General features: G+C 39.8%; 2 protein-coding genes across 6 annotated transcripts in view; both read left to right on the top strand.

Moving 5' to 3' along the window:
• The window catches only part of plekha1b (pleckstrin homology domain containing A1b), a 40,521-nt gene extending 14,012 nt beyond the window's left edge, over positions 1 to 26,509 (top strand). For 2 of the 5 annotated variants that reach the window (XM_088917923.1, XM_088917924.1), the window contains exons 2-12: positions 113 to 276; positions 2,552 to 2,608; positions 3,338 to 3,383; positions 9,606 to 9,703; positions 11,789 to 11,920; positions 13,538 to 13,678; positions 13,847 to 13,915; positions 17,698 to 17,762; positions 18,013 to 18,076; positions 18,288 to 18,377; positions 23,563 to 26,509. In XM_088917923.1, coding sequence (XP_088774049.1) covers positions 136 to 276; positions 2,552 to 2,608; positions 3,338 to 3,383; positions 9,606 to 9,703; positions 11,789 to 11,920; positions 13,538 to 13,678; positions 13,847 to 13,915; positions 17,698 to 17,762; positions 18,013 to 18,076; positions 18,288 to 18,377; positions 23,563 to 23,931 — 1,272 coding nt within the window. In that variant the 5' untranslated portion in view covers positions 113 to 135 and the 3' untranslated portion in view covers positions 23,932 to 26,509. Of the gene's footprint in view, positions 1 to 112; positions 277 to 2,551; positions 2,609 to 3,337; positions 3,384 to 9,605; positions 9,704 to 11,788; positions 11,921 to 13,537; positions 13,679 to 13,846; positions 13,916 to 17,697; positions 17,763 to 18,012; positions 18,077 to 18,287; positions 18,378 to 19,018; positions 19,226 to 23,562 lie in introns of those variants that run through there. The other 3 variants (XM_088917926.1, XM_088917925.1, XM_088917927.1) reach the window with 3 other exon arrangements.
• Positions 26,510 to 40,291: 13,782 nt separating this feature from the next.
• On the top strand, positions 40,292 to 71,801 carry htra1b (HtrA serine peptidase 1b). Its single transcript, XM_088917922.1, has 9 exons — positions 40,292 to 41,174; positions 50,098 to 50,197; positions 52,073 to 52,277; positions 66,953 to 67,147; positions 67,566 to 67,598; positions 68,247 to 68,361; positions 68,754 to 68,811; positions 69,214 to 69,309; positions 71,133 to 71,801. Exons 1-9 carry the CDS (start codon positions 40,709 to 40,711, stop codon positions 71,299 to 71,301), a joined length of 1,437 nt encoding a protein of 478 aa, XP_088774048.1. The 5' UTR covers positions 40,292 to 40,708; the 3' UTR covers positions 71,302 to 71,801.
• The last annotated feature ends 288 nt before the right edge of the window (positions 71,802 to 72,089 follow it).

The following is a 72,089-nucleotide window of genomic DNA, read 5'->3' as shown; positions in this document are numbered from 1 at the left end:
AGAACCTGCTGCTTCTGCTCGAGAGACTGTATGTTTCTGAGTGGCATCTCCACCATCTCTGCGCTACTGTCTCTCCCTCTCGTTCACTCTCTCTCTCTTTCTTTTCTCGCAGAAGTGGAATGTGCAGGTTTGGAGATGCCTTACGTGGATCGGCAGAACCGGATCTGTGGGTTCCTGGACATCGAGGAGAATGAGAACAGCGGCAAATTCCTGCGCCGCTACTTTATCCTGGACACACGCGAGGGCAGTCTGGTGTGGTACATGGACAACCCCCAGGTAGGGAATTGGCTGCAGCGGGCACTGTAGATGTGCTCACATCCAGCTGGCAGTGCAGCGGACGATCTCATCACTGTGTAGATCTTTATCATGTGCAACAGGCTGTAGACCGAGGGGGCATTTGCTATTGTACTGCACTTATTGCACTTATGTGCTTAACTACATGCTGCACTGTATAAATGCAGCCTTTCCCCTCTGTGCTCAAAATACTGATGGAAAACAAAGCTGCAACTGGATCCTGGGACACTCAGAAGTACAACAATCTCTTCACCAGGTTTGGTCAGTAGTCTGAGAAAAAATTCAGTGAGTTTGTGAAACTTCTTTGTGGAGGTGGATATTTCTGACATTTTTGAAGAGGTAGGCATGCAAATGACACCCAGCTGAGGTAACGTCACTCTGCTGCAAAGGTTTGGAGCTCTAATGTTGGTAGGTTAGTATGAGGTGCGAAGTAGTAGCATTAGTAAAACAACACTTCACCCACACTCAGATGGACAAGTTCTTTGGGGTTATATTCGCAGTGCAACAGACTGAACTTCTTGACTATTCAGTCAGTTTTGCGTTTCTTGCTTCTTTCTACTGTGGTGTAAACGTGCACAGGAGCCACAGGACATTGGGGGTGGGTGCTGTGAATGTTTGTCCTTTTGTGTCTTTTCAAAAAAGGCATAGGAATGTGTAATGCAACTTTTTAAAATATGGATCTGCATTACTGGTTAATTTGACTGTAAGGGTGTGCTTAAAGAATAAGTTTCATTTTCAATGGGCCTGTGAACCTAGTTCATGCTGTGTGTAGGTGTCTTTGTGCATGTGGGAACTATGACAATTTGACTTGAGTTGTCTGCAAGCTGTAATCAGCAGATCTCTGAAGAGTGTTTAGTCAGCGCCGACTCTGGTGGGGCCAAGCAAAGTTATCATTCCATCATTTATTAATACTTTCCTAGGTTTTAAATAATTCACTTTGTGTCTATTTATATTTCTAACAGACATGCTTAAAGTTTCATGCACTGCTCTCGCCTCCTTTCGTAGGATATTTGTGTCTACTAGCCTTTATGAAATGGTGGTATGGTTCTTTTCAGGCACAGGAAAGCAGTTAAAATGTTAATAAAGCAGTGCTGTTTATGAATCATGTCACTAACTCCTAAACCCCCTATACATGTATATAAATATATATTCTATAAGTAGAAGTACTGTTTATAGTATAATCAAGGTGGATGCGACCATAATTGTTCAAGCACATCTGGGATGACTGTGCTTAGAATTACTGCTAGAGGAAAAGCATTTGAATTTAATTTATGGGTTGTGCGTACTGTATACTGTATATGATGTTAAAAAAGATGCCACCCCCTCTGCAGCTATGCATTTTTTCCTGATGTATTTTTTTCTTATGTCAGTTGTAAATGTTAAGCCTTATTTCGATAGTGTTGTTCCATCAAGGTCTGGGATCTTACAGAATGAGCTCTCATTCATGTAAACAAGCACAAAGTATTTTTTGTTTTAATAGTGGAAGCACTTTGGTTGTCTGGTGAGTCTGAGTTCATTTACCCAAAGGCTTTTTATGTGCACGACACCTCATTTGCAGCATTGAAATGTATGTCTCTGCGGTATACACATATGCGTTTTACTTGTCGACAAACATCCTGCTGCCCTGAAGGAGAGTTCCTACAACTCCTATCAGTTCCTCCACCCATCGTGAGCCCTACTAGCTTGCATTTCTAGTGCGGCCTTGCATCTGTCTGTCTGTACCACTGTACACTATGCAGCCCTGCAGCAGCTTTCTGCAGTAATCACGACTCCACTGATATTTTTACTGCTCTGTCTAGGGTCACTGATCACCTGGGAACACATCCCACATATGTTGCGCACGATGCTTTGAGCTACCTGTGGAATCTCCCACACTGAGAGTCACGAGCTGCCAGTCAGAAGCACCCCCCCACACATGCTGATATTCACAAACGCCCACACCCAGACTTGACAGTATCTTTATTTTGCATTTAAATACACCATTCTAGTTTTGTATGTAGGGAAAACTGAAAAGACCATAGCTATGTGGCTACAGAATGTTTTATATTTCAAGGCATTTTGTCTTCAGTCTGTGCCGGAATAATAATGTGATATTAGTCATTACAGCTCTGGGAGACATTTTTGTTTTATGTTGTGTTCTCAGCTGAGTGAGCCTGTTAGAAAAAGTTACATGTGACCAGGACCGTGACTAACCCTAAGTGACTCTCTTAGCCTGACCCCTGATCTCGGAGACAGCTGTTACTTAACTTTCTTTCAGAACCTGCCACCTGGAACTGAGAATGTTGGTGCGCTCAAACTCACCTATATTTCCAAGGTCAGTGGATCATTTTGCTTAGGGCTGAGAGGATGTGTGATGTACATTTTATAGGAGCGATAAAATGATCAAAGATAATAATTGTGTGTTTTCAAGAGCACATTAAAATAATTAAATTTGTAAATCTGTTTGAAAGCTGTGTTTTGTGGTGCCTTTTTGTTGAACTTTGTAAAATGTGTCATGTCATGTCATTATTCCAGTGAGGCAGTGAGTGCATTAGCTACTATAATGCATTTCTGTCTCCAAAAGCCCTGTGACGCTCCAGAGCCTCTACATTCTTAGACGTGTTCCAAGATGAAGTCTTTTTTTCCCATGCTACTTTTCCCTGAAAATGAAAGACAAGTTGCCAATGTTACCTAATCTAAAAGGAACTTTAAAAACTGCCACTTGAGATTCACATTACATTAGCATCCAGAATAAAATTAAGCGAAACTTCTAACATTTCTCTGTGCTGTTTTCTTATCAGAAAAAAAGGTGTGAAACTAGCATATTGGTCAATGTTAACATGTTACTCAGACAGCATAACCTCAGTGATGTTCTGCTGGATGCTGTCAGCAGCCAGTGTCTTGAGACTGGAGAGGAGTGTGGGGTTGTCCACTGACACGATATCTGAATAACACATTGATTTCACACCCATGTCAGTGTGAGGTTATCTTGAAGATCTGCGTGAACGCTGAGCCCAGACAAAGCTCCTGCTCATACTAATGCCGTCTTTCTCTCCCTGTACAGGTCAGTGATGCAACAAAGCAAAGACCAAAGGCAGAATTCTGCTTCGGTGAGTATCCAGTAAAGAACTTGTGACTTTCACTTCTCCTTTCTGTTTCATACTGTGTGATCTCTTGGGTCATTTTAATCTTTCTGGAAATTCTGCAGGTGTTCACTGGGAGAATTCTTTCAGATACAGAAATACGGTATACCATAAATAGTCAGTTTTTAACAGAATTTTAAGAGAAAGAATTGCACATGTTGAGCACATGGTTTTAATGTAAGATGACCAATGTTTTAGTCCCAGAACTATGCAAGTGGGTGTCTTGTTCTGGATGAATGTTTCTGTAATGAAATAGTGGCGTCAGCAGTGTTGTTGGATGATTTAGAGTTTAGTATTTTTTAATCAGAAACAAATTTGAAATCAGATTTGCTTTGTTCCTCGGATTCCCTAATATCAGGCTGACTTGATCCAGTCCCTAGGGACAGTAAACATAAGGTTTTGTATAGTTGCCTTAAAATCATCCTTAGATACTGACCTAGCTTCTACTATGAGTCCTGTGCAGGGGTTTGTGGGTACTCGGAGGGCACAGTGTTCCCAGCAGCCCCTGGTATTGATGAGAGCGCTGTTCCAGAGCACACCCAGGCTGGCATTGTTTTGAGTAAAGAAGGAAGCTTGAAGAAGTGGGCTAAGGACTGTTAGCCTGCTGTTACTGATACCGCCAACCTCTTCACCCCTTCGCCATTGTTCTCGAAGGCATGTGTGGTACAGTACAGCAAAAGTAAATCTAAAAAGTCTGATCTGAACTGACACAAGCCATATACTTTTCTGAACGTGCTTTAAAACTTTATTATGGTAGGAAGGGTCTCCACCATATTGCCTTACCCATTGTTTTGCTTTATATGGGGGCATGTTTGTGTCAGGCAGTTAATGACAGCAGCAAGTCCCCTCTTCGTGCTTTACTTATATGGCTTTATTTCCTTTTGGTTAGTGACCTGTTTTAGCTAATTCCTCCCTTTTTCCACATAGATTGTATAGTTCACATTAGGCACTTCAGGTCCGAGCAACTCATACTGGAAAGCCATAGTCCAGTAGGTCTAATAGGTCACTCTTAACTCATCAGTTTGTACAGACTTGAAACATGAGTTTTAACCAGTTGGTATGCTGATTGGTCTAAGTCATGAATGGTGAATTATTCAACTATCTAAATAACTTAGTTGAACATAGCATCTGCTTCAAAGTTCAGAAAGGAATTTCATTAAGTCTTCAGAAATGTATGATTTCAGAGTGACCTGTAAAACCTGCAGGTATTTGTGGTTTACTAACTTTTTTTGTATTGCCTACTATTCATGAGATGACGTCTAAGTTTCGCAAAATATTATAAGGTAAGATATGATCACTTTATTAGCCATATACAGTACAATTTATTGCACTGGGAATTTGTCTTTTTCGCATACCCCAGCTTGCTCTCCATGAGACACACAGGCACACAGATGGGGAGAGAAGCTTGGGGTCAGAGCGCAGGGTCAGCCATTGTACAGCGCCCCTGGAGCAGTTGGGGTTAAGGGCCTTGCTCAGGGGCCCATCGAAGTAGGATTCCTCTGCCGGCTGCAAGTTTTGAACCGGCAACCTTCCAGACACAGGTGTAAACTTAGCCACAGAGCCACTACTCTGCCCCCATATTATATATTGGCTTTTTTTCTGCTTGATGTTAAGAACTTGTTGTCCCTTACCAAAGCATGCTACCCATTTTATGAATGCTAAACCCAGACATTTAATGGTGCAGATGCTGCTGTTGAAAAAAGAGGCACCAGTTAAATGTAGTTTTGCACAGTTTGCTCGAGTTTATTTCATGTTGGGAGACGTGGGACAAAGGAAGCACTGGAGTAGAAAGCTTTGAAAGTTGTCATTCAGGCTCTCTCTCTCCACCTGCACGCAGGTCCTTTATCTAGACACACTGCAGTTACGCTGTGTTTGGGAGAGAACCAGTGCTCCAGGGCAGCTCAGATGTGACAGTTTCCTGTCTGGGGTGCTGTTGTTGAAGCGCCTTTTGTCTTCTTGCAGTGCGCTGCTGCATTCGCACTCAATTGAAGGAAGCACTACAGTGACCTGCCATTGACGGCGTTGTGTGTTTTTTTGCTCGAGTGGGGGGAAATCTCCTTCTCCTTGGCAGGATGCTGGCATCCTCATCGGAACCCAAATCCAAAACCCTGGGATATTTATAGATCACGACTTGCATGCCCCATTTGTTTTTTTTAAGAAAAGTTCTAGTGTTCATCACCCTTTCTCGATTGCCTTATGTTACAAGGCCTTTTGATTCTTTCTGGGAAAACACAACCTTTTTTTTTCCTCTCTTCCATTTCTTTTACCGGAATAAACCCAAAAATGATGGCTTGCCCATGATTCATGGTTCCGACTTGTCACCCGAGCACAGATGAAAGCACTTCTCCTTACAGCAAGAGGTGCCAGCTTTTACTCAGGGGAGGGAGTAGAAAAAGGGGAAAAAAAACAGCAAAGACCCATTTTGCTCCTGCTCTGTGAGTGAAGCATACTGCTGGAATCTGTGCGTAATCATATCCTGTTGTGAGTCACCCTCTGCTCTCACTTTGTTTATATAGAAGCTCGTCTTTGTATGAACTGGATCGTGCTGGGTAGGGGCAAAGAGGGGATGAAGTTTTAAAGCACAATTGATGAATTTAAATTGTAATGACTTTACATTTTCACATGCAGCACAAGTTCTTTGCTTAGAAATACCAATCTTTGGTTGTATTTTGTTTCTTGTGTGAATGGACACTTTTTTCAGAGAGTTTGGAAGAACAACTCCTTGAAATGTACTTTAACCTTATTAAGGGTTTAAATCCCCTTTTCACTTTCGCCTCATCTCCCAGTGCTGACTTCTGATGGTCCTGGCCTGTGTTCCAATGGCTCTGACAAAAGGCCTGTTCTTTAAACTTGGGCTGTAGGTCTTTGTCTCTGGGTGGTGTTATGTGTCTGATAAAGAGGAGATTACCCCTTCCTTGCTTGCTCCTTCACTCCTCACTGAGGGAGTGAAAGTTATCGCCTCAGAGAATGATGTCTGGCCAGTACTGCAGCAATAAATGCTGTGCGGGGGAGGGGGGTCAATGTGCATTAGTGCACGTTCAGAAAGAATGAACGTATTGTGTAGAAAAAAAAGCAGCTCTGCAGAGCACACAGCGTGACAGGGAGAATGAAATCTATTCTTTCATGATAAGTCTTAATAGATGCTGTTTTCATTTAGTTCATTTTTGCGGGTAGCTGGAAGAAGAGAGACAGTGAAGGACACTTCAGAACTGCACTCTGTATGTGGACTTTATTGACCCCAGACTTGAAGGTCTCAGTCATAAACAGGTCCAGCTTTATAAGTTTAGCCTTAACAAAATAAGCAAAAAATAATTTTAGACTTTCAAAAAAAGTGATACAGAAACCTGAAACTGCTGAAAATCTCATATGATAAAATGTTCCCAGGTGACTGAAAACAGAGACTTGAAAAAGGCCTTTTCTATTTTCAGAACTGCTTTGCATGGCAAAATGGTTCCTCACATATGTGGGTGGACATACAAGTTAAGAATGCCTTTTTCTTTAGCGTGCCACACAAGGGTGAAGCTGGGGCCACTATACAAAACTGGGCTTTATGGCCAACTGGACAGAAGGACCAGGCACAGTTCAACAGTTCCCTTTCACATTAGTCATCGTTTTTAATCCTCTGGATGTTGGCCTTTTTTCCCAGATCTTTAAAGTTTAGTTTTCCAGATGAAGTTTATCAACTTATAAAGTGTCATTATGTATTGGTACATTGCAGTACTGTCTTTTTTTGTTCTTATTTCTGAAAAGAATGCGTGCAGTACAGGCAGAATTATTTTTATTTACCTCCTGTAATTTTCCTACATGCTCAAACCTTGTTAGTTCTAGACTGAAATTAAAATTCAAGTTTTATTGACATGAATGATGAATTACGGTTGTATCAAATCAATGACACTTTTAACATTTAAAATGGAAACATTATAAATTGAGAGGCTCACTCTGTTTCTCAGGCTGTCACCGGCCATCGAGTACTGTACTGCCAACTCTGAGTCCCCCTTGTACCATCGGATTGGAAGCAGTTCTGATTCTTATAGGATTGCGAATTCTGGGGGTTTGTTTATTTTAGGAAATAATTCTAAGCGGCATATCATAAAGTGCATCTCTTTCTCTGTTTCTCCCTGCTGGAACTGGGAGCACAGCCTGTCCTCTCTGAACAAGCAGATTTGCCTCTGTCGTTCCGTTTCCTTAGCCAGGCTGGGGTTGGTCACTGAGCCTGTGCGTTGTAAGGGTCAGCTTCTCACCCTGTTGAGGTACTCGGCCAACGTGCGTTGTCTTTAGGTTGTTGTAGCTTTCTGGTTTGTGTTGTGTGCGAGTCCCAGTAGGTGAGGGTATATTTGACTTGTGCTGTGTTTTGGGTGACTCTGATTTACGGTATTTTAACAGTGTTGTCCTGAGTCTGACTTGTCAGGCTGGCTCTGGGCAGTGAGCTCTTGTCTTGGTAAAGTGGGGCCTTGTGGGGGTAGGAATTCTGGTCACTGATTGTTAGACATAGCCTATATTTTGTTTTGTTCTATGTATTGTTAAGCAGTGGGTATTGGCCTAATTCTGCCCTGGAGGTATTGTTTTATGATTTTCTCTGTGCATAAAGAATGTTTTACAATCCTCTGAGTGGGGATTCTATGGGGTGATTGTCACATATTGTGTAATCCTGGTCAGGCATTGGGCCCCACACTTCACTGCCATACAGTGCAGTAGGTTGGATTGCACTTTCAAGATACTTTCTGGTCCTACAACATCCATGGTCCTGTATGATTTTAGTTTGCTCAATATCTGCTTATCATGACAAATTTCCTAAAGTTCTGTGAAGTTTGTTTCTAGACCCCTGTCTTGGATCTAAATACTAGCTCTTTATTCTATGCTGGTGTCTTCTAAGCCACCCACAGGCAGAAGAAGTGTTGTATACGTGGCAATACTGATAAATATAAGCATCCGTTTTTATGGCTTCATTAAAAAGGTGGAATTGGAAAATGGGTAAAAGTTTCATCCATCTGCCATGTAGGGTCATGCACAGTGTATTGTATGAATTTAGAAGTTCTTTTTGCCAAAAGTAGAAAGTATGACTGTTTTTGGGGTGGTGAAGGAGGGGAAAAGCTCTCTTTCATGTAGGTGATGCACTCATACACTGGTTGAGGTTCATCTTAATATTAGCTTTTCAGGCAAGATATAAACATGTTTCACAGGGAACGTAGCCTGCAGCATGAGTGTGACTTTGCAAGCAATGTTTCAGAAATATATAAACAGACATGTCATTAGAGTGTGTGCTGTGATGGGGCAGTGAAGATGTAGAGTCATGCATGATTATTAAGCATTGTTGCAGGAGTTCTTTTGTTATGTTTACTTGCCTAGCAGAAATAAAAATAGAGATTCACTCTCTACAATATTGCCCTTCCATGGTTCAGTCCTTAAGCTCCAATCCATTATTTCTTCACACATCAAGTGCAACAGAAAAAGATTTTTAAAATGATTAAATCACACTGTGCCATGCCTTCTTCTAGTTTGTTGTGGCTATAAGAATAAGTGGTGGTGATGTCGGGATCTCTAACATGCTCTTTAAATGGAGAAAAAAGCAGCCTGTGCAGATTTATTGAACCCGAGGAGACTAACGGTAACGTGACAGCTCAGAGTTCTCCAGGAAGTGACAGTTTGCAGTTTCTCAGGTGGCGGTTCTCAGGTTCTTTCTTAGTTGTGTACAGGTACATTCTAAAATCAGGGGCTCATGCTAGCTCCTAGCTCAATGAGCATTGAAAGAAATGACCTGAGTGAACATATTGTATTAATGTTTTCTTTGTAAATGTATGAACAGCTACACTTTAAAAGTCCATGACTCTCCTGTCATTTTGAGGTTGTGCATTGATGGGTCTGGAGTGTGACCTAGAGCTGGAGAGTAGAAGAGGTGATGAATGACCTTTTTTCCCCTTTACACAAATGTGGGACATAGAGACACATTACGAGCAGTTTTACCCTGTATGAAAGGCTCTGTGCTGCTCGTGGCTTTCTGGGTTTCTAAAGCAATTAGTTGTGCTTCCCTGTGGATAGGCTGCTCAGCAACCAGGAAAGTTAATTGGGAAAAACACTTAAGTGGTTTTTAACAAGCTCCATGGTTAGCTTCGTTAAACAAGCTCCTCTAATGAGCACCTGTCAGCAGCTGGGTGATTTTTTATTTTTCTCTTTTCTTTCTCTTTTCTACAGTCATCAATGCAGGGATGCGAAAGTTCTTCTTGCAAGCCAATGATCAGCAGGACCTGGTGGAGTGGGTGAATGTTCTGAACAAAGCCACTAAAATCACGGTGAGTGTTTGCACAGGGAATCTTCTTTGCATCACATGCTCAGAGATGTTCAGGGCTAAGAAACTGACAGGAATATTTGGACTCAATGCTGTTACTATTACTGTTGTTTGTGTCTCTCCCATCCCTATCTTTTGTTTTTTACTTGGCATAGCTCTGGTTTTGAAGGATATATTCCAGTGTTACCTCTGCATCATACACAAGCCTTCCCACTTCCTGTGCAGGACCACCCTTGAATCTAGAGCAGCCAGGAAACTCTGATCCTCTGAAACCTATTGCATCATTGTTATGTTTATGTCACTGACTGCACACACCTCCCCCTTCTCCAGTCCATGTTATTTTTTCAGACAGGTCCTCCCTTGTTAGCCGGGCTGTGTCCATGTAATCAATTTCTCTAACATTAACAGATCACTCGTGTCCAGAGCGCGATGGAAGCCGACAGAGCTACAGAAGCCCATTGATCTAGGCTAGGCAGTAAGCACTGTAACAAGCCCCAGAGGCACCATGGCACCGAGAGACCTGCTACTGTTATACAATCCACTGAAGCTCAGGACACTGATGTGCAATGCTATCAGCCACTGAGGCTATAAATAGAAGACAATCCAGGGCTTCCACAGTGAAAAAGATGCACAACATATTGCAAAGAATAGGCAGAGTGTTTTTTCAGCTGCTTGCCCACTCTTCCTTTTAGGCCACAGCAGCAGTAGCTCTCTCCCTCCAAGCCTGGGTCCTCCTCTCTGTTCCCCCAGATAATCGCTATTGTTCAGACAGGAGCACAGAGTGTAAGCCACTCTGAGGTCAAAGACAAATGCGTCTGCTCTGTGTCCCCCCCCAGTGTCCGGAAACATTTGAGCGTAAGGATTTAACGGGCAGGTCTGTTAAAATATTTGTTCTCACTTCAAATAAAATGCCACAGACAACTGAGATTTCAGTGTGTAATCGCAAATGACAATGACACAGATGTGTTGTCAGATTTTGTACAGATTCCAGTATCAGCCATGGCTGTCATAATGTGATGTAATTTCTGTTTATTGTGAGGCTTCATCCTTTACAGTAAAAAATCAATTTATCCAATTTCTCTTATTTTCTGAACAGGAATTTCTTTAAATTTAAAATGAGCATCATTTACTGGATCGTTTGGAGCTGTGAGTCAGCTTGTGACTCATTATTCTTTATTATGCTATTTTCTTTGTGGTATGATTATAGTTTGGTTGTTACAAGGAACTGAAGTGCATTGGAATTGAGTCCCACTGTTCCAGTATGAACTGTTGCTGTAGACGGGTGGCCCTGGATGCCTCAGACAGGTTAGCTAGCTAAAGCAGGGAGCGTGATGGAGGCATTCTCTGGGCTGTATAGGTGGAGGAGCAGAGAATACAATATTCACACAAATCAAAATATACAGGAAGAACAGCCTTCTCTCATTTGTAGGTGTTCTTGCGTTCACACTGCAAGAGATGTTATCTTATGGTTTCTTGCCTAGAGTACTCTTCTATTGAGCATCCACATCTATTCTATTCTCTACAAAAAAGGACCTTGTCTTTGCATGGCGAGTTTAGAGGTCTTTCTCCAGCTTGAGAAAACCCATCTCTGTTGGCATGGCCTTGCTGGAGCCTTGTGTTACACATGCAGTTTGTAATGCAGAGAGGCAGAAAAGGCACACTTACAGATAAATAAGGTTGTTTACATACCTCTCTTAGAGCCTGTTACTCTTCCCCCATTGGCTTTAAGAGCTGTGCATAAAGCAACAATTTATTTCTTCCAGTCACTCATTTCCTTCCACAGACTCTGTTCAACCCCCTCGAGACTCTTGGAAGGAGTGATTTTCTATGCTTTCCCACACACAACTTAAAGTTCTCTGCATTCTTTCCACTGTGCCACCTATGGGAAACTTTATGAAGTCTCTCAATTTCAATTTTTTGGTAAACTTTAGGAAAGTGTGGCTTTTGGTTGTGCAGTGTCTAGTCACTTGTCTTAGTTTTGATCTGAATGAAAGAACAGTTGCCAGACTGAGGTTTCATGACCTGACCTGCACTCTTTCAGGCTTTTGTTAAGGCATTTGTTGGAACCAACTGATTCTATCTGCCACAGGTGCCAAAACCATCTGATGTGCAACAAAACTCAGAGAACCAAAAAAGCACCATAGAGGGTGTTGGTGCCAAAAAGCAGGTCTCCTACAAAACGGAGATCATCGGGGGCGTACCCATTATAACCCAGACACAGGTAAGTTAAGTACACCAGTTTGAACATAAGACCTTCATTATTAGTTATTTAATCTCATTAGACTTGTGAAATTTGTCATCTTGTTTAAAATAAAGCAATAAAATAGACAAGTTAAGTTTTAACGTTTTATTTTATTAAATGGTTTTAAATTTCATGCAATTAAAAATATACTTTACAACACTGAATACAATGTATATAGCTTTGCTGCATTAAAGGTTTATAAAAATATTTCACTCAGCTTTTTCTGTAGGCTCGTAATTAAAGTTCCTCCTTGTTTCACTATAAGGTGTTGAGTACTGTATATAGGATACATCAATGTTACAACTAAACAAAATCAAAGCGTCATTGTATAAGTAGACCTTTGCAAATGAAGAAACTGACCTTTCTGCAGGAATATGCAAAATAACCCATTGAGCCATGTTATGAGTATGAAAATGAAGAGAGCTTATCAGGTGCAGAGAGAAATTATCTGTATGAGGACATTTTTCCTGCCTTTTTATCCTTGTTCAATTCTAAGCAGTCCTGTTCTAAAGAGGGTCAGGTGTGTGTTATTCTCCTAAATGTGTAATATGTATTTCTCCCTATAAAGGCTGCTTGCAGACTATATTCAATGGTCTTGCGCTTTGGCAGGATACAGACAAGTTAAGAGCTGCAACTGGGCTATTAAACCAAATCAAAGGTTTAATAGCCAAAGTTCTATGACCAGTGTATCCCTCACACGTTTCTATTTCTTTTTAAATGATATACTAAACACTGCTGTAAACTAATAACTTTAAGAGGCCATTTTAAAACAGTTCGAATGTTCAGAACTATGAAAATATCGAATCCATATTATAGAATGACTGTACCCTTGAGGTTTTTATGACAGTTATAGCAAAAATAATGGGGTGCCATTAGAGAGGTGAAAAGATATATTAATTTTCACTTTAGTCCCTTACCTTGGTGTGCTGGGAATATTTAGCCGATCTGTCCTGAAACCATCTCAGCAAGTGGACACTGAGTATTGGAGCCTTAGTTTGTGTGCAGGCATTCAGATGTTCATTGTTTCAAAGGGACAGCTAAGCGAATTCTTTCCCAAAATAATTTAAATAGCACTAATACCAAAGACTATACAACCAACATTCCTGCTTTCCAGGAGTCTGAAGGTATATTTACTTTAGTATTATACATTTTAACTTTTGGTCAGTTAGTTTTTTTCATTTGGATAGTATGCTCTGCTTGTTAAACAAGTATTTAAATTCATATTCTTCTGTGTCCTGTGTGCAATCTTTTGCAATTTTTGGACAACTTGCTTGAATAAAAATCACATAGCGTTAATTAACTATGAGATTTGACTTCATCATAGATCTTAGCTTCTCTAAGGGGTTTGGGCTGCACATGTCTTTTCTTTGAGCTCCCTGACAGATGTTGATCAGCTGTGTTAACAGGGCTGTTGGCATGTTGCCCATGTGGCAGACAATTCTTTGGCTCAGATTGTTGCTGTTTGTGTCTCAGCTTGTGTCTTTTGAAATTGAGTCTCATCTGTGCTTCTCTTGTTCCTTACTGTTTCTCTACTCTTTAAGTAAGACTCGTGTGCCTTTGCCAGATGTTGGCCTATGTATGTGTTCCCCACTACAGCAGGAGGGAGGCGATGGTCAAAATGGAGCAGACAGGGGTGGATTGAAGAGGTCCCACAGCCAGCTGCCCTACTTCATGGGAAGGCCAGCTCAGGACCAGGCTTTGATCAAGGCTGGCTACTGTGTCAAACAGGGGGCTGTGGTGAGTTGACTCCGGGCCCATCTTCACGTTCCTGCTACTGTGATGCTAAAATGACATAAATATATGGATACAGTTCAAGTTGTTACTGCTAACTAATGCTTACTCAAGCTGGGATAAGAAAAAGGTGCGAAATTTCTTTTTATGTGTTTCTATTATCTGTACCTTCAGATGAAGAACTGGAAAAGAAGATATTTCCTGCTCGATGAAAATTCAGTGAGCTACTTCAAATCAGACTTGGTAGGTTTATATTTATTTTTCTGTGAAATCCTTTTAAAGGCAAAGAAAGAGGAAAAGGGAGAGATGGTCATTTTAAAGTTACTTCCTTAAGGTATTTGTAACAGTGCCCCCAAAATATCAGAATTCAGACTGTTTCCTTGCTGTGGAAAAATACTGGTAGGTCATTATCAGACAAAGAGGAGACCTTAGCTAATGTATTGCAGGAACATCTCTTGTAGTACTTTTACAGGTTCTCTGGAAAGAGCTGGCATGGTTTCAAGACTATTTTAGTATTCCTGATTGCTCAACCTTCGTCCAAATTGTTTAGAATAGCTTCAAACTCCCTAGAGTGTCTTATACATTTGGTATAAGGGTTAAAATTAAATATCTTACTCTGAAAATTAAATGCGTTCCTCCATTATCAGCATGAAAACTTTCCGCCTTAGATGTCAAACCCCTCTGCCCTGCACCTTTAGCTGTACGTCCGTGGACAATTGGCTAGCAAATGTATGCTTGTGATCCTCAGGTTTGCAAGAAACAAGTATAACAACCTCTCTCCTCTGCACACCCCCCTTGCATTGAACATAGATCATTGAAAATAAAAGCATTTCTAACAATACACAGTGCATTTCTACAGCATAATTTGAAGACGTGCATGTTTGGGTAGGAAGACATTCCTTATCAACTCTGAAACCTGGCTTTCTTGCCATGTTTTTTGGTTTTGAACTTGTGGTTTTTCCTGACTACTTTTTATTTCACTTTTACATGGATGCTGTCAACATGCCAGGACACCACAGAAAACCTTAGCCTATTAAACGACTAAGACCCACTCCAAAGCACCATAAATTCATGCTTAATTTGGAGATTAACGGCCACATTTTTCCCTTTACATTATAATCTCAATTTTGCTGTTTCCAGAGTTCACATTTAAAATTCTGACACTGATAGTTACCACTTAAAAATAATCTTATTGAGATGCTAATTGCAAGGTCTGCTGCTGTTTTAGGTCATTTCCATTCGTGGTAATATAAAGAGTCTTTTAACAGTCCAAATACATTAGTTTATCACACTGTCTTGTGGTTAGGTGTCATTGAAAGTAATGTACATCTTTGATCATGTTTTTATCAGTATCCATAATGTATAGTAAATTTCTGTCTGTGCAACTGTGTGAAATGTGCATTGTCCCCCTAGACGTCAGTGTACAACAATGCATAAAAGGCAATGGTTTGTTCATTTTCTTGTGATAGTAATATGTAGCACTTATTAAGCCATTCAGTCTCATCCGACAGTTAATCTATTTTAACAGATCAATATTCATTTTAATCGATAAGTGTTAGTATCCAATATTTTAAAAGATAGTGAATTCCGAAATGTCCATTTAAAGAACTTTTTCAAGGAAAAGTTGTCAATAACTTAGATCCCTTGAAGTTCAGTATATTGTTTTGACCAGATCTTTTAAAGTGTGATGTAGAACCACTTTCTGATGCCAAGGAAACTCCTTCCCTCCTACAGTATGTACAGTACTGCTGTTATTAGTCTGTGAAGCTTGTTTTTGTTTCACCTGGCACAGAGCTTGAAATCTTATAGTAAAATGAATGGCTTCTTCTATTTGTCTGGATGCATCAAGCTGAAAGCTGATATGCTCACAGCACTGTTTCAACATGCTGGGAGATGTGCCATGAAATTCCGTTCATTGTTGGGTTTTTTTCATGTGTGAAGAAAACTTCACATGTTGCAGCATGTTAGTGCCAGAGACACCTCTTTGTCAATAGTTTCAATAGCAGAGGGTCTGCTGTTTTGAGAGTTCCAATTATGTTTCTTTCTGGGACAAAAGAGTATGTCTTGACTAGTGAAAATAAAGCAAATGAGTTAATGCAGGTGTAATTGAGGGCAGAAGATGTCTTTTTTGTTATTGTTCCAAATTAATGTGAAAGTTACTGTACTTTATGAGAAACTTTTGAAAGGGCAGCATGGTGGCATGTGATTAGCACTGTCGCCTCACAGCTCCTTGTACCTGAGACTGGCCTGTGATGTCTTCTGTGTGGAGTTTGCACGCTGCTTGGTTTTCTCCAGGTGTTCTGTTTGTTCCCACTGCAAACTAGATACCTATGTGTTACTTGATTTTTAAATTGTCCACATGATGGGCTGTTGTCCCATCCGGGGTGCAGTCCCACCTTGTGCCCTGTGCTTTCAAGATAAGCTCTGGGGTGCTCTGACCCTGACCAGGGGTAAACATCCTTCTGATAAAAGATGGATGGAGTGGCTTTGGGAAAGGAAGCTGAAATATAATAAGGGAGAGAGAGGATGGAATAGGCAGATAACATTAATTCAACCATAAACTGGCCAAATTTGATTTCATCCCTCTTTGATGCCTAGAGTTTCTTTTTGTTCTGTTACTGTTAAAATATTTTTTGGATTCAGATACTTATTACTAGATACTCCTTTGAGATGCAGAACTTGCAACTCATTTACCAAATAATTTATTCTAGCAAAGGTCACTCATTGCTAATAATAACACACCAGGTTTTTTGTATCTAAAATTAATTTCATGTTCTTTGGATCTTTTATTGACAAAACACAGTAGGTTCCAGAACTATAAATAACAAAGTGAGACATCTTCAGCACCCGCTCCTACCTAATCTTGTTTCTTGCAGCCCTGGTATTAGTGTCAGATAGAGGGCAGATTAATTGCTGGTACCATAAAAAGAAAAGAAAATGAGTACCTAGGAAGTCTGCGACACTGCAACTCTTTTCACTTCCACCCACACACTTCTGACACGCTGCCATCTTGTGTGTGTGTAAAGGGAGTGGGTCTTGTCATGTCTCAATTATCAAGTGCAGTGATAATAAAAATATGGTTTTTGGAATTAATTTTCATGTTGAAGGTTTTTAGACCTAGAGGAATGTAGGAGAATGTGTTACATCCTACAGCAAATAAACCTTTGCAGATTTAGGCATCTCTTTATATTTCAGAAGATGAAGGATTAATATACTTTCCACACACGGCATAATTACTATTTCTGAAGATACTGTGCCAGCCAGCCCGAAGACTGACCATCTGGTTGAACTTGTGATATTTTTTTATATATTTGTTTATTATTAAATATTTTTAGTATTTATGATGTAGTTGTTCAGGTACTTAAACCTGGCTAAAACCTTTAAATTCTGCGCTGCTGCTGGATGGGGGCCTGTTTTTAGGAGGTCGAAGAGCTGGGATGAAGCTGTCACACCAGCTTGTCTGCTGTTTAATGAAACAAGATGCTGTTTACAGTCAGGCAGCATCTACCTCTAGTGTCAGCACAAAACCCCACAAAGAGATGCGCAGATCAGCGCCTATTTTTAGTCCCTCATTTGGGTGAATGTAAACAGCTCTCAAGGACGTGCGCTTCACTGTTTATTGTACCTTGTGAATTGCCAAAAACGCTCCACATAAGCTGATTAAAACTTATCCTGATTTCTAGGTAATCGTTTTCATCAATTGCATTGAAGGTGTGCATTATAAAGAATTCTTATTTTGTTACAAAAAAGATTTCATGCTCAATCTTGTATTGATGTCTATTTTAAGTTTCAAATACTCATTTAATTGCTTTTTTGCAGAAACATACTGGAAATTAGGTATTTCTTTTTTACTGCAGTCTTGTAGCCGATCTGTAGTATTATAGCCTTCTTTGCTGGTGCAAGACCGCAGCTCAACAACCCCTTTTTACAAGGCCTAGATCCTTCTGTGTGCTTCAGGGGTCCGAATCAGAGTGTTCAGGGGGTCAGGGTGCTGTAGATGTCTGACTTTCTTCTCTCTCCTTCAGGACAAGGAGCCCCTGCGCATGATCCCTCTGAAAGAGGTTCACAAAGTGCAGGAGTGCAAGCAGAGGTGAGTGTCTGTAATGTTACTGCAAAGGCACTTCACTCTTGTACCTGCTCCTTTCATGGATGAGGGAGGGATGCATCTTGGAAAAAGTAGAAATGCTGAGAATAATGAGGGGGATCTGGTGGTATGTAAGTGACTTTTTCTGACAAAACCAAAAATGTTGCTGTTCTGTCTATGTTGAATGCACTTTCACACTGTATATAGATACTTAGAGGAACAGTATTTTGATGCTTATAAACTTTTGTTTTTTTAGTGACATAATGATGAGAGACAATCTGTTTGAAGTTGTTACTACTTCTCGAACTTTTTATATTCAGGTAAGAAATGGAGAAAACAAAGTACCTGGATTGTCTTTGTAAAATCTGAAAATGTTCTGTCTTTTGAGAGACACGGATTCATTTCCAGAATGAATGAATGTGGATATTTGTACATCCTTACAGTACTTTTCCTGATACATTTTGTAAATGCCCTCCTCTAAAACTCTTGCCTGCCTTTGTCTTGCTTGTATGTTAATCCCCCCACCTACAGGCGGACAGTCCAGAGGACATGCACAGCTGGATCAAGGCAATCTCGGGGGCCATCGTAGCGCAGCGGGGCCCAGGGCGGTCGGCGGCAACCGTACGTATCGCTCTCCTGAGCCGAGCCCCGGTTCTCTGGCTCGGGGGAGGTTAAGGGGCAGGGGGCGCACAGACCAAAGGAGCTCCCTGTTACTGTCACTCATCACGTTGCCTGGTCTGCAGCTGCAGTCTGTGTGTGTGTGTGTGTAGAAGTATGACCTCTGTCAGCTCACTTCAGAATTTGTACTTGTGGAATGGTTTTAATACGGTGCCACTTTTCACTGCCATGTATTTTTTTTGTAAACAATTCAGGGATGCAAAGGTGTTTTTATACGTCCTCATCCACTGTTTGCATGTATGGTTATATATTTTATGAATGTACCTTTCGTAAGTACATATAAAATATATACTGTTCCTAGGCATGCAGACACAGTCATTGGTGGAGGGTGCAGCAGACTGCTTTCAGGTAGTAGGAGCCAGTCTCTCAGTGCATGAGAACCTGGGCCACCTGGAGGAGGTTGTCTGCGAGGGTCTTCTTCCAGGATCTATCGGTCTAGAAGCCTGCTGCTTGTTAAGGGAATCGGAGCACATGCAAGCCAGCCAGCTTCTCTCTGTCACTCTCTTTCTCTTGACTATTTTCTCTCGGCTTGGACGGCTCTCCTCAGTCTCCTCTAATTTTAGCTTTGCAATGTGTTGTTGCAGATGCGGCAGGCCAGACGGCTGTCGAACCCTTGTATACAGAGGTATACATCCCGAAACGGTGAATGCAGCACGTATGTGAGCTCTCGTGTCAGAAATGGCTTCTACATATTTTTTTTCTTTTGATGCGTAGATTGAATTAAAAAAACACACACACACAAGCGGAATAGAGTTTTAAGGCTTCCTGCTTACAAAGCAAATAAAAAAACCCTCATCTTTAATCTCTGCCCCACCCCCTGTCCTCCTGCTCCCTCACCCCATCCATCGTCAACCAACCCATTCTGACATCACCTGATAACCACAGGCTGCTCCAATCAGTCAGACTAACGCATCCCTTTTTCCAGCTCCCCGGGATTTTGCCTTTTTTGATCAGCTTAAACCTTCTGGTTTTTGGTGTCCTTCTCAGTGACCTTGTAAGCCAGCTGATGTTAAAGCCCCAGCCCTGAGATAAGGGTTGTGCTTCGTTTTGACCTACAGTCTCCCCCAGAGAGGATCAACATTTTTTTTTTTCCCCCACCAGGAAATATTCGACTTCAGCGCCCTTTCTAAGGTTCCAGTATGTTTCTGTATGTCTGAAAAGGAGTTTTTACAATAATAGATTCCGTGTATGTTTTAATGCCTCAACAGGCTCACCAAGGTACAGGAGAATTTAGATGTGCCACTCATCTCCTGTTTTTATGCATTTGTTCACTTTTCTAATTCCATTTTTTGTTTTAAATATAACAATGTTTTGAAGATGCGTTCCTAGTAGTTGCACAGCAGCTATTGCAGGAAGAAGTGATTTTGTTGTGCTTGTAGAAAAGAAGAGACTGGCACTAGTTCTGCAAATCATGATGAAAAACACCCCAGATACGACTGCCAGTTACTTTTTATACATGATATTATAAAAGCCAACACAACACATAGCACAGCCCTGAAACTAACCCCTTCATCACTATTTCTGCTCACCCTGTGACCATCCAGCATGGGAAAGCTTCATGTACTGGGTGCCAGCTGTGCTCCCAGCTTCTGGCTCCTTGCTGACTGCTGCTTTGCTGACCAATAGAGATGCAAAGTAACTTCTGAACTCCTTTGTCCATCTCCTATGCATGGCTGTTTACCAGAGTTTGTAATCTGCATGCATGGTGCTCAGTAAGTCTGGAGCATGGGTCAGGGGTTGTAACTAAAGGATTAGTAGATTATGAATAAAGTTGACAATTGATTTTTTTATTTCTTTTTATTCGTGGGTAATGATAATTTTAAATATAAAAGTTTCACTGCCCATTATTTGTGCTGCTGAATCAAAAGCAGCTGCAAATTTTTGTTCTGAGGAGGAAAGATAAAGGAGCAAGATTTCTAAAAAATAGTTTCTCAGGGTCAGTAAAGAGGAAACCAATCCCTAAAAACCTTTTCAAATCCTAAAATTTCAGGATTTGTCTTGGTGTCCCGGATTATGATTGAGATGGTCTTGTTTTCTTTATAATTCCTGCTGGTGTACAGCAGCATCAAGGTCTTGAAGGTATTCAGTGAATGGGTTGTTAATAAGTAGAAGCAACCATACAGTCATTGTGTAATGTAGCTGCTAAATATGAATAAATACAAAGAAGTGACTGCTTTCACTTGTACCACAGACTACCACAACCATTAACCAATTTAATTACACTTTACCACCTCCAGAATGGAAAGTAAAATAATGCTAACAGTAGTGACAGTGCATGATATTTTATACATAATACAGGTAGCATTGGTTTTAATTGAAATACTGTTATAGCATTCATAAAAGAGGTGGAAAGGTGGGTGAAATGAGTGGGTTTGTATATCTTAGTAAAATAAATTGAACTATTGAATTTGAATTGAATTTGAATTTTTTATTGTATTTAAGGATTACACGAGAAGAACGTGCACACTGGTTTTCCTTAATCAATTTAATTAAAACATTGTCTAAAATTTGCACTATTTTGTACAAATGCCAGTGTTTTATACTTGAGATTCCTGGATCAATTAGCCACTGAGCTAGATGGGCAGAGTGGCCTGTCATTTGTAGCACTTCTAATATTCATTCTCTGGACTCACTAAACACAGCATAGTGGCTTCCAAAGTGACACCTATCATGCCCCAACATAAAACATAAGTTTAGCAAGATCCTATTTTTTTTAACAGTACTGAGTACTAAATATAAAATATTTTACCTCACCTTTAAACAATGTGGATTGACAAGAATTTTTAAGGCAAATCATATATACAGTACAGACAGTGCTTAAATTTGTTAAAACATGTTTGATACAATTTGCAACAATCGACAGTGTGGAGATAACTTTCAATTCAGCTGAAAGTATGTGATACTGTAGCTCTATTGCAGTGCCCATTACAGCTGACAAATCGAACACTTTATCGGTTCAAATTGGACAACTTAAAATGAAACCTTGGCATTTATGCGGGCAGGAACATTTTTTAAAGAATTGTGTAAAAATAAATAGATAAAGATCTGGTAAATAAGATTGGACTCAGCGTTCTTTAATTTTTACATCCATTCCCTTCCAGAGCAGGATATGTTTTGACGAAATTTCACACAGACTAGCTGTTGAGACTCCCTGAGCTAGTGGGACTTTGTACTTTCAGTCCCTGGATTTTGATACTGAAAAAGGGTGCAGGATCCTGGACAGGATGGAAAGGCACAGCATGCTGGCGAGAATCCTGGGCCTTTTGACACGGGACTTTACTGGAGACTTTGTTGACCTCTGAAGGAAGAGGACAATTAGATTTCAATTACTATTAGTGATCATGCACCTAGTGAGAGAATCTAACCTGTACCATGTTTATTTATTCTTCTTTCCCTAGGAAAATAAAGTACAAATCGATGTACCTTCTTTGGAAGGGTTTTCAATGAACTGCATGCCCTTTTTTGTTCGATATGCTGCTGGTGTTTTTGTGCCTTCCTAGCAGGAGCAGACTACAGAAAATGGATTATGGTTATTGTAGCTTCATCATGGGAATCATCTTTATCACATTTTATCATTTGACAAAAGCCTTTTTGAATGTGAATGTCGGTATTTTGCATGGCTCCCCGCCTTCATGTCCTTCCTTATTTACTTTGCATCATGCTGCCTCTTTGAAAACATTTGTAAAAGCATTAACCTTTTACCTCCAAGGCAGCTGTGCTATCTTTGACAAGTCTTTTGTGCATTGTCTGCTTTTCATTTCATTGTTTTCTCTGCAGTGTGTTGCATGGTTCCCTTCTCTGGCAAGAAATCGAGCATTTCTCATGTGCCGTGCTGAATGTGACCTTGTGAATAACAGTCGAGGTCTTTCAGTGAGTGATGGACAAGGCAGTTGTCAGATGCTTGGGGTAGAGAGATTTGTTGGCAATTAGGTCATTTATTGTGTATTGGGATATACAGTGATGTATATTGATTCTATTTATGTGATTCTAGAAATCTAATTTTTATTTCTTAAAATAACTTTGTTCTTCAGAGTTTTCTAACTTAAGAAAGATTAAGCCACGAGACCTAGTGAACTCTGTTTCTACCACATACCATAAATTAATAAAGCTGGAAAAAATTAGGTCTGGACTGATTCTTCTTGCTGCACCATACGCTCTTTGTGCACAAGCAGAGCAGGGTCCACTGTGTGAAGAGAAAGCAAGCAGAATATTTGTCCCTTTGGCATTCTTACAGGTCAAGTCAGGCTCTAGCTAGGCAGGGTCGAAAAGTAAGCTAAGCATAGTCTCTTACAGTGAGGTAGGAGGGATAAAATACTCAGGTGTCATCATCAGGTTTGTTACTTATTTTTAAATAAACTAAAGATTTTTAATATTTTTTTACAGGAAGTTGAACAATGTAGTGTTTTATACCTGTTTTTTTTTTTAATTTGCCATACTAATAAAGGTTTTGCAACTTTTGTGGTTTTGTCTGGTTTCCTCTTAACATTTAATCACTAACCTGAAACTAATTGATTTTGAGGGTGAAGATTTGGTGATTAAGTGTTAGAGGCACCTGTCAAGATCAAGGACATTTTTTTTAACACTAACATCAAATTCTATCGGTTCTGTCAGCTAAATTTCTTTCACTCTGATTAAAAAGTGAGTGTTTCCCTTGTTGACAGGCGGTGATATTATTGAACATGCAGTATTCAATGGCATACAACACCTGAAGATTCATTATTTGCTGGCGGCTGTGCCCTGCTGCTGCTCACTGTTCCTCGCACTCCAACCCTGTGCTGAATACCGATGCTTGGTGACCGAATGATGCAGTGCTTTGCTGGAGCAGAGCATGTCTCTTTATTTTGGTCCCTGTGTGCTGATGCTTTTGCCTTGTCTTTTTCTCTCTCTCTCTCTCTCTCTCTCTCTCTCTCTCTCTCTCTCTCTCTCTCTCTCTCTCTCTCCTTTTTGTTTTTCAGAGAGTAAAATCTGACACTGAAATACTAACATTCCAAAAATGAGTACTACCACTGCTACTACTACCACTCCTGCTACAGCTGCTGCTGCTACAGCGCGATGACTAAGTGCTGTGCTCAAGTGTCTCACTGACTGTGTTTCTGTGTCTGTGCCGGGCACACCCTACTCTTTGCAGGAGCACGGTGACCGTCCCACACCCTCAACCTTCTACTGCAGTGACCAGGGCCCGCCCGTCCCTCGCTCGCCCCTCTTTGCAACGCCAGCCTACCCACAGTCCTCTGTTCCCGAGCCCCGCAGCACCTCGACCCCACACCCTGTCCACTCACAGCCTGGCCTGGGAGAACGAGGACTTCATGAGCCTGCTGCCCAGACCCAGCCTGCAGAGGGCCAGCCGCTCCAGGCTGTCACTGCAGGAGACACGGCTGCCCAAGTGAGGGATGCCTCCCGCTGGAGATCCCGAAGGCCTAGTAGCGGCAGCAGTGACGACGCCCCTCTGGAAGCTCTGGGTATTGATGATACTAACCTGCCGGTCAGCGAGGTCTGACCTCTATCTCTTGCAACCCTGTGTATGGCAGTGGGCAACAGGTGTGGGAGATATGATTAGCTCCAACAAAAGGGTCCAGTGCCAGTTTCCTTGGACTGGAAACTGAGCAGAAGAAAGAAGACCTTTAGGCTTGGGAATGGAGGACATGGACTGGACTAGCTGGGACAACAAGGCAGTAACACAGAAAGATTTACTGAACCCATTTTCTTGTACTTGTTTCTTAATCTGCATCCACCTTTCATCTTTACTGAAACACGAGAATTTAAGTTATAAGCTGTTCTTAAAGGTTAAATGTGAGCTTGAGGAGAGAAAGCCCTGCAATGCCCAACCCTGCCAGAAGAGGGCATCATGGGAGACCAAGCTGAATCTTGCACAGACACCCAGGGGAAGTTATTTTTTGCTTAAGTCTCCCATACCAGATACTCTTAATTTAGGGTTGGGGCAAAAAGCTAAAAGGTTACCTAAGAAAGCAGCCACACAGAAGAAAGCTTTTATACTTTTACCAGGTTTTGGCAGGACTTGGTTCATTTTTGCTAGAGCGCTGACCTATGTCATGCTGAAGGGCAGTTTCTGACTAGATTCCTCCTCCACATTGTGACTCTCTCCTTAGCTCTTTTCTCAAGGACTTTCCAGACCCCAGCAAGTCAGATCTAGTAACATGCTAACATTTTAACCCAAAGATGTTCTTTCTTGTAGATGCTGTTTGCTTTGTTGTTTTTTTCTTGAATTGTTGGAAATTCAAAAGTATTGCCACACAGAGTGGAAATACGTGTTTTAGCAGTGGCTGAAAAGCTTAGAGTGTACCAGTGCACAAGATTTTAGTTTGAAAGCTATTACCAGTCTGTTTAATTCTGTTGGTTTTGTGTACAGCAATGAAATTCAGTTATGTGCCCCATGTTCAGTGCTTCAAAGGGAAAAGGGTAATGTGATAAAAAAAAACATTCTTCTAAATGTAGATTGTTTAGTGTGGAATAGTGCATTGTAATTTCACTTGGATCCTCCAGAACTTTAGAATCTGCCCTTTAAATTCAAAATTGTTCTTCAGTCTTGCTGAATTTTGAGATCTACAACACCCTAAAAACTGTGGCTTCAGTTGAAAGTAGGTTATAGACCTATCATATGGCTCCCTAAAAATGACAGGAGATAAGAGGCTGAGAATGATTTTGGTTAAGAGTCAAATCATTGGCTCTTTATAGGTTTGCTACAGTACTCATGCTGCAGGATGTAGCCCATTTTATGTGTTGCCTGCTGCTTGTGATAATGAGGTTTTTCTCTCTAATCCCTTTTTCAGTCTCACCAAGTGCTCACAGCTGTTATTTTCTGATGGAATTTATTTTTAACTTATTTATCAATTAATTACATCTCCAAAGCCAAATTACAAGATTTTAACAAGCAACTCTGCATATTACTTCAGAGAAATTGAGTAAATCTAATCATTAAAAAATGTTTGTACCCTATAGATCATTTAACAGATTTTGGTATTTTTTTTAGTCTTTTAAAAATTATTTGTTCAGTTCAGGAGCTTGGCTTTTGATTGATTAATTCCTTGGGGCTCTTGAGAGCAGTTGTTCTCACTCTCCGTTGCAATGACACTACCAGGGACTGCAGTGATGTCCCTTCCTGTGAATGACAGCTCTGCAGATGTGCCTGTCTTCAAGGCTGCTCAATCCTTGGATTTCAGTCCACCTGAGCTTTCAGTTAAGGATTGATAAACACATGACAAGATCAAACCTGCTGGATTTGGGCTCTAGGTCCAGACCTGAGGAGCTCTGCATTAGCCTGCAATAACTTGCAGTGCTGTTATTATTGGCTAGGTAAAGGATGTATGTATTACTTAATAGTTTCCATTTTGGATCCAGTCCAACTCTTTCATAACGTGTTTTGGTTTTATTTTTGCCCTTTATTAAATAACCTCTCATATATGGTTCACTGTTTAAGAACATGATTCTTGAGAAATATGTACTGGATTGTTGTATTTTTATATACATGAATGAAACTTTTAAAATTTGTTTTAAGTATAACTCAGGTTTATAGATGCCACCGTGCAAAAATATTCACTAAAGATTAAAGCTCTAGTGCACTAACAGCAACATCAGCCTATGAATAGAGACTCACCGCTTATTTTTCCTAATGTTTTGCACTTCACCCTTTTAAAAGTGTCATCTGAGGGCTTGTTAAATGGTTAAAAGAACATGTTCCTTAATCTTTAGAAGAAAGACTGCAAGTTGCATGTAGGTGTATTACATGTGGTAAAATGTTAGCCTCAGTCTAATGTATGTAGATTGTGTGGGTATATTTTCTTCTGTATTCTTTTACCAGTGCAGGTGTTTGTAGGGTATTCATCTTGTGCCTATACTGACTAATCTAATGTGGGTGAGTGATCTAGCTGTATCTCTGTAGTTTCTAAACCTATGGCCTGTAATTGTGTTGCACACATTATACTGTATAGCTGTGAAGTGCCTGCATTATTTCTATAAAAAACAAGCTATTTTGATCCTGATTTTTGAAACTTGTGTACCTGATGTTCTTAAATCATGTATTATTTATTACTTGGAGTAAAAAAGTGCTTGTGCAAAAATATTGAATGTCTTTATTGAACAGGGTAGCCAACAAAACATGAGATTTTACTTATAAATTTCTAGGGTTCGAAAAAAACTTGTGGAAAGAAGATTGTAGAGTCATATTAAAAACAGATCCTAAAGTTCTTGAAGCCTGCAGTCAATTTGGCATATTACACAACGTTAATAATGTTAACACATCAACACAAGCTGTGTTGGAGTTGAGAGTGGCAGTTCCTAGCAGGTGGCAGGGACAGGAGGGAGCATGACCACTGAGGCTCACCGTAGAGAGAGAGAACAAATATGACAAAGTTCAAGGTCATGTTGCCATTCTCTTCAGTCCACAATGAACATTGTCATCATGCAGATGAACGGCTTGTCTGTTACAATTGTACGAGTCCCTGAACGGGGCTTGAAGAATCCACCACTGTTTTTTAAGTCTGTCCAGGAGTTAATTATAACATATGATACATAGCTCTCCCCCTCTCCCTTTCAGTCTAGTCAGCATGGGTTGGACATATTGGGTAATTTTCTCATTATGATTATATTGAAAGTGTAAATTGGACGTTATTATATATAACTGCTAAATGGTAACACAGCTCCACCTACTGGTTTTAAGTTCAAACTTTTTTGCTAGATGAAATCTAGAGGATTTGTAGAATGTAATGTAGGGAAATCAATCTGTTCAAATGATTTGTTCTATAAATTTGCTCATTGAATGCATTAAAGGATTCACTATTCCTCTTACCTCCACAATTACCAGAAATACGAATTCAAATAGCAATTATGATATTTTACCATTTAGGTTTTTTATGGGTTTTGTGCATCATACTGAGAGTCTAGTGCAGAAAAATCTGCAAATCATGTGGATTAGCTTTAATTAGCCCAATTACAGAGGTCTGAAAACTAACTTTTCCTGATCATTCAACTGTTTGAATCAGTTAAGTCACAAGAGGTCTTCTGGAGTGAAAATCTGAAGGCACCGTGACTCTCTGGGACCAGGCTTACAGACACCCGATTTACTGAGTGTCCTAATTAATTCTGAGTCCCGATTAATTCTGGACTCTGGATAAATGGCTGCTTCGAGTTGTATTAGGTGACCAAAGCTTCTTTAGCAAACCTATATTTCTATAAAAATAAAACCAATTGTCTATTCCCATTGATATTCATGATCCTGGTGTATTGCAATCCGCCAGGTTTTAGTTAACTTTCAATCCTCAGTGAGTAAAGACAAGGAAGCTGCTAATATTGACCAATTAAGTGCACAACTAACGTAAGTAAAATAATAAAGAATATAAGAAAAAAAACTAGAAGACATAGTGGCCTTTCTAGGACTGGGAGGGAATATGAGTGGTCTTCCCACCAGGTTTACTTCCTAGACTGAAGGTTCCCAACTCCTTACAGACCTGTTCAAATTTGCTCTACCTAGAGCTGAGAAAAAGCTGAATTGCTCTAAATTAAGACAGAAATTAGTTCAACTGGACCATTAAGCATTGTGTTGGAATGAAACCCTGCAGAACTGGGTTTGGGAATTCAATACTGGGCAATCTGCTTTTCAGCCTTCAGATAAGCATCCAAGGGCCAGGCGCTTGCTTACATCTACATGCCGGGAGTTTTAGGGATAAAATGTAGGAAATGGTGTGACTGCTTCTAACACTTTTGAAATATAGTAGCTGGAATCATGAAAACATGGGAACAAATAAAGGTAAAGGGAAAGGCTTATTCCATGCTGAAAAGAAAAGAGACAACGTTTTGGCTGTGGAGCCTTCTTGGTGTGTGCTTTCATGTTTCATCACTGAAACATTGCTACCATCAGCGAATGAGGATGAAGATTACAACAAGAGTGGCTACACTGAGTTATAGAGAGGAACGCTGGAAGAGGTAGAGGTGTAGCATTATATATCAAAATGGTGTAAGAACTTAAAAAGATATGAAGGGTCTTAGAAACTGGATCCGGTTTATGAAAAAACATTCAAAGGGTATAGAGATGGGAGTATGCCACAAACCACCAAATTAAATTGTCATTAATTTTAATTAATTGAGTGTGTGTGATGGATGAAGATTTATTATTAGAAATTGTAATCTTTCCCATATAGATTGAGAAACATCACTGGAACTGAACTTAAATTACTAGATATGACTATCACCTGCTTTCTAAGTTTATTAGAGCACCTGCCAGAGAGAATGTCAGCATTGATCTATTCTTTTTGAATAATCGAGATAAATGAAGAAAAATTAAAGTCTGGTTATAATATGGTATGCTTTAACATTGTGCAGGCAGAGCTCATAACAAAGGTGCACAATTTTAGGAAAGCAGGCTGAAGGAATAAGTAGTAAAATTGTACAATCAGTAGAAAATGGATGGAAATATTTAGAGATATTTTGCTTGAAACACAAAACCGGTTCATCACAAAAGTAAATCAAAGGTTACAAAGCACTGGTCATACTGAAAACATATAAGAAGAGTATTAAAATATTTTAAAAGATCATCTGGTTAAAAACATAGCACAAGAAATTGCAAGCACAGGTAAAAAAAGTATATGAGAAAAATATATATATCCACAAGAGAATTAGAAAGGAATATTGCAAAGGTGGCTAGAATCTTTTTACTACTACGACATCAAAAGACCAGTATAAGATTAAATAAAGTGCCACAGTGATTACAAAGGAGAACATTTTTAGACAATGAAAGTGCCATTGCTAATATTTCACTTAGTTGTTTTTTTAGGAAATTAACAAAATAAGCAAAAGGTACGTTTTGTGTTAAAGTTAGTACAAAAGAGGATGAAGTATTACAGGTTATAAAAACACTTAAGATTAGCCCAACTGGGCTAGGTGGGCCCAATGACCTTTTTTTGTTTGTAACCTTTATGTTCTCAGACAATCTTAACGCGCTGATGATATTCTAAAGAAAACAACTTATTCATAAATATTATCTCACTTATTAATTAACAAATCCCCAACAGTTTCTCAACACAAAGGGAAGGAGAGTTGACAATACCCCTTTGTCACTGTGTTACACTGTCTTTAATGGTACAGTAAGGCCTTCAGCCTGTAGATAGATCACCGTCAGGCCCTTCCTGGTTTCTTGGCACTGCTGTCCCAGGCTTTGTCTCCACGCATAGACAGCACTCTCATAGAAAACCCAGTCCAAGAGCTGTGCTGAGCTGGATTTTCTTCATTGTACTGTACTAAGGGGAACAATTAGGGACTACCTGTCATATTTCCTGACTATGTGGGTTATCTTTGACTGCCGTCCAAAGGGAAAAGTTCTAGACCAATTTCGTTTGCAAAGAATAGAATCTCTTTTATATATATAACTCCCCTCCCCTTCATCACTGCATCCATTATTTAGTACAGCTGGGCTGAATTTTAAAGCAAGCGCAATAAAGGTCTTGGAACAGGATGATTCTGACTCATGCTGAAACTTCTCCTCATATCAGCTGCCAGAATGAAGGGAGCACAGTTAATTCACGCTCCTTGCAGGTTTGAATAGGTGAAGACCTGTCCTCTCTGCTTTACTGCCTGCTTCTGGCCAGAAGGTTAACTCAAGGACATCCTTTTTCTTCTTTGCCTGCCCTTGTGGCCTTCCCTCCCCTTTTTGGAAGCAATAAATCTTATCAAATTTTCTGCCTCCATTTAAAAAAAAAACATATTTCCACTATTGCAGAAAGGAAAATAACTTTTCCTTAACTCAACTAAAAATGATCCCACATCTTGAAAGATTTACCAACGTTAGCAGTTTTACTTTGATAGGGCTATGTTGGCAAATTATTGCATTAAAAATCCCGTCATAAAACAACCATTAGTAGTTCAGCGATATACCATTTGATAAAATAAGTAATTTTTTTCTAGTAAATCAAAGTTTAACTAAGCTCCATTTAATGCCTTGCAACTCTAGGTACTGTACAGGAATATGTAAAAATAATCCCTTAAAATCAAAAGAGCAGAAAAAGAAAAATAAATTACTGTAATTACTTTCATTTTATAAACTTATATGGAAGGAATGCACTACACATTCATGGATTAAAACAAATTGATTCATGCACTAAATGGAAGGTATGGTATTTCAAAAGCTCTTGAGTATATGAGCAGATTGTTTCCAAATGCTGCTTGAAAAGAACCTATCAAAGTGAGAAAGGACAAGGGCCAAGGGTGTTTTCAGGCAGAGAGCACCCGGGTCAAAGGATTGGTCAGATTGAGAGTACTGGGGCCAGGGGATTGGTCAGGGAGACAGTCAGGGCCAGGGGATTGGTCAGAGAGACAGTACTGGGGCCAGGGGATTGGTCAGGGAGACAGTACTGGGGCCAGGGGATTGGTCAGGGAGACAGTACTGCGGCCAGGGGATTGGTCAGAGAGACAGTCAGGGCCAGGGGATTGGTCAGGGAGACAGTACTGCGGCCAGGGGATTGGTCAGGGAGACAGTACTGCGGCCAGGGGATTGGTCAGAGAGACAGTCAGGGCCAGGGGATTGGTCAGAGAGACAGTATTGGGGCCAGGGGATTGGTCAGGGAGACAGTACTGGGGCCAGGGGATTGGTCAGAGAGACAGTATTGGGGCCAGGGGATTGGTCAGGGAGACAGTACTGGGGCCAGGGGATTGGTCAGAGAGACAGTATTGGGGCCAGGGGATTGGTCAGAGAGACAGTACTGGGGCCAGGGGATTGGTCAGGGAGACAGTACTGGGGCCAGGGGATTGGTCAGAGAGACAGTATTGGGGCCAGGGGATTGGTCAGAGAGACAGTACTGGGGCCAGGGGATTGGTCAGGGAGACAGTCAGGGCCAGGGGATTGGTCAGGGAGACAGTACTGGGGCAAGGGGATTGGTCAGAGAGACTGTATTGGGGCCAGGGGATTGGTCAGAGAGACAGTACTGGGGCCAGGGGATTGGTCAGAGAGACAGTACTGGGGCCAGGGGATTGGTCAGAGAGACAGTACTGCGGCCAGGGGATTGGTCAGAGAGACAGTATTGGGGCCAGGGGATTGGTCAGAGACAGTACTGGGGCCAGGGGATTGGTCAGAGAGACTGTACTGGGGCCAGGGGATTGGTCAGAGAGACAGTACTGGTGCCAGGGGATTGGTCAGAGAGACAGTACTGGAGCCAGAGGATTGGTCAGGGAGACAGTATTGGGGCCAGGGGATTGGTCAGGGAGACAGTCAGGGCCAGCAACTGCAGTGTGTCCAAATATAAGGGAGTCCCGTTGCTAACGTCATTAAAATTACAGCCTTTTTTTAAGGCCATCCGTAAAATAAACGAAGGAGAGTTTGTATGTCAGGGGCGGGGAACGCAGTGTATAAGTCTGGTATATTTTAAAATAAATCACAATGATCTATTGGAAAATACGACTGTGCGGATTATTTGCGATTGGTTATTGGCGCATTCATTCCAAAATATGTAGAACTGGATAACGCGACCTCTTCCCCCGCAAGACTGAGTAACAGACAAGCTTACATTTAGCTAAGCTATGTTCGTTAGTGTGCAACATGTAAGCGATCCAGAAATGTAAGTCGGGTAGCGAGAAACGCAAAGAACAGAAAAGACAATTGGAGAGGAAAAGTTTCAAGTGATTTTTTTTTTCAATTGCTTACTGGACACTGTCATCAGTGAGACAGAAGAACGTTTTTCTTTCTTGAGAGAATTCAGCCGTCTTCTTGGCATTTTGTTAACTTAAAAAATACCGGAGATAATTCAACTGAAGCCTGCAACGAACTTGCCTTGTTTTTAGGAGACATTCATGGCGGCAGCTGAATGAAAGGTTCTGTCTCACCTGCTCCCCCATGAAGTCAACACTCCGTCTGAAGTACTGCAGTATTTGGTCAACAAAGATACGAAATCTGCGTTTCCAAACGCAGTGATAGCATGTCAAGTGTTTTTAACAATTCCAGTTGCTGTCGCCAGTGCTGAACGCTCGTTTAGTTAACTGAAATTGATCAAAATTTATCTAAGGTCCACCATGTCACAGGAAAGCCTGTCAGCTCTATAGAGAACAGTACCGCAAGGCAGGTGGATTTCAGTCATATCATCGCTAAGTTTGCTGCGACGAGTCAAGCTGTAAACTTTTAAATAGCTCGTTACTAAGTCTCAAGTTCAACATGTTAGCCCGTTTGAATTCTGCTCTCTTGCTCTGTGTGCACTGGCTGAGGGAGAAGGAAGCCGGGGGTTCTTTTGTATTTACTTGCATCTGGGCCCAAGTATGTGTTTCTCCGACCCTAGTGACACTACTGAGGCCGGGGGATTGGTCTGGGAAAGAGAACTGGAACCTGGGGACTGGTTTGGTATGGAGAGGTATAGGGCAAGGGTTCCCAGTTTAAGTCCTTGGATCTTGAATCTAGGAGGTTTTGTACATCTCTTTAAATTAAAAATGGTATGCCACCACTAATAGCATTAAAAAACAGTGACTGCACTTTTTAATCAACCTAAACATAATTTGACCAGTTCTAGTTGATAACAATACAGGAGCATACTTTGAAAATGTTGAATGTAAGAGATAGGCAAAATTCTTTTTCAGACAATTTACAAAAAATGGCCACACATGCAAAAAGACACATTTAAAATTAATTTCAATCACAGTCTAAGGCTGTGTGTTATGTCTTAAGTTTGTTTTAATACTGTTAAATACAACTTTATGCGGAACTCCCTGCATACCGTACAATATACTTAATTTAGTTTGTGAAATTGTATTATACACTTTCATAATCACACATTTTGTACATGAACAGTTAAATATTAAGCTGACTGTAAGCGCTGTGTGTTGTAACATTGCAAGGACACCTGTGCAGCTGAATGGCACTTAGGGACACAAATGAGTCCCATGATTTTGTCCAAAGGTTGGTATGTGCAGTAAGCTTCTGCTGAAGGTTTGCTGTTATCCTCGGGGTCTCAACCCAGGAAATGTTTTGATTGTCTCCTATGGTCAAGGGCTCTTACAGCTGGAGATTTGTATGAGTGGGCCGAGTTGTTACAAATTGTCTGGAAAATTGTAGATTCATGCATGTAAGCCTTAAAATACAACTATGGAGGGGTTGATATACAAGTATACCAGCTCTCCACTCCTGCGGGGATGCCCTGTGATGGCTCAGCTTATTTTGTGGGGGTTCACAGTGGACAGTGATATCATGGTTGATGTCATGAGCCAAAAGAAGGAGTAATGTTAGCTGACAACATCATGAACAGCTGGAAAAGCTCTGTTACTACAATAACAGGAGAAAACACTTGATGTCTGTCAATGGTCTGAACTATTTTTTTTAACCAATTTTCTTCGCAGAAGTTGGGATGTTGATGTTCTGTCAGCTGTATTTTGTTCTTCAGCTGCCTAACCCAGTTGCTTGACTCTAACAGAAAACAACAGCATTTCCACAGCTCTCAAACTGGAGTCATACGACAGACCTCATTATTGCCAAAATGAAAATATTCTGGTTAAATCTGCATGTTACTCTCATTAATCACCAGGTGTGTCATGAAAATTATAAAGCCTGTACATGTAATAAATGTTTATACAATACCCCCTTTCAGGAAGTATCTATATTTTGGCAGTATTACATACGTACAGTATTGACATATTACAATCAATAGTTTTTGTCATTTTAATTAAGCACTTCATGGAAATCGCCCTTAAACCATGCCACTAAATAAAATGATATAAACATTATATATATGCCAGTTTTTGGTCCTTTTTGGAAAGTCAAAATTAGAGGTTTCAATAGTTTGCATGGGTGTTTCATGCAATGTCTGCCTTTGACATTGAACTAGAGGTTATATAAAGTAAATGAAGTGCAACACACACCCTACTTTATGGTTTCTAAACTCACAGAATTTGAAATAGTTCACCAAATCTTACAGAGGTTGTTTGAAAAAAAAATCAGGTTTTATTTCCTAACGTGGTTCTGAAAGCCTAGAAAAACAGACATTGTTATTATTATTTTACTTTGGAATACGTTTCCATGCTCTAAGCAAACTGCTGGCTTTACCGTCATAAAAAATAACCACATTATAACAAAACAAACATTTTATTGTGGTGACTAATAAGCCTTATGGGAACACTTGAAACATTATATATAACTACCAATGCACAAGCACAGTATGGACTCATAAATATCAGGATGCATATTGCAACCCTTTTTTAAATGATTTATTGAATTATTGAAATGTATTGATTTAATTCAATTAATTGTAATGTTGAATCTTATTACATCACACTTCTTGCACTTTGAAACTTAGTTACAACTGACTTGGAAAGTTTACAAATTGTCATTATGATGTGCATTATCCCTTGGGTAAGGGTGTTTTGCTTAATTAATAATAAAACCTAAACCCTTAACTTTAACATTGAAACCTATACCAAAACCTAGGTTTAATATTAACATCCTAGATCTAACACTAGAATCCAAACTAAAAATGTAACTCTAATCTCAACTCTTAATCACCAACTCACATTCCTTTTTTATAGAAAAAATGAGGTATTTGAGCCATGAACTAACATTCAGAAATAAAGGTGTTTGAATGGCTTCTCCTAGTTTTATAACCTAGCATTTGCTCTAAAGTAGCAAGCATCTGATCTGTCATTGTGTTTACACTACATTACTTAGCTTAGCCAGCTCAGAATGATTGTATTGGCTTTTACCTAGATGCTAGTCAGTTGTAGGTCAGCCAGACATTTTCATAATTTAGAGTTGTATGTTAAGGGAAAGAACAAGCACAAACAATTTTGAAGCATGTGGAGTTGATCAGGGAATACAGAAGTAGTGAAGTGATTTCATTGTCATGTGGCCTGACTATTAAGTACAAATTAGCAGAGCCCAGTGAAGGGAGCTCTGCTTTATTGCTTTCACAACATTGCATGCTGGTAATTCTAGTAAAATAGTGAAATTCTGTTAAGCAAGAAATGAAAATGCTTCATTAAGGACGAAAGGGTTGGCCCCTAATACACTATTGCAAAAGAAAGGCAATAAAATAATCTATAGCCATCCAGTTTGACCTTCACTGCAAGCATGTTGTTGGTGAAGGTACCCAGATTCCACTGACAAAAGGGGATGTTCCAAATGGAACTCAGGCTCTACCAGCTTTAAAGTTGCCTGTTTAGTTTTACTATACTAGAACTGAAAAGAACATTATGAGTCCACAACAATATTTAGTAATGTCATTTAGACACCTTTATTATCCACCTTATGTAATAGGTTGTAAAGAAGTGAGTTATTTTCTACACATAATAACTGGAATTATGGTTTACCTAACTTTTTCCAATAAATTCTCATATATTATTCTCTTCTATTCAGGACACGGGCCCTTAGCTTTGCACTTATTCAGACTCGGACTGTGTGTTTGCAGTAAGGAAACTTTTTCATGATGAGATGTTTCATGCTTATTCTTTAGCTAAAGCATTCAGTCGTAAAGCTTCCATTAACATGTAAACAAACGAGTTCATCAAGAAGGCATTGTTTATTTGAACTGTATATACAATTTTTTCTGTATGTATACAGTGTTGTAGTGACTAACAGTTGTGGGTGTTCTTTAATGGAAACACCTTTAAAAAGAAACTGAGAATTTTGTGATGAATAATAACAATGCAAACAGTCAAAGTAACTTTACAATAGGTTCACATAAATTGGGGAAAAGAGTGCTTTGTCACTCCAGATTCTAATGGTATTTTTAGAAACTGAGTATCAAAGAAATGTATTGCTATTTTTTGTGTGGACGTTTTTAGAAAAAAAAAAGTATATTGATTTTAAATATGAATTGAATGTTTTGGTGTCATTTTGATTTCTTAAGGTCATGACTGACCTTGATACCCTGGTGTGACATTGTTGCAAAAGCACTTCACCTCCTGACTAGTGAGAGAATTAGCTTGTTGCTGGTTAGGAGGTGATTTAACCTGTGGAATGACAAGCCTGATAAGAATAAAGGAGAAAAATAACACAGAAAAGAAACAATATACCCCAATTATCAAGAGAACAATATACTGCAATCAATGCTTTGTGCCATTACTGTACAGCATGTCATCTGGGGAACTGACAGCCAGAAAAGTTTAACCTGGAGAGATTTGCAATGAAACACAGCGCCATGATCTGGAAGACCTCAAGTGATGGCACCTTATTCAGATCAACACGAAGGTCCAAGTGTGATGGTCTGACCAGGAATGTCTACCCGCCACAGAACTTCACTTAGTGATTTATGGTAACCTGACTGTCTTGAGCTACATTGACCCTCTGACCCCCTTTGCTTCTCTTCCTGCAAGTTCAATCTGACTGACAGTTCAAACTGGGGTAGAGTGGTGGCTCTGTGGCTAAGGATCTACACCCCCCCCTGGCTGGAAGGTTGCCAGTTCAATTCCTGAAGCTAGCAGAGGAATCCTGCTCTGTTGGGCCCCTGAGCAAGGCCCTTAACCCCAACTGCTCCAGGGGTGCTGTACAATGGCTGACCCTATGCTCTGACCCCAAGCTTCTCTCCCTGTCTGTGTCTCATGGAGAGCAAGCTGGGGTGTATGAAAAGATGAATTTCTAATGCAAGCAATTGTATAGGGCTAATAAAGTTATTATGTTACATGACAATATTCCCGCTGGACAATGTACACCCTCATGCTGTTTGTGTAACACCATCTTTCTTGCAAGATGAGACTGTGAGAGTTGTGGCGCGGACGCCCTGCTTGCCAGACGTGAGCCCTATTGAACATGTGTGGAATGAGCTCAAATGACATCTAGGGCTCAGACAGCAGTGAACGGGCACATGCTTGTCCAGGATCAATGAGAGGAATGGGACAGAATCCCACAACACAGCATTTGTCAACTGTAAAGCTTGCACTGCAAATATACAGCTTGTAATTGCTTCCTACAGTGGCTACATATGACACTGTTACAAATAGGGGGTTACAAAAAAAGATAATTACAGAAAATAGACTGAGCAGGTTTATCATTAATTAAAATAAATAATCATAACCTCCAAATTGTAAAGATACACTAAGAATATACCATAGGGGTTGGTATATTTAGAAGCACTTGAAATCTTTATTCTCTGGCACAACTTTGGCTGAATTCTCTATTTTTGTACCCTTCTATTTGAAACAGTATCATAACTTCCTTTGATCAGTGTCTCTCAGACTCCCTGCCATTCAGCAAACACCTCAGTTTCTTTGTTGCTTTAAAGCTCCCTAGAAATGCAAATGCTGACCATAGTTTCTAAACTCAACTCAACAACTCAATAGCCCTTTCCAATAGGCAAAATTTAATGGTAAGTATATAAGAGCCAGATTTCTTAGTGCACAATATGTTTTTGAGAGTAAGGAAATTGTACTACTATATCATTATAATTGGTTGTGATTAACTTAAACCCGTTTAGAAAATTAATGGCACAAATGATATTCAACAATGACTCATCTGTACTAGAGTTTGTTTCAAAAAGTACAGAGGTTAATGCGCAGAAATTAGTACCATGTGTGGAGACAGTGGAAATACATGCTATACGGTAACACTTGATAACTGGACTGACTGATTGCTTGATAAGTACGTGGAGATCCCATTTTTATTTTAGACAAGTAAAGCATCTAGGTGCAAAAGACTGTGTATCATTGTCCAAAACAATGGGTGATAATGCCGTCTGCACCCGGTCCCCCTGGTGCTTTGCTGGATAGGAAGGTTGGACAGCAGAAAACTGAGATGTTCTGATACTGCAGGTACAGTAACACTAAGCACAGTGTTCTAAAGAACAACAGCCATGACTTGTAGCTGAAACAGTTGTAGGTTGACAGGAGTGTTACCACTTCCTAGCCTGTCCTCATCCAATCTCAGAGGCCAAGCTATGCTGGGTCTGGCAGTCCTGAGAGGGGAGCCTCTGAAAAGGTTGCCGCAGTAAGAGGTGCTGGTAGACCAGTAGGTGGTGCTCTTCCTTCATACACTGTGTGGTGACAGTGGACTTTGTGCTGTAGGAGGTGTCGTCCCTTGAATGAGATTTTAAACTAAGATCCTGACAATGTGGTCATTAAGGATCCCCTGACACATGTCTTGAATAGTGATGTTAATGACATTTCCTGGACTAAACTCCACATTACACTTACACAGTCTGGCCTGCTTAGTTATAATTGATAAGCTTAGCTGATACCCTTATCCAAGAAAAGTTTAATTAAAGTTCCCCCTTAATTCAACAAGTGAAGCAATTTCTCCCATTTCAGCCTGTTCTGATACCACTCTGCCCAGTGTGTGCTGCACTGTGGTGGTGGATGAAGATGATCCTCTCCTATATGTAAAGCTCTTTAAGATTCTTTGAGATGAAAAGAGCTCCATAAATACAAGGAAATATTCATTATTGTGCATCTGAACATCTCCCATTTGAGACTGCTGTTAGTTTTTTACAACGTTTGTAATTAGCACGGTATTCATATGCAATGAAACATTGGCTACAAACTTTATTTACACGAACATTTGTGTGTAAGGTTAAAGCGAGGATTATTAGTAAACGGATCTTTAGAACACGCTCTAACGTTGTTTCGGTGTCGATAACAAGACATACACGTGACGACAAGGAAAAGCGGGGAATTCTTCACTTGATGCGATCACTCACTCAGTATAGATGGAGTGGTACAACATCACGCTCCAGTTTCCCCCCCGGCATTCTCTTCTCCGCCCTCTCCATCAGCTGCTTCGAATGAGGTTCGGTCTCGTTCAACTATGCGCGTCCTGCGAGATAGACTCTCATCATAAATGAAACCTGGAGTCGCCTGGAATCTGAGGGCTTTATTCGGAGAGTTGGCTCTCTTACCATTGATTTTATTTTTGCTTTTATAAAAAAGTTGTATAAAATAATGCTGATAGGTACGTGACTGAAGTTTTATTTTTGTCTTTAATTGATTTCGTGCACACGAGTTGTGTTTAAACGCCCCTCTTTGCTGCCTGTACTTGATTTAGTAGATAAAAGTTGTAGTTTAAAAACAGAGGACAAAATATCTGCTCTGCCTGTTTCTTTTATTTGTTAAACGGGAGAAGAAGCAACTCAACCATAAACTTTAATTCACTTGCTCTCCTTTATTGCATCAGTATATATTATCGAGTCGTGTTACTTTCAAATATAACTTTTATATTTAAGAGTTGTTTTTCGGTGACCTACATACTGGTTTGGACAGAGCAGCATATGCTTGAAAAAATATAGACAAAATGGTTATATCTAAACAGGACAAACTAAAGCGCCATTGCTAGCTACCCAAAAAACACATCAGATGCGTTCGCATCTTTAACACAAACCGGTCGAGTTATAATTTTATACTATGGTATAGCGAAACAACCAAGCATTTAGATCAATTAATAAAACAAGCTGAAGTTAATTTCTCTTTTAGGATCACTTAAGTGCGACATTTTCTAGGATATTGATGCTATGGAATTAAATATACAGTAACGACCACAAAATTATGTAATTTGCTCTAAGTAGCAGGTAGTTAAATAACCGTAGATTTAAACCATGTGTTAAAATTTTACAGATGAATGACATCGACAACTAAAACATAACAGATGTAGAAATTCGCGTGGCAGATCTGATTTACGAGCACAGACGTCAAATTAGTTATTTGGGAGCAGATGTCTTGCAATAGCAATGCAGCGACATATTTTTGCAGCTGCAGGCATGACACAATAGGAATAAAAATTCTGTGCGCAGAACTGATCACATCGTTGCAGGTGCCGTCTTATACCCGAACTGTTTTGCAGTTTCGTTATGCCAGGATTAAACTGTCACGTCACTTTACAGTCGAAGATGGAATAATGTTAGTGCGCACCCTCGCTCAATCCCAGAATCGGGATTTCTGCTACGCTTTACTGGCCTTGTTTCAGTGCTTCTGAGGGTTCAACTCAGCTCACTAGAGGTTGGAAAAGTTCTCCACTTCCAAAAAAAAAATATCGTCATAAGTCGTCCACCAATCGCTGAGCTTGTTTATACTGTCTCTAAAATGTCTCAGGTCATGTGGAATGGCTGAGCTTTTATAAATCTGATAGCAAAGAAAACACTTACCGACGCGCAGAGAGCGGGCAAGAGGAACAGAGTTACCTCCTACCGTGCGCACAGGCAAACACAGCTAACCACATAGCCAAGCAGCCTTGAATCATTCGTATAAATTATTGCATTGTTTATTTTGCTTTTTAACCTCTTTTTATTATATTGACTTTTTTTTGTAAAGTACCACTCTTAAAGCAGTAGCGAAGAAAAACAACATTTTCCCGCATTTATTTGTTATTGTTAGCGTTCACCATGCTGTGGCCACTTTTCTGTGCCGGTGTCCTTTTAGTTCCATTGATAGCCGAAGCCAGGATCTCTAAGCGGTATGTCATCGGCTGCCCCGACCGCTGCGACAAGTCTCAGTGTCCCCAGATCCCCGCTGACTGTTTAGCGGGCGACGTCCTGGACCAGTGCGACTGCTGCCCGGTCTGCGCAGCCGGGGAGGGCGAGCCCTGCGGCGGCTCGGGAAGGCTTGGCGACCCAGTGTGCGCTGAAGGGCTGGAGTGCTCGGTTTCGGACGGAGTTGCTTACTCCGCTACCGTGAGGCGGAGAGGCAAGACCGGTACCTGCGTCTGTAAAAGCTCCGAGCCTGTGTGTGGCAGCGACGGCGTGTCCTACCGGAACATCTGTGAACTGAAGAGGGTCAGCAGTGGAGCGCAAAAGTTGCAGCAGCCACCTGTCATCTTTATACAAAGAGGAGCTTGCGGACAGGGTACCGGTAGGTTAAACATTGCTACCCAGAATACTTATAAAAGCCTTTTTTTTCCTGCTAATTAATAGGGAGTGCATTTTTGTGTTATGTTTTTTTCTGTCGAAAAGGAAAGTATACAATTTGTGCCTATCTGAGGAGTGCAGATAACACGTTTTACATGTTACATGTTACATTAATGTATCCAGCTCTGTATATTAGGCATCTTGTACAGGCTGTGTAACTGAAGACAACTCCTCAAACACAACTGTTTTGTGATATACTACAGGAGGATATTAGTATTCCCTCCTTTAATTCGTTATTTAATTCGTTTAGCATTGGAAAATTAGTTCCAAGTTGGGACTAAAGGACATGCTCTTGTTGTTTCTGTGAAACTCTTGGCATGAATTTGGTGCTAATCACTGCCAATCTCCACGCTAGACGATGCCAGAAAACCTTTTTTTATTTTGCTTTGCCCTACATTCTGTTGGACAACCCGTAAGTGGTCTCACGTGCTGAGCCAGCTGTTGTCGAAGAAACAAATTAAAAACTTGGGGCAATAGAAACTCTACTACATGCAGCTTGTTCTCAAACCCAATGCTAAAGAAATCTCATACTTAAGTACCACTCTGAACTGTTAATTAAGAATGTGTTTCATGACTGGCTATTTTACAAAGGGAAAAAAAAGCATGCGAAATTGAGTTTGCGCTTGGCATCTTTCTGTGTAGGGCAGAGTTCTTCAACAATGACAATAGAAAGCCACAGTAAGGAAAATCTTTATAGAGAGATTAAAATGGCAGATGAGTACTGACCTAGAAAACACATTAATTAAGAATTGGTCTAATTATGACATTCAGAGATGAGCTGAAATTAAAACGGGAAGGCTAGTTTGCTGTCAAGGAAAAGTGTTGCAGTGCCCTGTTTTAAGATAACAATCCATGTATCCAACCAGTATCCCAGCAAATCTTTTCCTAAAACTGCTGGGAGAAAGCTGAATCAGGCTAATGGAAAGTCATCAAGGAAAAGAGAGGGCATTTCTTGAGAAAATCATGTAAATCTGAAAGGATGCCATCGGCATATCTTTGAAGTGCATTTTTTACTTCACTGTAGTGGTTTGCCAAATATATAAAATTTGCAAAACATGTTCTCTTGTACATATTTGTACTGTCTGGGTAGATTTTAAAATAGTGTGTTATGTCAATGAAATGTTTCCAAAGCAAACTAATACCCAGGTGGTGCAAACAGTTTAGTCTGTAATGATTTAAAAATGTCTTTATTTAATAAGTATCATATGCCATTTATAGGCATCATTGAGATGTTATAGATGTAGAATTATTTTTTTTCTTTTAATTACTAAGTGATCTGTTGAGTTCCATTATCTAGAAGTAACCTTTTTTATTCTTGTTCCATACAATTTATGTTAAAATTTATGTCTTTTCAAAATAAAATAAAAATTTCCAGCGCCCACTGAAGTCTCTGACAACTGCCAAATTATGGCTAGTCAGTGAGTCCTGTAATATAATGTAAAAATATAATGGAGAATTGCATACCCTACTTGTTAATAGGGTAGTTGTTTTCTCTACCACCGAAATGTTTTCTTTTTACTGTGCTGCAGACATAAACATTCCAGTCCCTTAATCTTCTTCTCCAGTGATTAGACTCCTCTGTCCTAAAGTAAATCCCGCCTCATCACAGTAGCCTTCATGAGGGTTAGTGAAGGAAGAGATCTGTTCAGCCACAGTGGTTTGAAGTTTAAACCTTTTGGGTAGCAAAGCCATAGTCACAAACAGATGCTCTATAAAGCTTTATACTTCCAATACATATTCGTAAATGCATATACACAAAGTAATCCCATTTAAACTGTATGACAGTTGCTGAAACATACAGTACTATATCATGTTTATACTGTACTGTACTGTTTGTAAGAAACAATCATGAACATTTTAAACACTTTAGGTCTTGTAGTAAAAGTTCTGCACACTTGAGTATTACAACAGGCTAAACTGGAGAATGAAGTTATGTTGACAGTTTGATACAAATCTAAATGGAAGGGCTTTGGATACACTGGATGCAAATTCCTTGACAAAGATACTCTCTTGTCCAAACAAGCTGCATATGTGAACATCTCTTGTTGTCCTCTTGGTGTGAGTCATTGTTCTTGTTTTTTCCTTAGACACGCATTACAGATCCATCTAGTAAAAACTGCCAGCTTTACGTTCTTTACAAGCAATGCAGTAGTTCAAGTCATAATTCAATACCTTAGTATTGCACTAATAAAACAGTTGGAGTTCTCATTTTGCAGAAAGTAGTATTACTGTACTTACATGGGCCAGGCAGTAGTGCACCTTTTTGCTTCGAAGAGCCAGTTTTCCTGAAGTGCTTTTAACACTCTTTTGAGTTGGGTATAATATAGTGCTGCTTGGCTGAAGTTTATTTGCAGGGAACATCTCCCAAAATCAACTTGAAATCCACTGCTGTCAGCAGTTTAATATCAAGTTCAGCTGAAATAAAGCAGGGATTTCCAAGAGTCTGGTTTGAGAATAAAGGTGAAACAGAAACATGGCCTCAGCCAGGCTGTTTTTAATATATTCAAGAAATCTTTGCATATAACAGAGCAAAGGCCTCTTCCCTGTTGGAAACCACACTGATATATTTAAAGTATTTAGTTAGGGAATCTGTAGATTATCCCTTTTTTCCTTTGAATTTTCTTCCTGTTTTCTCAGCTTCAGCCTCCCTTAAAAATACGTTATTTTCAGTAAGCTGTACTGCATAATATTAAGTTGCTTAATATTTCCAGAGTCCATGCCAAACAGTCATTCTGGCAGGTCTCAGTCCAAAGCCATGACTTCTACATGAGTTTTCATATTGCATTATGTCATTTTTATCTGGTTTCCAACCAGCCGTTATATAACATTGAAATGGCCTCAGATCTGGGTCAGATTCTAAAGCCTTTGGAGAATGACATTGTAACCCTTTGCACCTCTAGTTACGGCACATCAATTCAAGCATCTGAAGTTAGTGTGCAGAATTACAAAGTAATTGTGAAGGACAGGAGTGAATGATAGTACAGTATACTGTATCCTGCCTTTGTAGACTTGTTTCTGCTGTCTTTATGTAGTTTTTAGTTCCATATGTATTCACCATATTCTGTAGGTTCTGTTTCCTGTGGATTTCTTCAACGATTCCATAAGTTGTCATTAGATTTTCTAGTTCAGGTGGGTATAATCAAAATTATCAAAGATCATTAGATCTTCTATACTGTACATGATGTGGACATTTAATGCTGTTATTAATGGACAAGCTGTTTCAATCTCACACAGCTATTCACAGTCAGATTATAATGAAGAATACTGTACATTTTGCTGGTTGTACAGTATATACAGTAGTATGTTAGCATCGTTTCAAACTGTAGGTTATTTCTCAGTAATAGCACTGCTGGCTGTAAGACTATGGAGGGATTCAGACATGAATTACTAGTACCCCTTTTCTAGCACTGCAGCAAGTTGAAATAGCCTGCTTAAAAGCAAACCAATCCTTTTAATTTATCCAATACCTAAATTAGTGCGTGCTGCAAAGAAAAGCTGAAAGGATTTTGAGCTCAATAATCGTTTATTTAGTGTGTGTGTATGTGTGTGTGTGCTGTTCCGGTGAGCCAGCCAACACACACAGTCCAGCCCTGACAGTCCGCTGCTGCCTGCTCGGCTGCTGAGACAGCTCCGGGAAGAAATGCAGCCTGCAACCTAATCTCTCCCAGCCTTCACACTGGGAGGAAGGGGCAGCTTCCGCATGGAAAAACTCATAAAATACCGGTGTCAACAGTATTCTGGGAATCACGGTGAAAACAGAGAAAGTGTCTGCTGCTGGGAGCCGGTTATTTGAGAGTGTCAGAGGGAACAGAGTGAGCACACAGGCTTCAGGAGGGAGGCAGGGAGGGGTACGGGGTTAGGGTTTGAGGGATGAGGACTGCGGGACAGGGAGAAGGAGTTCAGGAACTCTGTAGACCTGGAAACATGGGCTATTCAATACGTCACAACTGGCTGGCCCATAGAGAAAGGGCCAGTAGTAGTTTTTTAGCATGGCATTGTTATTTCTTTCCTTTTTCTGTAGCACAGGAAAGACTATTTTTTATAATACACCTCCAGCAGGCTCAGATACAAACTACATTACTCCTGCTGACTAGTTGTGAATGACAACTGAAGGAGAAAAAAAGGAAATGGAGGTGTAAACAGATTTTAATCAGTGATTAGCTAAAAACAAACAACTCTTATTGGATCAGACTTTCACTGATAAAGTTACTTTTAGTTTGCATATTGGAATGCCAATGAAGCATGAAAACTGTTTCTCTTACTCTTTGGTAGATGTAGGCAATGTCGACTGGAGGAAGTTGCAGGAATGAGTTGCTCTCATTTATAAACACAAGAAAGGGATTTTTTGTATCATCTCTGTACATGAATGAAAAGAGGACTTCACAGTATGATCCTGCACATATAGTTGCAAAATTGAGCTCTCTTTAGATAAAAATATTCAGACATGATATACATGAAATATGATTCAGTATATGGTTTCGTTCTATATACAACTAAAGTATCCTTCAGATTTATGATGGCTCATTTTAAATGCACTGTAGTAAGAATTAATACTAGTGGATATAAAGAGAGAATCAGATTCATTCAGTGAGGGGGGTGCTACACACCCATGCAGAGTGTAATTAGTGACCCTTCTTGCAAGTACTCAGGACAAGTTTCTGTATTTTATTCCAAGTCTTAAGTTAGGTTTTGTTTCACATTTAATGCTAATTTTTCTAGATGACTTTTATTTCCATATTTAATATTGGAAGTCATTGCAATCGGTTTATTCTGTATAAAATGAAGAGAACAATGTTACCTAATAATGTGTGGCCTGATGATGGCTTTCTTTACTGGGAGATTGTACAGTACATATGAGAAGGAGCTCTTAGAGGAATGTGATAAGGTCAGGAAGCAAGCCAAGCATTTATCAAGGCGCAGTAACTGATAGGTAATGAGGAAAGAGCTATCGGTGGCTTTTAGAATGGTAAGAATAGATGGGTCAGACTTCACATACAAGAAAGTAAGCTATGGTCTGTGAAATGTAAAAGTTTATTTTGCATCACCACTTCACTACTACTCACCAATGGCTAACCTAAAGAAATAAGACTGTTAAAATGAATGTGGCTCTCTTGCATGTAGAAAATAGATCGAGAAGCGTAAGAAATGGTCTCGGAGAGAGCTGGCAAGCTCAAGTTTTCGCACCTGGAGCAGTATAGATCAAAACCTCAGGGAGTATGAGGAGATGTGCGAACGGACAGCATATAAATGTATTGAAAAGTAATTGGCTTCCTGTCGGTTTCTGAATGTATTCCTTGTTTCTCTTTCCCTTGTGTAACTTTCCCTTCTGTGCTGAGAGGAGGTTCCCCCTCTCTCAGACACCTTTCTGTTGCTCAGAGCCTAAACACGTCTATCTGGAGCCAGTCCTGGTTTAAAAATGTGTTTATCTGGGATAATTTATCGGTCTGTATATCATTCCTTCGGTTGCTTTTCATTGTTTCGAGTTTATGTTAATACATGTCTGAAACATATACAGTATGCAAGGAAACAAAGAAAATTTTGAGAATTGAAAAAAGCATTCACTTGTTTAATTAAATGTCAGGTCTTTTTTACAAAGTACACTTTGATCTATAAAAAGGAACCAATTTCTTCTTTAATAACATTTTTTTGTTTGTTTTCCGACCTGTATTTTTTCAAGGCAGGTCTGTAGAAGAGATGTTTTTATTATGTTTTGTCTTGAGGCCAACTAAATCCTTCCAGTGTATCATTATGTTGTGCCCTGCCGCCAGTATTATCATAGCTGTGTTATAACTATAATATGACAAATATAAAACACATATGTTACATAAATATAGCTTATATTATTGTGAGGGGTATCTTTTTCACCCAGTGAGAAATAAATATAATCTTTTATTTGCTTGGTCTTGCAATGGTTTTAAAATGAACATTGAACAAATTGCTTGAAGTCTGGGTTACATTAAAGTAAGAACACCCCAAAAGTTTGTATTTTAAGTCATTTTGTAAGAGGATGTTATGAGATGTATAAAGATACTGTCTATAAATCTTTAAATAAAACTTTATAGATGTACATGTCTTTGTGGACAATAAGTACTTTAAATAATACCTTCATGGTCCATTATACATAGAGATGAGTAACTCTGGAAGTAGCATCTTTAATTTTAAGCAGCTTTAATTTATTAATATTGTGGTGGAATTTTATGGCATAGATTATGAAATGGTACATTAGACTCTAAACATCTAAACTGATTATATTAGATTGATGCTCTTAACTTAATTAAAAAATAGAAGCTGAATTTGTCCTTAAATATTTGTTTTATGGGGTGGGGAGAATGCCCCCCTGCAAAAATGAGGTTATAGTGTCTCTTGAGAGGATGGTAGTTAAAAGCAATTTGTTGCGGTGGAAAGTTGGCTCAAATACCTGTTGTAAAATGATCATTGCACAGTAGGTCTGTTTTTTTATTTGACACAATGCTAATAAATGCCGTGAAAAAATGAATGTTCATATTTATTTTGTAATCCAACCAGTTCAGTTTAATTTTGTATTAGCCAGACATATGATCTGATGACAGGAATTCAAGGACACAGTGGTGAGGAGTCACGTCGTTGTTTCATTTCTTTAAATGAATAGGAAAAAGAAGCAATGATTTTGCTGTCTGTTTTTTTTTGGACTGTGGCTCTGGAGCAGATGAGCAAGAGGCTGGCCTCCTTCATTGTGAAAGGCCAAATGCCGTTCCCATTCCTGGGTGCAGCAGAGATCTTTACAGTCTTGCTTCCAGGTTTCTGGGAAGTTTGATTTGAGAGAAGCTGGAATTTCTGTGCATGTCATACCCACTCGGAGACTGCCATGGACCTGCAGTGCAAATAACCTCCAGCCACCAGCTTAATATAGAGCAGACCCTGCGTGTTCATTCTTAATTGCCCACAAATCGCCCCTTGTAATATTATTTAATTTAAATTACACACATGATAGGGAAAAAGTTTGTTGGGGTTTGCTATCATGGAAAATGTTGACTCATTTGTAATCTGCTCCCTTAAAGCCTATGGTCTGGATGTTACTTAGGAGGACTGCAATTTGCACTTTTATACAGAATGAGCATTACATGCTTATATAAGGAAAGTGACAGTTCTATTATGTCCAATCAATTTAAGTCAATACTGCTAAGATGGGCTTATTTTGGCACTGGTTACATGTGTTAGGAAGAGAATTTCCAGCTTTACTGTCACATTTTCTATAGTCCTCTGCCTTGAATAAAATGAGGCTTTACTCTTGGTTTATCCATCTGGGGCTCATTTCAGCTGGGCTAAGAGATAAAAGTCAAAAGATGGACTTCATCCAACACAGAGCATGTGACTTCCTGAGTTCCCTTTTCATAACACGTTTCGTAAGATGCAAATTCGAGGGGTGATTTTTTTGGAATGGTGGGGGGGGCAGTGCTCTGTATTTGGATCCCATGTCATTGAAGAAATATTCTGGCCTGGGCCCTGACCACCGAGGCTGGGCTGAAAAACAAAAAGTCAAGAAGAAAAGGCATGATTTGCAGTTTTGCACACTGCAGTTGCACAACCAAGGTCGTGCAAGGTAAAATAAAGTATTATGTATGTATGGTTATAAAAGATCTGATTGTGTTGTTTCCCTGAAATTGATAAACATCCTGCTTAGAACAGTCCCTTCTCTGGTTAGAATGATAGTCAGGCTCACTGTTTAACTGCACACAGGTGTTGTTTCATTCCAATTTTATGAATATTGTAACCCACTTTAGGTTTCCATCTGATTAAATTAACTGATTATTTTGAGCTTTTCATTTCTTCGAATTGAAGTTAATTTAAGTGCTTGGTTTGCTGCAATGTACTTGTTGTCAACATTTGTGTAATTGTGTACCATTTTAGTTGATAAGACATACTTATTTCCTATGTAATATTTGTCACTTTCAAGTTTTAAGAGACCGTGAAAATATTTTCATCGTTTTATAATCTGAAATCCAGTGGGTTGTGATTTCTGTCAGGCAAACGAGGATCTGAGCTGCAAAAATTTCAGAAGTGACAGAGTTTGTCTGTGGTACTTAAGAAAACACTCATGTCTGCAGGCAGAAACTAGAATACTATAGATACACAGAGGACGCTGCCTATTTGGTTTGAAAGAGATTTCAGGTGCTTTTGTGACTTAGGATTGTGGTCGTATTACTTTGAGCATTCACCTCACTTGTTTAGGCACTAAATGAATAACAGTACAGAAACATACTCACAGGTGAGGAAGGTTACTTCGCTTCATCTGTTATAGTTATACATGGATTGAAAGGACTCTTTATAAAATTGGAGTTACCAGTACTGTACCATCTACAGGACACTTCTAGGCACATTATTAATTGTTGCTACTGTAGGATAAGTGTTATTGAAGCTAGCAACTACCTTTGAGTAATGGAGCAGTTTTTGCATGGATAAAATCATCAAAAAACTTTGTCTTTGTGCTTCTTTCCCTTGAACATCTCTCTGTAGATACTATACAACTCAACTTTCCCTCATTCTTCACTGAGGCTTGCATGAAACACTTAACTCTCACATTTTAAACCCTGTATCATACAGCTGCTTGATAGTTGTCAGCAAAAGAGGCAGGAAGACTGTAAGTAAATTAAATGTCTCAGGTTTTGCTTTGTGCACATGTCTAAGTTTTGCCTTTACAGTGTTATTGATGTTCAATAGGCTCATATGAACAAAATGTGAAGCAGAATCAGCATGTTTGAGCAAAGCCAGACAGAGCTGTATGGATATTTCTCCTGAATAGTCTTTTATATGTTACTGTCTTTTAACAAGCAGCATGAGTAATGCACTCATCTCTGTTTTTAATTTTTTTTCTCCTTCTTTGTTTATAGTCCAGGAGAACCCAGACAGCCTAAGGCACAGATACAACTTCATCGCAGATGTGGTTGAGAAAATTGCTCCTGCTGTGGTTCATATTGAACTGTATCGCAAGTATGTCTTTCTTTCTGACTATATCACTTCACACATCTCCCTACAGTACTTAGAGTTAACTTGTATATGGACCCTGAAAGTATATCATATTTGTAATAATAATTAATAATTAATAATTGCTTACACTTATATAACGCTTTTCTGGACACTCCACACAAAGCGCTTTACAGGTAATGGGGACTCCCCTCCACCACCACCACTGTGCAGCCCCACCTGGATGATGCGACGGCAGCCATAGTGCGCCAGAACACTCACCACACATCAGCTATCAGTGGGGAGGAGAACAGAGTAATGAAGCCAATTCATAGATGGGGATTATTAGGAGGCCATTGATAAGATTGATAAGGGCCAATGGGAAATTTGGCCAGGACGCCGGGATGTAAATCAAAGCATGTTTCTTTTTAGCAGCTACACTACTTTTCTGCAAGTCCTTCTGATGTTTAGTGTGAGACTACATGGCATAAACTAATTAATTGTTAAAGTGACACTCTTTGAATATTCAATTAACATTAAATGAGCTTCTGCTGGCGCTCTGCCAGACACATCCTACCTTGTGGAGACCTCAGTGGTGACCCAGGACACTGTATCATCGGTTTGACCTGGAATCTGTTGTGGAGGAAACATCTCTTCCTCCCATTTCTAGATGTCCAGTTCACGGCTCTCCCATGATAAGCACTGAAACTGGGTGGATGGATGGGTGTTGCTGTTGCGTTATTACTTTCAGTAACATTTAACAAGGGGTATAGGGTGTAAAGGGTGGCAACATGCATAATAACTACACAAAAAAAACAAAATAAAACTCCTATACATTTGTGTCAGAGAGAAATTTAAAACAAACATTAATTCAAAGTATTAATGCATCTAATGGGGATTTAGCATGCAAGTGCTTATTAATGGTATGGTAATTTATGCCATACATAATAGTTCCACTTTTTCATTTTGTTAAAAATAAAGTCGCTCATATTAAATTTAATCAAAGCTGCTAAACCTTCTGTTGTATTTGTTTGTTTAATGAACGTTAAACAGTTCCATCCAAATTAATGGAACTCTTTAAGGTTTATGTTGTTCTTAAGCAAACTTCACAGTCTAGTGCCTCTTTACTGTATATTTTCCTTAGTCAGTTTTTGTTTTCTTCTCTATGTGGATGCAAACCCGAACATTCTTTTAATGACTCAGTTATGCACGCTATGTAAGTACTTTTACTTCTTGTGGCATCTTTATTAGCCAGCTTAAAGCTGTGTATGTCTGTAACATGCGTAAACAGTTTATTTACACATATGAGAACAAAGAGAAGAGACTTGACAATGGAGCATTTGGGCCCCTAGGGAAAATATGTGTATAGAGGAAACTGTTAAGGTCTGATTCTAGAGTTTGACCAAGATGAATTGGGTGAGATATTAAAATCTGTGAGGTATAAGGTGTATTCATTGGGGAGGAGTATAGCAAATCGAGAGAGCTGAGAGCTTGTTATTCCATGCCAAACATCCTCCTGCTGCTGTCCACTGGGCGTAATAAGAGACAATGTAAGATATTTGTTGAGAGCACTGCAGATGGGTTACTTTAGCAATGAGGAAAGTAGATACATTTCTCGAAACAAGAAGAAATTTCCAGCTATATCGCTCTCAAACAGCATTTGTGATAAACATCTTGCTCTCCATTCCAGCTTACGCTCTTGTCATTGTGTCTGTGAAAGTGTGAATCAGGAACAGAACTGGACATGGTTATATCTGTGAGATGGGAACTGGGTATACTACGAAACAAGGATTTTTTCTATTTTCAGTCCCTTCCTGTTACAAACGCTGCTTGGTTCCCCTGTCCTAAAATCTCTTTCTATTTTTTTTCTGTGTAAACCCCACCCCCCTCACTGACCGCTAGGATGGTCTTCTCAAAACGGGAGGTGGCAGTGGCCAGCGGCTCAGGCTTCGTGGTGTCAGAAGACGGGCTGATTGTCACCAACGCTCATGTGGTAGCCAACAAGCACCGGGTGAAGGTTGAGCTAAAGAGTGGCGCCACCTATGACGCGAAGATCAAAGATGTGGATGAGAAAGCCGACATCGCCCTCATCAAGATAGACGTGCCGGTAAGAGTCATGGTGCAGTTGAACATAGAGAGTCCTGCCGAATTCACACGAGCAGCTTTAACTTCAGGATGAAACACACTGGTGCAACAGTATGCCAAGCACAAAGACAGCAGTGATGGGGCTCTCAATACACTCCCCTGCAGTTCAGAACCGCTCTCGGTAATACCAAGCTTAGTTTACTAAAAATAAATATTTTTAAATTAAGGAATAAAGTAGGCCTTAAAATGGGAAATGAAAAAAAAAACATTTCTCTGTGGATTATTAGGACTGCATTACAGTGCAAATTCTGAATTTATATTCCTCTTGTGCCTGGTCTTTTAAAGCAAAGGTCAAAACATCCTTTATGTTGGATGGTTTTCACAGGCTGTTACCAGACAAATGATCACCCAGTGGACCGCGGGGTCTGTCTTCAGTGTTATGACGGAACAGATCCAGAGTGTTTGATGTGAAACAGCTCCTCAGTTTGCTCCTTTGGGAGTCCCTGTGCTGAGGGGACTGCCAGCATTCCTTTCTGACACAACTCCTGCCCGCAGCTGACGTGGGAAGATGGAGGAGTCTGGAGGAGCTGGCTGCAAGCAGGGCCTGTTTCCCACAGTGCCAAGCTGGCTGTCTGCGCAGGGCGTACCCTCTCTTGTCACTGCTAACACTCGGTGCGCCCCTCTCTGGCCCCATTACTGTCTTAATTACTGACCATGCAGTGTTGACAGGGTCCCCCTAGGTCTGGTTTTGGCAGGCTGGTAAATTAGAAAATCGTGCAAAACATCTTTTTGAAATTGCATAATGGCATCACCTCTGCTTAATTTTCAGTAAGTGTCCTGAAAGAGTTGCTGTGGTTTGGGATTTCTAGACACCTTAAAATTAAAACAATCACAAGACAAGTGCATTTTCTGTTCTTCCTGTCCTCTTCTTTCTGTTCTGTAGGAGCCTTGCGGTGTAAAAATGTGCATGGGGCATGGCAAAATATCATTTATGTTTTGCATTTGATCTGTAATGTTTGGGAAGATTAAAAACACATTTCTGGGAAAAAAGAAAGCTAACTGCATGTTGCAAAAATGGTATAAAGGAATAAACGCATGAACGCTAATCAAGCTTTTTTAAAAATCCAGACAGCATTTATGATTTAGGAAAACTAATAACTCTTAGGTTGTGAGCTGAACCTCAGGGTTTAAGCTGCTTATTTACATTAAGTATAGTTTTCCCAAGTGAATTAATTCCTGCATTGCAATGATTTCCAACAAAAATAAAAAGAAGAAAAATGAACAAAACCAAAAGAATTCTTATGGTTAAGGACTTAATTAGGATAAAGTCTTTTGTGGAACACAGTAAAAAATTCCAGACTGCTCTTCCCAGAGACTAAATTGGGAAACAATTGTAAAGTAATTTTGTTTTTAGCTTTTAGGTTTTGACTTTAGCTTTTTTTTCTGTTTTGCTTGTCATTTGAACGACATTGTGTTACTGTCTCACTGTTTTATGGTACTGTAATCCTTTTGTACATCAAAGGTGTCAGATAAATAGAAATGAAAAGTATTTAGAATTGTTCTTTTTTTTGCGGTAAAGCCCTGTAGGATGTCTTTGTTGTAGATATTCAAGGACAATAGCAAGTAAAGTGCAGACAGACACGGTGCTGTGTATTTACTTTGGCAGGGGACACAGAGAACCTTGATTTCACGAGATCTTCTTCCCTGACCCTGTCAGAAATAAATAAGCGAAGAAATGACTAGACTAGATGGGTATTGACACAGCTTTTACTTTTCTGTGCCATTTAGCCCAGAGCAGTTTTGCTCCTGACAACTGTACTGTGCTATTGATGCTGTTACAGTGTGCGTGTACATGCTTGCCATGCTTGCTGGTGGTGTGATTGTGGATTGTCAGAGGTTTCTGCGGGCTTCATGTTTCTACAACCACTGAAACCATTACTGTTTTGAGTCCCAAAAAGAGTAGCTATATAATAAGATTAATTCCTTTGAAAATTTAAGGAAATAACATTTCTTAGCTCTGTAGACTTAAATTCTTAAATTGCCCCACCGGTGATTAACGAAGTATTTTGAATTGAACAGATAGATGAATAATGTGTGGAATTTTTTTGTTTTCCCTCATCACAGGATCCCGAGGTTATTAGTTCGGTCATCTCATCATTAATTCGTTTGGCTGCTGTTTGTATGTGACGTGACTTGCATTCTTACCCATTTTTACAACAATCTCAAGGGTACAACAGCAGTACCAGGATCTGAAGCCTCAACCATCCAGTTGCAAGTGTTGAGACCTAACCAGAAACTCCTTAACACTGCTGCTGCTTATTGTCTGATCAATCAGTTCAAGTTCATAAGAAAGGAAAATAGCAACCATGCATTACAGTATTTAGAGTGTGTAGATGGCCTGGCTGAGGGCCAAAGGAGTGAGGCGGCCCAGATCCGTATTGCGAGGGTTGAGCCAGGGAGATGCTGCAGGGGTGTAGGTGTGGTGGAGGAAGAGGTACGAGTGAGATCCACTACAGGAACTCCCAGGTACGAGTCTTATGTATGCAGGCAAACAGGGAGATTGTATGTGGGAGATTAGAATCCTTCCTCCTAAATTTCTATTAGAACTTTGGTTATAAATCCATTAGTACCAACTGAAGGGCAAAACATAATTCATAAAGAATAACTGTGCCTCAAAAGCAGAGTTTTGTAGAAAGGGTTACATGGCAAATTCAAAGGTTAGGAGAGCAAGAAACGCGCAAAAAGAACTAGAACTGTATTCTGTAGCTTTGCAAGTACTTAATGCAAAATGCAAACAAAATGTCTAAACTTCAGATCTTAACTCGCATAAAGCCATGTCAAAACATATTTCATGAGCTTGTCTTAAAACAACTGAAAGCATTGACCAGCTATTTATGAAAAATAATTTAATACTAGCTGAAAACTAAGCTTAATGAGCACAGGTGTTGAAACTTGTCTGGGGTTTTGTAACGTGCTTCAGGTCTGTTGACACCCCCTGTAATTATTATCTTTTGGACTGTGATTCTCCACTGAGCCATCGCAAAGCTCATTCCATGAAAAGCTAGTCATGCACTCTTCCCTTGCTTGATGTCTGGAAAATTCTCAAAAATGCAACTCGGTACCATGAGGGAAAAAAAAGAAGTTTGTTGTGATTGGTTTAATTTTCGTGATTGGTTTTTGATGTTTTTCACACTCGCTGTTTGGGAGGAGCTGGACTGAGGTCTTCCAGGTGTTGGCAGCAAGTGTGTAATGTGTCTTCTTAAGAACAGAAGGGGGAGTTTGTTGGATTGTGAGTGATAACTGGGGTCTTACAGCTCCTTCTCCTATGGTTGATTCCAACCTTTGGGGTCCTTTCTGTGTAGACGTTGCATGTTATCCCGGTGTTTGCATAGGTTTTTTTTCCAGACACTCCGGAGATTAGGCCTTAAATGGGTGATCAATGTTCACACTGATCCACCTGCGGAAGATCGGCTAGAGTTCCCTCCCTATAGTTATGGGAGTAAAGAGGCAGAGGGAAAAGTGATTCAAAGAGCAACCTTACACTGAGCAGGATAGCATTGTTCTATCTCAGTATTTTGTTTTAGGTTATGGAATTTGTCAGCATTTATCATGATTGTCAGCATTAGCGTTAGCTTCTCAGGCTCCCTCAGGAGTATCTGAAGAAAGCTTGATGGTGTTGTCTGTCCACTTCACACAGGACAGCTGGATATTTGGATCTCTGCATTAAGCAGCCTTGAAATTCAAATAATTCATGTGTGATAGAACACCACTCACAAAGAGGAGCAGTCACATAAGCACATCTGTCTAGTTGTTTGGTCTTGCACATCACACAGGGCCTCATACAGATGACTAATATGTAACTGGGGGTGCTGAATGACTGCAGAGAAATTGGACAGTTTGAAACCATGTAATCTTGCAAACAAATGGGAACAGAGGACCAATTTTTCATTTTCTAATGTAGGCAGATGGGAAAGCAAGACTTGCAACATTTCGCAATGCATAGTTGTTACTACATATCTCCAGTACACCTGCTGAAAGGTCATTATGCCCAGAAGAGGTTTCCAGTTTCATTCCCTTGCAATGCAGGTGTTCTTCCAGGAATTTTGGGGAAGTATTCGCAGGAGGCTGTCTGTTCACCACCACAAGGAATTGTTTTTTTTAGTATTGTGACTTACTTTTTACCCTTTTTGCAATTGCTGTTCCTCATCTGCCTCTGCACAGAAAATGGTTTACAGGCCTGTTTCATCACCTCTTCACAATGAGGTGAAACATGAGAATGTAGGTATCAGCGCAGGGTTCTGCAAAGATGTTGGGAGGTGTCAGTGGGAAGGGGTTGGTCCGGTGCAGTGCCACATGCCATGGAAGAGTGCTCTTCAAATTGGTCTTAAATTTCAGTTATAATGCTGTTCTTTGTTGTCGGTGTGTTCATTTCATTCCTCAATCCGTTCAGAAAGTGAGATTAGGATTACTTTACCAGTCCTGTAATAGTGCTGGAGCGCAGACAGGGTGGCAGGGTACCGTTGCTCGCTTGAGGTGAAGCTTTATGTGACTACATACTGTACATACGTTTCATCCCAGAGAGCTGTTAGTAGGGCAGATGGGAAAGTTCACATCCACACAGCTGATTACTTTTACTTCAAAACTCCACCTTTATTCAGGTTTGGTAATAATTTAGGCAATTATTCCTATTATGAGTATGTGATAACTAGAAGCATTTTGCTCCTGGATTCTCATTGATTGTTTTGGAAATATGGCCAGATTGGACTGATGTTTGGAGAGTAAAATGGTTGGTCGAGAACATATTTTGTGTAGTTAATCTTCATTAAAAACGGTCATTTGTGACCGTTCCTGTGTTCTTACGATAGATTGGCATTTTTGCTGTGTCTTTCTCCACAGTAAGTTGCAACTTCATGTTTGAGGAATAACCATAATGATGACTATCTCCTAGAATATAAGAACAGTTACAAACAAGAGGTTGTTCAGTAGTTTGTACTTTATAGATCCACATTTTTTCCCACAACTCTATGGGTAAAGAAATGCCTCCTGTTCTTGGTTTTAAGTGCACTTCCACACAGTTTCCACTTGTGCCCTCTTGCTTGTGCTTCCCTGTGAATCACATTCGCAGAGCGACATGCCACACCCTGTCTTTACTTTGGAAAGCGGAAACACAGCATTAACCCAATAGGAAATGTAGGGGTAGGAAAGGCTGACTCAGTACAGAAGAAAGGCTTGTTGCTGTAGAGGCATGTTGGTGGGATTTTGCCTGCTGTTCCTTCATTCCGCATTGCTTTTGCTGGAAAGGAAAGGGAGCACGTTTTGTCAGGATCTTTCAGGTGTTGTTCTCTGAAGCTTGGTTTATATGGAAGCCAGTCAGAAGCCTTACCCCAGGCTACAGCAGAAAGGCTGTGTGCAGGCAGTTTGTGGTTAGGCTGGGGAATTGACAGTCACTCATCTACATCTTCTGGTGTTCATTATAAAGTCAGCATTTAAGGCAATAAGAACATAACAAAGGTTACAAATGAGAGGAGGCCATTCAGTCCACTAAACCTACAGTATTTGGGTTCAGAAATATCTTTATACTGTAATAATTTTACACAGTATTCTAAATGAGGTGTTAATACTGCATTGTATCATATTACTATACCATTCTTTGATTGAACTTGAACTTTTAACTATAAATCCTAATATTTTTGTTGTGTTATTGTTGTTTCCCCACTTTAACTAGAAGATTAAAATAATTTGTCAGCACGAACACCATGTTTGAGAGTCATGTCCAGATGTGGCTTCTTAAAGCTCAGTGTTACCATTCTTGTATTTATAGTTTCTATTATAGTTTCTGCTATCTGCATGAAACACTGATATTGGTCTATGTTCAATATTATTTGTTGAGTGTTTGCCCAATCTTGAATTTGATCATTTTTAATTTGCTTTTACACTTCTACATTGTATGCTAATCCAACTTCGGTGTCTTCTACAAACATGAGTGATTAGTTTCCTCATTATAACACATTCTAAATAATCAATACTCATTAAGAAGAGAAATAGCCTTAATATGTTTCCCTGTTGTACTTCACTATTAAAGTCACCCCAGTTGGAGCATTCACCCTTGCACTCAGTTTTTTTATCCATTAATTATATCTCAGTTCAAATGCATGTCTTACTTTTGATGCCCAACACCAGGTTACATTAGTAATTTTCCATTCTTTGGGTTTAAAATTTTCCAGTCAAGTTTTTGTCTTTAACATTCTTCATTTTCTTTACAATTTTTACAATTGATAGAATACTGCAAAGCACTGAAGATTTTTATATCATAAGTGAACAAGTACCAGTACCACTGGGCTTATACTATTAATAATATAATGTATATATCATAATGTATTTGGACAAAAGATCATTTGAAATATCGAATGATATTACTTGACATTTTTAAAGGATAAAACAGCTCTGAAATTGTAAGACGTGCCTTGCTGCTGTGAAATATGTTATCTTCTTTGCTCCCCTCTTACTGTTCCATGACTAATACTAATGGTAGAGCAGCCTGTGCATATCTGTGGTTTCCCTCTAATAGCAGATAAAGAGCTGCCATTTCTGCATTTAAATGCTGGCAACAAATCAGTCATTCCTTTATTAATCAAGAGTGTCAGTTAAGTTTCATTTATATTGTGAATATCTTCAGGGGATTTAAACATATTACTCATAGTTCTCCCTGACATACTGTACAGTAGAAGTAATAGAAATTGGGTCAAGGCTGTCAACAATCTTATTCTATCTCAGGGTGGAGCTCAAAAGTGCCAAAACGTTGCAGCCCTTATTAATTTCCAAACTTAAGAAAATAGGGCATAATGTGATTTTTGTTGCACGTCTGAGAAATCCAACTGTATCATATCCCTACTCTCAGGGAAGACTGACACTGAAACATTTCTTACTGAAGAATGAAGAGAACATTAGGAAGGATTTACTGTATGTATCTCACAGAGCACTGTTAAGCTATGATCCTACAATTAGAAAATCCAAATGGAAAGAACAAAGCCTAACAAGAAAGAATTTATACAGCAGTGTACAAATAAAGCTGAAGAAGAAGGCTGACACTTACAGCCCCCGAGGGATGGACTGTATCAATGGAAAAGTGTGAGCTTTATAGAGATACAACTCAACAACTCAATTTAAGTTTCAACTTCAAAAGCCTCAGAATTCCTTCCCTTAGATTTCTGTTTCAAGAAGTCAGTCATTCTCTATCAAAGAGTTCATTGAATAATGAAGCCACATTGGTTTTGGCATGTTCACAGCCATTAACGATAATTATTATTCACAATAGGAACTGGGTTATAAGTAGTAAAAAAATACTAACATATAAATACAGTTGTTTGAAATGCATTTCTGTTTCATTTTACGAAATGGAAAACAAGATCAGATCCTTAATCTTTCTTCCTTCATGCAGATGGGCCTGACAGACACAAATGCACCACCACATTACTTAGATAAATCTTTTGTACAGTTTTTTAGCATTTTAATTTAGCCATCTGGGATCAATATTCCTGATTTATTGTACTTGTTGTATGTGGCCTATTGATGCTTATCTTTTTCTTCGGCAAAGCTAGATATGTGTTGTGGATGTAGAACTTTTGAAAACGTATAACTAATTTACAATTGCACAGCCTTTTGGTAGTTTTCTGTGGGATATATAAATAAATAATAAAGTATCATAAAACGTAGTCTGCCTGAGAGATTTGTATAGTCAATTAATTGACCCGGTCAGTATCACAAAAGCATGCCAATTATTTTGTTTCACGTTTTTATTCCGTAACGGTTGTAATGAAAATATGCTGTAGAATCAATTATTCAGTAACAAATCCTTTGATTTCAATCAAAATGGGTCTTCAGACCCTAGCATTAACAGAATTATGCTAAATGCACTGAGTCATCCATTCCCACACATTCAATTATACTGTGTGTGATGAGTAAGTGGAAGAAATGCGTTTTAAATTCTTAATTCCCGTTCTCATCTGGTCCTGGTTTGTCTGAAGGCTGTGTGCTATTATGCGGGAAAACAAAGCACAACAAACTTTAATCACTTAGGTTTTCAGAATTTGAAAATCAGCTGGTGTCATAAAATTGTAAAAAAAATCAAACATGCAGAACAAATAATAAATGTTTTTTTTTCCTCCCACATTCTGACTGTTCACCATGTGTTTGCTGTCCTGTGAGGTTGTCCTTCTGATGTCCCGGTTTTCTGACACTGAGAAACCTGTTGTGGTTTGGAAAGTGAACAGAAAGGGCTGCCATTCGTACAGATCCAAGTTGTCACAACCTGTATTGGTCTATCAGTGTTGACATGACTTGAGCATGGGAGTGCAAATGCTGTATATTCATGTACATGAATGAATGCAGCACAACCCTCGAATCAGTGTGACACGGATTCCAGCTTAAACTCAGCACATACACTTACGTATATGAAACTATCCTGTTAATCTGTAAATATTTAGCGAGATGCCATCATTCATCCAGAGTGCTGCCCCTGTAACCAGGCATTCATGTGCTTCAGAGCAGTGTAATGGCTAGTACAGTATATACTGTAAAGAAAGAGTTTTAATGGTGGTATGCACTCTTTTCACTCCTTCCTCCTTTATGCTATATGTTACTATTTCTCAATAGCAGAATGGATCAATAAGCAGTGTATTTTTACACCAGACACAATTTTTTCTGTAAATTGTGCATACTACTTTTATATGTCTTTGCTGTCAGGGAACCGGCAGGTACAGTAGTTTTCTGAGGATCCTGTGCGTAGCCGTAATTCTGCGGGATGCAGAGGCAAACAATCCAAAATCATAATGCAGAGACAGATTCTATAGGAGAAGCTAGAGATGAATTAACCAGAAAGAGCCGAGACAAACCGAGAAGACAATCCAAAAGGAGAAATCCAAGAGACGAGATCGAAAAGAGAAAAGTTAAGTCCAAAAACCAGGAAATCCAACAAGACAAAAAACACGCACTAGAAAACTCTAAAGGAGGCTTTTCAATAGTGAGCATGGTTTGGTGCGTGAGGGAACTTAAAATAGTGAAGGAAGAGGGACGTGGTTGGATAATTGGTTCTGTGGAATCTGGTGCCTGTGAGAGTGTGATGGGTTCAGTTAGGAATGAGATCGTGAAACAGTGGGTTTGGGAATGTAATGGCGTTTGTGAGGGTGAGTGCGGGGCGTGACATATGCTTTCATTTAATGCATTTTTGTTGTCACACAACAGCTACTCTCTGCTTAAAAAGGTGTATGGTAGTAGAAATAATGATGTTTACTAGAAAAGGTAGCTGTAAGCACAAGATGTAGTGTATTCAGTGTGATTGAACTGTACGTGGTAAAGATCATAGGATTCAGCCACCTGAGCCAGCGGTCTGTAGGCTATAGCCATGCATAAATACAGTACATAAATACTGACCCAATGTGAAATGGACATCCTGCTTAGAATGTTATGGTCACAGATAATTAGGAGGGATACTGTGATGGTTTTACAGCAATAAAGGCAGTGGCAAGTGGTGTGACCATTGTAACATTAAAATGATTGTGCTGTCTGAAAATAGAATCATTGGCATTTATATCAACAGCTGAGAGAGCCCTAATGTCAACGCATTGCCCCATGCTACCTATGAAATAAGGCTGGATTTTTTGTATTTATTTTAGTCATATTTCCACACTGAGATGTGTAGTTCCCCTCTTTGCTTGGACACAGTGTATCTTGTCATGTTGTTGCTGTGTGGACACAACTGGGACATTCTACTGGTTAGCTCTCAGAGCCTGCTGCACCCCCTCTAGAAAATCAGGAAAATTAGCCCAATTATGGCAGAAAACTAATGCCTGAGTTACAACAGACTGTACTCTCAGGTCCCTCATCAGTCATACACGGGAATTGACAACTGACCTTCAAAACCTGATTCCAATACACTATTTTTCTCTTTATCTTCTTGAATTCCTACTTTATATATCCCCCCTGTTAAAATGAACAGCCCCAGATGTAGTGAGATAGTAGCTGTATTCTCAATATTATCCTGCTCCACTGCAAGAGGTCCTACATAACACACACAGTCACAAGTACCATATAGGGCTTGTTTGTATATACTGTGATGTTTGTGTTACACAGCAGTCATTTTCTCCCTGTCTCAAGGCTGCTGTCTCTGATAAACTGCTGGTACATTGCCTGATTCACTCTTGGTTGATTAAGACTCAAGGACAGGCAAAACAACAAACCGGGTTCAATTACACTGCGCTGCATCACACTGAAATCCAACACTGATCCTTTGTCCTCTCTGTCCAAAAATAAATCCAGACTAAAATAATACCGAGAGAAAAAAGAAAACAGAAAGTTAAAAGACGATGAAGGACAGGTAAGAGTGAGGTTGTTCACTGGACACAGATGAACTGTCTCAAAAAACGATTTGCCTTCTGTTACACGGGTAAACATTGACATCATATCTAATCTGCACGTACATTTCAATCAAAGGTGTTGTCTTTTCCACTGGTTGCAGCTTTGCATTTGATTGAACTTAAAGGTGTTAGCTAATGGAAGCAGGTGCCTCTGGCCCATGGCTCACAGCTCCCTGCTCTTTCTAGAGCTGGTGCCCTCGCCATCTCAGGATGGCTCTCAGGCTTGCAAAGCCTCTGCCAGGGAGGAATGTTGTGTGTGAGACGTGAATGTCAGACCCGTAATTTACTGTAGCAGACCAGCTGTCGGCTTCGGAGCAATGCTGCTACACAGAAAGATTATAGCGATAATGCGTCTGTGAGCATGACAGTCTGGAATGCAAAACATTGTTGTTATTCTTTTGGAAATGATTAAGAAAGGGGATGAAAATAAACATTTTTTCCATTGCATTCTGCTGCTATCAAGGACGAATCTCACATTGCTTCAGCACTTTAGTTTTCAAGTCCTGAAAAGCAATAGGAGCAAATGTAGATAATAAACCAATAGTGTCTGTACTGCTCTAGGAGAGGTATTCAAAATAATTCCCATAACATACTTCCATGTGGTTAATTAAGTCTTTATTTCACTTGATTGTATTCAGGGTAATGTACTATATAGAACTAAATCACATGTATTGTATGAATTGTTAATCTTTTCTCCATTTTGCTATAAAACACATTATTAATAGTAAAGGCTATGACAAACTGAAATATCTTTGGTCTTTAAAAGATCAGTTATCAAGTACTTACTCTAGCTCAACATGAAGTATAAAACAGAGCTGTAAATGAAACTTTTGCGAGCATTAAATGCAAGCAAAAGTTTGTTGTTGTTAATCTTTATCTTCTCTAGGAAAATGACAGTGCATTTCATAATGGTGATTTTCACAGCACTGGAATCAACCTAGGTTAAAGAATGAAAAAAAGTATTATATAAAAAATAATGTACAGTATTTACTCTAAATCTCAGGTTATTCATGGCCCATTTTGACACTTCTTAATTGTCTTCTTTAAAATATGCAAAATCTTACAGTATTGCTGGTGTCATTAAATGATGTATTTTAATGTTTTATAAAACTTTATAGTTTAGGCATAATGTCTAATTATTCTGTGCAGCACATCCAGAGAAAGGAATGACTCATATCCTTGGTTTAAAAGATGGTTTTACCACAGGAACATGGGGTTCCACAATGATATACAAAGCAAGGTTCTGAATCTTCACATGACTAAGAGTAGCTTAATTAACTGGTCTGTGGTTTAATCTGTATGTTGTTCATCTTTGAATAATGGGACTGCTTGTTCAGATCTAAACTTGCTTTCATAGATAAATTGTCACTTCTGAGATGGACTATACAAGTCCACAGCTCTCTCCTCCCCAGCAGATCTGGGGTTAAAGAGTCAAATTTCTGTGAGTCACCAGCCAGGGAAGCAGAGGCAGCAGGTGTGGCTGAGACAGCAGATTTGCTTGATTCTTTCATGAAAACACTGACAAAGCCTCACTGTCCATTCAATGAATTTTGAAAAGGGCAGTATTTTCACAACAAGCCAAGAATGCTACCACGCACACTCTTTCTAGTTTATTCAGTTTTGCCGAATAAATAATAGCCTCCATAATGCCCTTCTCTATATTTAACTTGCTTAACCTTCAGTTACATTTAATCAGTGCTTTTTTGTAACACATTTCTGCAGTGTTATGGATTGTTAAGGGGCTTTCACTACTTCTCCCTTGCAATTTAATATTACAGCCAATTAAATGTAAGGGTTAGTGCACATTATTAAACCATTTTGAAACCAAGGATTCAGAATATCAGTGAGTATTTATATCAATTCACAAAGCGGAAAAATAAACATCGTTAACATCAAATTTTCTATGAAGCGAGCATGTGAATTTAGGAGATGCACCCAGAGAGAATCAGGATTATGAGAACTACAGTTTCTAATTTCCTGGAATATGGGAGAAGAAACAGTCAACATTGGAAAACAAATTTATGATTTATTTTATTAGAGAACCCTGAGACGATTGAAGACCTGTTATACATTGTAACACATTGCGAAAATACAAAAACGAAAGTATCTGACTTGTACACCTGCCTGCCACCTCTGGTTGTGTAGAGCTTGCTTTGCAAAGCTCCTCTCCACCTTAGTCCAAGATGACTTCTTCAAAGAAATAGTTTTTTCTTCCCTTCCACCTCATCTGTTAATTTACTTACTGGTAGGGATGACATACGCTATTCCTGTTGAAGGTATGAATTCCTAAACTGAAAGTCTCCTCTCCCCTCCTACCCTTAGGCTTCTCCATGTTCTGTCTTGTACTATTTATAATAGCAGACTCTGAATGCAAGCCAGCTTTTCTATGTCCTGTGTGAGTAGATGGTTGATGGGTGAGTAGTATCTGACAAGTAATAAAGATCAGAGAATCAATAAAGGTTATTGATAATGGTACTGTTATTGCTACTGTAGTCGCACCCTAGTACGTTACACTAGGAATGCAGTTACATTAGAGGGATGAAATAAATTCAATTCAGTTTATTTTTATATAGCGCCTTTCACAACAAGGTTGCCCCAAATCAGAATCATAAAAGTGCAGGCCCTGTGTCACAGAGTCCAATGAAGGCTGTGGACTGATCACAGGGAGCTGCTGAGTGCAGACCACCCATGAGTAGCACAAGGCTGGAGTTTGTCAAGGTCATGGTCGAACCTCAGCCGCTGCCTTGCCACGGTACTTTCACTGAACAACCACAGCAGACAGTCTGCAGAAGCGCTGTGAGCCCTGCCCAGTGTGTAAGCCTTCCCTCGGAGCTTCTGCTCTGTGCCAGCACTCAGCGTGCCGCACAGAACAGCGTTTTAGCACTGCCGAGGCTGTGCCAGCTCTCACTGTTCATGCAAACCAAACATATAAAGAAAATCCAGTTTTTGAATGTTTCCAGGTAATGAAAACGTTATTTGGCCATTTGAGTCTTATGTTTTCCAAGGTAAACTCTTGTTTTTAATGAAGACCCCAAAACATGTTAAAACACTTGATCATTTTAATGTAGCCAAAGCCACAAATCTTGTTGATTTATGGATGAACTAGAAAGTCTTCATCCACTTTGTGCAGCTGGACAGTACATGTGAATTTACTTTGGTATGTTTTCAGGGCACATGTTTGCAGAGTAAGCCCTTTTACCTCTGTGGGTTCAGAGACTTGCTAACTGCTCCTGTTACGGTGTGCATTTACAGTTTTTCTATTTTTACAGATATAGTTTAGACAAAAATACAAAAGTGTAATTACAGTCCTTAATACCTGTCTCGATATAGAACCTTGCTGTAGGTATATTGGATCCATGTCTCCTTGCTGCATATCTGGCTTGGGTGTAAGGGTGAGCGTGTTTTTGGAGGGCGGTAGTGCCAGTTTAGATTATCTTCTTTTTATACTACACATTGCTTTACTTTAAATCTTTAGCACTGAAAAGATACAGGGATGTTTTAACTTAAATTAATTTGCTTCTGCTTACAATAGAACATCTTATTGTAGAATATAATACAGAATCTTTCTTATGCAGACATAATGCTAATAATATACTCACTAGCAGATACGACCAAATCCCATCCAATTTTTCAAGCAGAATCACCTTCAATTGAGAATATGATAAAGGCGATGGTACATGGAATTGACGGTCACTTTCCACCAGTTGTTTGGGATCTGGGGATTGTTTTGGCCAGAGAAAGGTGACAGAAGTGTGTTTCATGCTCCTCTAGCTAACCACAAATTGCCTGCCCCTCTGGGAGACTATTCATTTAAGTGTGGGGTTCCTACATTAACTTTGTTGAATAGAATATGGCCTTCTGTCTTCCTGACTAGTTTTCCCAATGTTGTCCTGACATTGCTGTGTGTTAACTGGCTTTCCTTTGTAATCCTGCTGCCTACCTGGTCTTCACTTGCTTTGCTCCTGTACAGAAGGTGGTTTGCCTTAACTATAACAACTGTATATTATTAGTATATGATACTGGGCTTGTGTGCAGTCAGAGACAGAAGAAGCAAAAAAATTTATCTCTGTGACATGAGCCAGCAGGTCATGTATTTGAGGTTTATCCTGAGTAATGAAAGGCATGTTATATGCTAAAATAATGCTTAGCAATAAGTAGTGAAGACATGGTAAAACACAATGCAATAAAGTACAGAAAAGGTCAATCTTTGGTGAACGTAGAGGATTAAAAATGGTAAAAATACAAAATTGCCAAGAAATGATCTTGCTCCTTGTGTTTCCCACAGATGAAGCTGCCCGTCTTGCTTCTGGGGCGCTCGGCGGACCTGCGACCTGGGGAGTTCGTGGTGGCCATCGGCAGCCCTTTCTCTCTGCAGAACACCGTGACCACGGGCATCGTCAGCACCACTCAGCGAGGGGGCAAGGAGCTGGGCCTGCGCAACTCTGACATGGACTATATCCAGACCGACGCCATCATCAACGTGAGTACCCACCCCTGCAGGAAGAGGCACAGGACACACCCTGAGGAACTGGCTGCTCAACCCAGCAGACGTCTTCACGATGAACAGCTGAACATATGTGGAAGTGAATTTCCCACAGGATGCACTTCTTCTCCCAGAGTGTTGCAGGAGTCTGTTCAACCTCCTCTCGCTTGTAACTGTTCTTATATTCTAGGAGATTTTCATCTTTACTGTTATTCCACAAACACCGGGTTGCATTTGCCAGCTACAGAGCTACAGTCACTACAGAGCTCAGACACTCTTTTCTGTATCTTCATCTGGTTTCATTCACATCTCGAGCTGTGAGGGCCTGTGATGTCATGCTGTATTGCATTTTGAAAGACTTGCAAAACTGTATTTGTCTTATTTTGAAACTAATATGAAGTGTTTTTTCTTTCAGTATGGAAATTCAGGAGGGCCTCTAGTAAATCTGGTAAGAATTCCTTTCCTTTTTAAAAGATGAACAAGTAAACTATAACACAGGCATTACCAGGTCCTATAACAGTACCGAGAAGATCATCAAGCAAATAAGCAATGCCAGATGGAATTAGTCTTTCTGACTGAAAAACATATCGGTAGAACTGCGTCTTGTGGCCTGAGTGGGTTCACAGTGTGTTCTACTGCTTCAGACAATCAAGACAGTTTTAGGGATGGGCAGGTGTGAGTTAACCAGGAGGGGGCAGTGTTCCTGCACAGGTGGAGCCTTTGAAGGAAAACAGCTGAGCTATTGTTTTGTGGCTTGTTAATAAAGCCACAGAAGTGGGTAAATAATTATAAGATGTATTATAATCCTAAATCCTAAAATGTTCTGGGATGGTATAATGATATGGTGTCATGTAAGAAAGTAAGGAAAATCTAGTCCATGCTATAGATTGTTGCAACCCCGGTTTACAGATGCTTGTCACAATGAAGAAAATGTGGTACTTTAGACTTTAAATCAAACGTGAAAAAACATGTTTGCAGCAGCATACTCCACTAACAGTTCCTTTTCCTCTCAGGCACTTTACATTTGCTTATATGTGTTTTACGAAGGCTAGCCGATGACAGCATAGGCTTTAAAGCATGTATATTTATTTTCTAGGATGGAGAGGTCATTGGAATCAACACTCTGAAAGTGACAGCAGGCATCTCTTTTGCAATTCCTTCTGACAAGATTCGTCAGTTCCTGGCAGAATCCCATGACAGACAGGCAAAAGGTAAGGCTATTACTCTCAGTCTGCCTGGCTGGACCGATGATACTCAAATATAATAACTGACACTCTATTATAATATAAAATGCTAAGTGTTTGACAGATTCCAGACCATGCATTTTTATGTCAATATTGGCTTTTTTGGTACATAATGTTTTACAATGCACATTTTCATTCATAATTTTTTATATGCAATGCATTGTTGCTCATCCTTAAGTACTGTGTACTATGAGGCATTGAACAGGCATGTTGTTCTGCTCAATTTCCTCCAATATACTAAGAAAAGATGAATGTTTAGAAAGGGGACAATATTAATTAAGGACATAAAGGCTTCAGGTTATTGCACAGTATTTGCATGTACTTTTAAAAGTTGATGGCATAACTTTTTTTAACTATAGGGAAGACAGCCCCAAAGAAGAAGTATATCGGTGTAAGAATGATGTCTCTTACTCCTTCGTAAGTTACCATTTAATACAAGCTCATTCTCCTATTCTGTACTGTATACTTCCATGTAACATTTGTGTTACATTTAAAATTAAAATACTTCCTGAAAGCGAATTCATTGAGTACTTGAAGGGCAAAACTCTTACTATATTTGCAATATTCGGATTCATGATTTTGAGCAGAAATGGAGGGACTGGTCGCATACCAAACCTTCCTTTTCATCCAAGGATTTTGGTACAACCAGCTCTGTGCTGCTGCCTGCATTGCTATGGTCCTGCACTGTATCTTTGTGTCACTGCTGCCTGTCCCACTGTGCAGTACCTGTGTGTGTTGTAGCTGCCTGTCTCACTTTTCTGTGTGTGTCTGTGTGTGCTGTAGCTGCCTGTCTCACTGTGCTGTGACTCTCTCTCCCAGGCTTGCTAAGGACCTGAAGGAGCGTCAGAAGGACTTCCCAGATGTCACCTCTGGGGCCTATGTCATTGAAGTCATTGCCAAAACACCAGCTGCAGTGTAAGTAGAGAGAAAACTGAGATCTGGCCAAAGAGTCCTGCAGGAAACAAGCCAAGGCTTTGTTTGCAGCAGTGTTTTTCTTAGGTATTAAGTGAAGGAAGGTAAAATTAAATTGCCCTGGTTGTTCTATTTAATGTGCTTACACAAACTGCAACACTGTAGGAAAGATGCAGTCAGTTCTGATTTCCTACTTAAATACTGTTGCCAGATTACACACTGTGCACCACTGGACTGTGCTTCAGATATTGGAATTCATTTTAAATTTGCATTAACCTGTTGGGAATTACACCAGTTTGTGGTGCAGCATTTTTGCAAGGGCTTCGTGATTACACAGCTGTTGTGATCTAGATATTATACGATGAACCTTTAAAATCTTGCGTTACACACTGTATCTCATGGGTAAAATATTCAGGATTTCTGCTTTGATAGTTTTAGCCTAATAAAGGCTGCACTCTGACTTGTCAGCTGCAGCAGGGACAGCAGGAGTTGGGGTTCAAGGGTCGAAGACAGGGATCATGATCAGCGTGTCACTCCCAGGGGTCAGAATCTTAACTCACCACCTGGAAAAAAACAGCCCAACTCTGCAAATGCATGAAGTCTATAAAAACCTTTTGATATGCTAGCACCCCACCAGGACAGAGTTATAAATATAGATCTATACAATATGTACAAATATACAGTAGATGTAGCAGTTTCTGTTGCATTGTGCTTTGCCTGTTATGTTCAGCTGCCAGTTTTATTCAGGCGGAATATTTAACAAGCTCTAAAAAAAACTGTAAAACTCCTTGTGGTGATCCTGGCTGATGCAGGCACTGGCTTGAAGGACAGAATACCTGAAGCAGAACTAGGAATGGAAGCAATCCTCCCTTCTGCTGGAACTGCCTGATTGCAACTCAGGCTGCTTCCCTTTATCATAATTTAAAATCCAAGGTATGCATTAGAAATAATTCAGGCATTACGATAATTAAATAAAAGTACTGTACATCGATCCTCTGTAGATTAGTACTGATGTTCACCATTTAAAAATGTCCTGCCTCTGTATATTTTTTTTGCTCCAGTGAGCCAAAAACTGTTTGGGCTGAGGTGGCACTTTCCCCATGATTAAAATGATGACTGGTCTTTTTTCGGTGCCCATAAGAGTGAGATCTGAGCCTGATTAATGGCCTGGGCTAGCTGTGATTTCGTGAGGTTTAAAATAAAGCTTGTGTAATGTTTGCCTTTCAAACACTAAAGCAGATTGGCATCTTTGGAATGTGGAAGAGAGGTTAGGTTGTTGGGTGCCAAGTCTATTACTTCCCATGTTTTATGAAGGGACTGTTATGTTTATCTTTGTCCTGCAAGGTTTAGCATTACATCTCAGAACGCCCAGCTAGAATACTTACTAATAACCGTTCAGCCATAGATAGCTTTCCTTGTAATGTCCTGCAAGTGTCTGTGTCTTAGAGCTGTAGCACAGCGGCCTATCTTCCATAATGGTTACATGGCACAGTAAGAAGTGAGCCGTAATGCACACAGTTCAAGATACATGTGGATTAAAAAAGAAAAAACATTATTATTTTCCCATGTGACATCAGAAATTATTTCCACATAAAAAATACTTAAAGCCACCACGCTGAGGAGTACAAATGAAGCAAGCAAACAAACTGAAAAGTATGTATTGTAATAAGAGTTAAAACGTCAAGATGGAGGACCTGAATGCCTAAAAAATCTCAGAGCATTTTTAATTTGTGTTCCCATTCAATTGTTTTTTTCCTCTCTATTATTCACAACTGAATGGTATTAATCCTCAGACTGTGATCTCACTGTTCTTTTCCCTGTCCCAGCGGTGGCCTGAAGGAGCATGATGTAATTATCAGCATTAATGGCCAGAGGATCTCCTCGGCCAGCGATGTAAGCGATGCCATCAAGAGAGACAGCACGCTGCGGCTGGTGGTGAGGCGAGGCAACGAGGACACCATCCTCACCATCATTCCTGAGGAGATTGACCCTTGACCTCACCCCCTTCCTTGAGCTGGTTCTCAATGCTTCACTATTGGACACTTGCAGGGTGTGTCTGGAGTGGACACACCTTACTTAGAATGTTTAACCAATAGCATCTCCCCTTGTGGCTGGGTGAGACTGAAACTCCACCCCCAGGAACTGACATAATGTATGCAGAGCAGTACATCCACATTTTAGTCTTCTGCATTAATCAGTGTATCTTACTTTTCATGTATGCTTTGAAAGGTGTTACTACTGTTAGTTTAACGCAAGCAAATGGTCTGTGTTTCTTGTTTTTTCTTCTTTGTATTTTTTCTTTTTTCTCATTTTCTTTTTATACTGAACTTGTCACTCAAAGAAAGACCCACAGGAGCCTAATATTTCAGTGGAATAACTACTGGAATAAGAGAAAAGTGGGCATTTCAGGATAACTTCTTGTTGTTAGATCTTATTTTTTATTTTTTTTAACAGTAAATACAAGAAAGGGGAATAAAATGTTTCAACAGTTAAAATCATGTATAAAAATGTGTATAATTTCATTCTGATTGTTTTCCCAGAAAGAAAGTTCCTGTAACATGGTTATATTTCTATATAACCGAGAGTTCTGAGAAAGTTGGGGCCCATGTACTGGCAGTACAACCCCAAACCCCCACCCCTTCACCAGCTAGCAATTGGCTTGCAGAATAATAATAATAATTGCTTACACTTATATACTTTTCTGGACACTCCACTCAAAGCGCTTTACACGTAATGGGGGCTCCCCTCCACCCCCACCAACAGCAGCCATAGTGCGCCAGAAC

This window comes from Atractosteus spatula, chromosome 5, assembly GCF_055471065.1.
Source record: "Atractosteus spatula isolate fAtrSpa1 chromosome 5, fAtrSpa1.hap1, whole genome shotgun sequence".
Taxonomy (NCBI): Eukaryota; Metazoa; Chordata; class Actinopteri; order Semionotiformes; family Lepisosteidae; genus Atractosteus; species Atractosteus spatula.
The sequence above is the reverse complement of the archived record's forward strand: the minus strand, read 5'-3'. Positions and strand labels throughout refer to the sequence as shown.

Coding starts and splice junctions, on each gene's coding strand:
- htra1b (XM_088917922.1), top strand. CDS start 40,709: ATGCTGTGGCCACTTTTCTGTGCCGGTGTCCTTTTAGTTCCATTGATA. Junction 50,198..52,072: donor CATATTGAACTGTATCGCAA/GTATGTCTTTCT, acceptor ACTGACCGCTAG/GATGGTCTTCTCAAAACGGG. Junction 52,278..66,952: donor TCATCAAGATAGACGTGCCG/GTAAGAGTCATG, acceptor TGTTTCCCACAG/ATGAAGCTGCCCGTCTTGCT.